We start from the raw sequence: 72,089 nt of genomic DNA, 5'->3' as shown, positions 1-72,089 counted from the left end.
ACAATGATTTTGAATATCGCCAAATTTATTCAAACATTCTTTATCAAGGCAGACAAAGATAAGAAAATATGGAAAATATCAAATATGAGGTATAAAACAAGGAATATATGTATATGACGATAATTGGAGGGGTATATCACTAGTAGCCTGCCGAGTGCCTAACAGAAATAGTAACTGAGATCGATGGATTACATTTTAAGGGTCAAAGTTATTTGCGTCTCGTCTTTTTTTCTACGTGATGACATAAAATTCACGAAAATCAGACATACATGACGATGCTTATATTGCATGATGTGAATATGTTTCAAATCACACCTTGCCGCCTTATATTTCATCCTCAGTATTGCAGGCCTCCGCCCTTTTATACAATAAGTGACAATAGATATACAGACAGATACAGTGACAGTGGGGCTTACTACTTGAAAATGGTTATATCGAATTCAGAAAATCCAGTGTAATATCAACTTGTCTGCAATAGACTATCCCGTAACTTGAAACTATGGTAAATAAACTTTGACAAGTTTATTGGAATATGGGAGTTCTGGAGTGTAATAGGCTGATATATTTAATCACTGATGGTTGTTCCTAAAAGAATGGCGAGAGGAATTTTTTCCTTAAATCGTCATACACGGAACAAATAAAAGCAGAAATGAAATTCGGTTTCAACACATTGCAAATTACATAACTAGCGTATTCTATTTTCTCTTATGCTGAGGTATAATTCCGAGAATGGGATGACAGCTCAGGATGAGAGGTAGTCATCGGAATGTATTCGTGCTTGATAGCAGAAATCGTGTCGTCGTTTTTATTTTTCTGTTTGATGATCAGCGTAATGAAATGAATATTCCACCTTATAGCACTTAAAAACTATTAGTCCAATAAATTAAACATGTTCATAGCTCAAGAAAATGACATTAATATTTCAATCTCGCAAAAGTTTCAACATTGCTGGTACTTGCAAAACTGCACACAAAACGGACAGAGGGATTGGGTTGTGTGGGCTTTAATTGGCATAGCTAGCGGGTTAGAGTTCAGTAAGTAGCAATTAGAAACCCTTGAAGAGAACTAATAGGGGCATAAAAAGTTCTCAACGGCAACTTGTGTCTGCTAAATGTACACTTTATATATAGGAGATGCCAGTTACAGGTTCTAGCGAGCAAGTTAAAGGGAGGGGTTCTGAGTACGACCATGATTTGTATTCATCTTCCATTTCCATATACGTGTCCTGTCAAATGATGCTTTCCTTTTCCTCTACACAAAAATCGCGATTGTCAGTGTTATACGGTCAACAACTACAGGGTGTTCGGATTATTGAGTGAACGCCGTCTATACTGAGCAAAGCTCTCATTGCGTGTGTACCATAAATAATTCATTTCACGGTTCATGCAAGGTCAGCGGTAATAGGACTAAACATATTACCACCTGGAGTCGGTGTATTGCATATTAGCCGTATGCACGAAACAAAACAATTTTCGAGTCTATTTGTGGACTTGCAGAGTGATGAGAAAACTCTATTTTATCATAATGGAGGCCATGACTGGCAATACTAATGAGCACTGCTATGCAAGGCAAAATGAACATTTTCTGATTATATATCTCTTCATTCAGATCTGGAAAGTACACATTGTATTACACTGCTGGACATTATTAGAATTGCAGCACTCTTCTTCAGATCTCAAAATGAATCAATCCTGGCGAAAGATCCCGTGTACAGCTTATACTACACAAATGTTTAATTTTAGAGAGGCTGTCGTTAGATTTTGATCCCACTGAACTTGGGAAAAAGACTGTACCATTACAGTGATAGGTATATTGCAAGACTGTTGGTTGCAGAACTTCAAGAAGAGGTTTTTAAATGTGAATTATTTGCATAAGTACACGACCATTTTAAAGTGCAGATTCTGTGTATGTAGCCAGACAAAATCCACTGGCTGCAAATTGTTGTTCTTGGTTTATCTGACAACGTTTTGAGAAAATCAACTTTTCTCAGCCTTTTGCAAGTCAGGAAATAGATTGAAATAACCCTCTTGTCTGGTTTAATATCTCAGTAAGTCTCTGCATGTGAAGAAAAATTGCAGTGATTTCATGGATCTACTGGAACTGTTACCCCATCAATAGTTTTGACACTGCCTATGCATTTCTGACTGTACAAAAGACACATATTCACGCAAGGAACACTTGAAAACGTCTTTATTTGGTTAGGAAAGCAGAAAAGCAACCACATTGTGCAAGCCATGACTATGCAAAAATTATTCTAACTGCACCAAAAAAAGAAATGACAATACTGTGTATTTGATATATATATAGCATACTCATTTTTCAATACTTTTCAAGATATTTTGGTTAAATAAAATTCTCAATGCATAGTTGGCTTTAGTTTCAATTACAAGTAACATCAGGTATTCCTATTTGGTGAGAATGCCAGTGGAGAAAGATGGCACAGGAAACAAGTACAATCGAAATGGAGACGTGCGCTTTGTACTGATTCTAGATACACTGCTAACAAACTATACATTGACATCAAGCTCTGCAATTACAGAAATAAACTCTGCTTCTTACTACATAGCTAAGATTAGTTGAGTCATGAAAAAGAATATTATCACTGACAGCGACTTTCACTACCATGCTTGATTCTCTTTTTTTATACACAGAAATGTCACTAATAAGTGTTTGGTTTACAGTCAACTGTACAGTGAAAGATGGAAATAAAATGCTGAGAGCCCTGTGAGTTTCTGTTCTTCAGTATTCTGTATAAGAGAAAAATGTTCCCAGTTGTTCATACAACAATACATTTGATTTGAAAGATTTCCCCCGAGGCAAGGATGACTCTAATACATCAGTGGTGCATTATATTGGTCTTGAGGGCACTACGCACAGTTACTGCTGCGGGCAATATTGGTTAGTCAGTGCTGTGATGGAAAGCAATATTGACAGCAGTTTTTACGAGGATGCCAGTATACAGTATGTTATCTGGATACTACAGCTTATTTGCAAGAGTTGCCCACTGGTGTACAAAAATCATCACACTGGTAATGGATGAAATGCTGAGTTTGAAAACTCTCTCTCTGTACATTCCCAGACCTTGGTCAAAAAAACCCACTGAAGATGGCTGTTTCATCTTTACACTGGTCAATGATGCTGATGTGTAACACATACTTTTCCAACCGAGAGCTTAAATGCTTTGTGAGGGCTTTTCAAGAGCAACTTCAGGTAAAAACTGCTGTACACAAAAGAATGGCGACTCTTCTACATCATTGTCTGTTCAGAGACGCAAAGAATGGGAGCATAGCTGCTCTCTGCTCAGAGTTCCATCTAACAAAATGTAATGTAATAATGCAAAACAGACTTTTTGCAATGCACTTGTAAATAAATCTGTTCAAGCCACTGACATAAGGACAACGTCAAATTTTCAATGTGTAATAAACTGGGGCATTCACACTTCTACATTTGTCACAGCCAACATATTTTTCTAAAGCAAGCATATTTTTGGTTTGCGTTCTCAATAATTAGAGAGATAGCTTTTCCTGCATAAAATAGGAATGACGAAAAAACTACTATTCACAGTTTGTTACCCCTACGGGTAAATTTGTAGTTTCTGTGGCCGAGTATGACACAGTCAAAACATCAATCTCATTTCTATGTACATAACACTCCCTGTAGAGTTTCTGGAACAATGGCCTCACAAATTTGCTGTATCAATCCGAGGGCACAATCTCTCAGCCGTGACAACTTCTCTGACAGCCTTTTGTTAAAGTCATAGAAACGAAACAAAGTCAGTGAAAGCAATCATATAGTTCTCTGTGACACAGCTTTAATGACTACTCTCATTGGTCTGACCACTTTGCTCTGAATGATGATTTTTGGTGTATTTGTGTGTGTTGCAATCACACTGAAGGGGTTTGCAATTAAAGGGGTCCAGTACCTGTCCACTTCTTTTGCCAGGAGGAGTACAATATTCTACAGCTCCAGCAAGACACAGATATCACTGATGGCATTTTGAGTGAAATTCTGCGCAACAGAAAATGCAAAACTGGAAAAAGAAGCAGTGCATGTGTTTCCATTGGTACTGGGTCTAAGCACTGTGTAACACTAGATTGATTAGCAAGCCCTTGCCATCATAATTTGATGCCAGGATTTCTATTGGCTACATACATGACAAATAGACGGTAATGAGGTACGTGCATAGTTCAAGGTGAGCTTGGGGGAAAGCGAGTTCACTAAAAATCTACCATCAGTGTCCCACTCTATTAATTGGTACAAGTTTACAGAAAATTGAAGGTGTCCCTTTACATGAAAAAAGACGCTGTATGGGTATAGTGTATCAATGAAGTGTTTTTCCCCTTAGTACAAATTACCTCATCAGCCACAGAGAATGTCTATGGGAGGACCACTTAAACAAAGGCGAGTGCTGGGCAACAGGATGCAAAATTGCAAAGGAAAACCTTCATTCCCAAACAATCAATTCCATAGCATATTGCATTCCCTGCATCAAGTGACCTGATCCCACAGACAAACTATGATCCCTACGATAGCACTATGGGTAAAAAGCGCCCCCAGACCCCCAAATTGATAATCAACTTCTTCAGTGTTTCAAGAAAGATTTATGTATATAATAGTGTAAAAATTTTACCAATAATCCACCAAAAGAAACCATCTTCTACTGCTTTTCGTGTATGCAAATCTTACGTAATGGGTTTTGTATCATGTCTACATGGAGTGTAGACAGTTACAATGTGAACAGAGCTTGTAAATTTTCCCAGCAGTTTTCCATACAGAATGGCTTCATCATAGACAAAGGCATGACATGGCACTCATTCTGTACCATTTCACACCCACATCTAGTCGTGAGATCAAAGCTCTTCATTCAAAAAAAAAAAGATTGGGTTGTACCAAACTTTGCTAGTGAAAAGGTAAAAATAAAGATGACACCACAAAACCTGATAGGTTGATAGATTGAAATATGGCAAGATTGACAAAAATTCCCCTTTACATCACTTCTGCAGTGTGCCCATGACACACTGCAACATAGAAAGCATTTGCCTTTGACCCCTAGATGACCTTTCACTGTGCACTTGGGAAGGAAACACAGCAGTACACTGAACCGTTTCACAAAGGTTCTTTGTTTTCTTATATCAAGTAGGCGGAATATTAAGCTCAATAATTCAAATTTATTTACTTGTTTTCTGTCAGTGGGAGAGTTGACCTCATTCTATTTTATAACTGACAAAAGTGTCAATTACTATCATATACAAGGACCTGTGTTTCTCATGTTTTTCATTCTTTCTGCAAAAATTCAGTGCAGTGATTCAGGTGGATTTCATAGGATTTTACCTTTTAGTGGTGGTTTAACATGTTTTATTTTCATCTGAAACACAGACAGCTGGGGGTTTTATTTAATGTACCATAGTGATATAGTTGTCATTTTTGCCCTAAGCTGTGTTTTCACAGCTGTGAACAGGATTAATAACATGAACGGACATGAAATTCTGAGCGCTCTTGTCAGAAAATCACACAAAAAAGAGAAATAGGAATAGTGGAGATAATTAAAATGACATTTCTGAGCTTTGTTGAGGTTAATAGCTAAATTAAGCTACATCTTAATCAAAAATGTTAAATGTCTTACTATCTTGCTTTCATTTCCTTCTTTCTGACGTAAATTAGGAGTTAACAGCAAAGTATATTCTGATTGGTTGACTTTGTTGTAATCCTGCGATAATTTAGCAAAATCCACCAATCAGTTAACAGCTTGCATGTCAGCCTTTAAGACACACACAAGACAGTAAATTTGATGTCTATGAAAAAAGTAAAATGCTTAAAGTTAAGTGTTTGATGTTGTTATTGAAAACTGTCGTCTTTGTTGTTGTTATTGTTGGTGATGATGTACCTCTTTCAAAGCATTCCAAAGCCTTTGGCATTGGAAATGGCCTTGATAAGCCGTTCCTCCAGTTTTTCCTTGCTGCTGTATTGCGGCAGCAACAGTACATTGAAGCAGGTGTGGGATGTTGGCAATCTGAAAAGTGAAACGGACACAAAACTTTGTGAGCCATTTTTAACTTGAGTTTGCCTCTAGATCACAATTGTATGCTTGAACTTGTATGAATCAAGTGTGAATGATTTGTGTAAGCTTCTCTAAACATTTACTACATGGAAAAAAGCAAGAAACTGTAGACTGTCTTTAAACTGATATTCGATCCACACTGTAACCTTAATTTACAGAACTTAAATTTGCACATCTATTATGATACACCCCTCAATAAGAACCAGATCACCGCAAAATTTTAAAGCAGTGTTGGATATTTCCCCCTTACGAGAAAAACCTGGAGCAAACACTGGGAAATGCTTCCACCATGCACTTTCAAACATTGTGACTACTCTTGAGTATCTTCTCTCTGCACCTGCAGTCTGGTGGCGGAAGGAATAGTCTATTCTGAATAATTTCTGTAGTAGAGACTGACTACATAGACATACATGTATTAAGAAAAATTGACAAAATCCCTAAGGCACAAATTAGAAATATTACAAAAGCTTGAACAGCTGATGAGAAAAAACAAACTCTCACCTATCTGAGTCAGGGCCATTTCTGGCAATGATCAGTTTCAATTTGGCCAATCCACCGATGGGTACTCGGTCACTTCCTGTGGTGAACATCAGTAACTTCTTCTTATCTTCCTCACTGAAAGCGTGCACAATTTCCCAGAATTGCCTGTATTCCAACAGAGAAAACACAATTACATAGTTAGGCCATCAGCATCATTTTTTAGTGGCACAAACATCGACGCATTTGTGTCAGCCTGAAGTGCATCAAAATCCCATCAAACATGCTGCTTGCCATCATGAAAATGTATATCAAGTTTGTATAAATTTGGTAATGTAAGCACATGGTTAGATGGGAACAATTACTATAACCACAACTGATATTTTATTTTTTAAAATAAGCAAACTTTGTTTACATACATGTACATTTTGCCATTGATGACAGTGCAAGTTGAGGCCAACAAAGATAACAGCTCTAGAATTAAAGTGTTAATATTCCTTTATATATATATTCTACCAATACTACTATACTAAATTTTGATGAATTCCATGGTGGGTTGGTTCAATTTACTAAATTAATTTCCTCTTTGACCTTCTGAAATTCTTCTTTATGGGGTCTTTTCACATGACAATATAATGGCTCAACTTGCATACACGAGGTATGTTAATATACATACAGATAAAGTTAACACAAGCATAATGCTATTAGAGTAAAATTTCCAGAACTTGATTGGTCATGTCATGAGAAATACAGAACGCAGACTGAAGATGATGTCATACTAAATGGACGCACATGAAGTCAGCATATTACACATGCGAGAGAGAAACTGTGAGGAATGTCATGGATTTCAATACCTGATGATTGGACTGTCTCTTGAGAATCCGCCATCGTATTCTGTGGCTTCTTCCAAAGCGTCGAAGTCCAAATGCTGTAATGACAACATTTACAGTCAACTCAATATTCTCAAATCAACAACTTTAGTCCAACAGAGTCCAAAGGTCAGTATTCTATATTAAAGTCATGAATACTGGATGAAAAATAAATTGTTTTCCTGAACCCATGAAGTTTGTTATCATGCTGTGAAAAACAAATTCTTATACAGGATGTATCACTATTTTAATGGAGGTACTTTTTATTTACAGTGTTTTGCTGTTGAAATAACATGGACTTCAAGTACCTAAACATAGAATGTGCCTCAGCGACAGATATTTCGGACTCTCAAAATTTTTAATTCTTTCCTGATCGACCACTTTTGGGGGCTCATTTTAAAGTTCTTGCAGTAAGAAAAACTTTGACCGTCTTAGTTTTTTTTAAATTCTGAAATTTTACTTTTTCCCATAGAGAAAATACCATGGTCACATTTGTAATGGGTTGGAATTTTTTCTCGTGTGATCACCGAGGCTGGTTTATTAGAAATGCAACTGTCACATTGGATGTAGGACTTACCTTGCTGCCACACACCAGCATTTCAACTTCTTCTGGTGTGAACCACTGCTTCAAGGGAGATTCATCAGTGACCATGAGGAACCCACGTAGGAAGGCCCTGAATTGTTTCTCAATCGATTTGTTTAATACATAGTCTGCATACAATTCAACAAACTCCTACGACAAACAATGAAAGAATGTTATCAATGGAATATTGAAACATATCAAGAATAAGAAGGCTGCTTTTGTGCTTTTTTGCCTCTTATCAAAATATTAATATGACGATATTAGCTCTTTTTAAAATTTACAATGATAATCCTGTCATATTTTAGATTTATTTGTTTCTCACGGTTATTCACTTCCTTTCTCTGTGAATCTGTAAAAACACACACCGAGTGGAAAGTTCAACTTGGCTGGCTTCATCACTCAGTAGAGCAAAAGAGAAGATGCTATGCTGACCAAATACAGAGACAGATAGACATACATGTACAGTGTAGTCACTCACACACAGTGACACACATGCAAAACATTTTACACAAGAGAACCAACATGGATTCAAAACTGTAAACAGTAAATGGGCTGTTACAGAAAGGCAGACTGGAGAACGGACAGAACACAGGTAATTATCAAATGGAGTACAGAACCTGATTGCAGTAAGATGATGAGTATTGCAGTCCGCCAATGGATCATATTTTACCCTAAACCCAGGCCCTCTTTTTCCACAGACTATGATTAAACGATGAAAAGAATTCAGAAATACACTAACCTGTCTGTTCTCATTGGTAACTGGAATAGAGTTACCATTTTCCTTGAGTTCAAAGGTTACTGGAGCACCAAACAAATCTTGTAAACTGATTTGAAATGTTTGCATAAATGTATCTTCAACACTGTCCTCATACTCTAGAAGTGACTTCAGACTGTTGTATATTACCTGAGAAATGAACATTACATGCATTTTCATTACTTACGAAAGGGATAAATATTTCACTATGAAGGCTTTGAATATGATTGCTTTTAGCCTTGATGAAAAGGCATGAAGCAAACACTGTAAATCCTGGGGTCATTAACCTGAACAAGTCTTTACAATGGTCAATATCCTGAGTTTCAATTACACAGTCACCAAGATTTAGTAAATGTCACATTACAGTGATAAAATAATGACTTCCACAGACAGAGTTTCGAATCTGTTCAGTTGTGTGGAATGTAAAACTTTCCCAGATCTCTTGTGAGCTGAATACTCTTTTGACAAACGAAAACTTTATCATATTACACATGTTCATACATGTATGATGCTGACCCCGTGGGAATAATTTTGTTGACGTATAAGGAAACAGGGTGGATAGAGTTGAAATATCTCAGTTCTGTAGACATGAATTTTTGCTGAATAATACTCCATTTCGGTCTGACAATGTGGGATTTTCTAACGATCAACAGAACCAACTGCCCATGAAGAGAAATTCACAACTCACTGGATGGGAGTCCTCCATGTCTTTGAAGTTTCCGATCTTGCCCATGAGTTTCCTATACACCACCATTGGGAAATGGACATCAAGGATAATGTTATTGTAGATGGCCAGACCCAGGACAATGCCTATCAAAGTGAACTGTCCATCACTCTCAAAGGATGTAGGGTTGAACCAGTAGCTGTTGGTGCCCTCATCAAGACGGAACATACCTGTAAATCAAGACGGAACATACCTGTAAATATTAGGATGTAACAAAGTGTTACAAAACTAAATATCGACCAAAAAATTCAAGGGCTGTATACACGAGCCAAGTATTGATGGCACTATCACAGGGGGGTAAGATTTTGCTGGTACATGTAGTACATGTATAGACCCTCTCAAAGCCTCTTGCTTGCGACACATTCTCCCAGTCTCTCTGTCAATCATTGACATTTCAGGGCAAGTCTAGCAAGGGAATGCTCAATGACCAAGTTACATCCTCTATAGTGAAACCTTGCTGGCTACTACAGGTTGCTAAAGAAGACTATGCTATGACTTATTTGTGGGCATATGTGCTGGCAATAGAAGTCAGGGGGCATGGCAAAGCCTACAAAAGTATGAAGAGCAGTTGGAATCTAGTTCTGGATGTGTTGTCTTTGTTTTAGACAAACTTATTAAATCCACAAAAAGTGTTCAGAAGATTGTTTCTTTCTCCATGACATGCATCTCCTGCTGGCAACTTAGTATATAAACATTAAAGATCATCATTATTACATGAATCATAACATACAGCCATAAAGATAGTTTTTTAACCTGTACAGTGCAAGATACAGCTACACATACTATGTATTGGAGCCACAACACAGGTGATCATTTCCCACTGCATCAGGAAAGACATCAACACGTAACTTGATACCAGGACTGTGATGATCACTGGAAATAAGGCATATTTGGATAGTTCCCAAATATACCTTATTCCAGTAATCATCACAAACTTTTGACTGGGTTTGATGAATGCTCTAAATTTGAGCGCAACTTTACAACCATTCAAATCATGAGCACACTTTGACGAAAATTATCAACACAGCCATACAAAAATATTTTACTAAGCCAGCCACATGTATGAATGTGCAACACATAAACATACTATGCAGTCATGAAACTTGTTCATGAAAACATGCCTCTGTCTGCAGTCCGGGTCAGCTCCAAAATTGGAGACGCTATACCATAATATTTTCCCCTCTCATTAGCCAATCAGCGGCCAGCGCGCCATCAGTAAAAATGTATTTCCTGGCAACCTCCACATGCGTCCTTCGTTACGTACGCCATACTGTGTCGAACTCCCGCGCCGTATTCTGTCATAATGTCGAACAGTTGTGTGGCCACTCTGTCAAACACAATTTCAAAATCGCGTACCAGTTTTATTCTGGCTAAGACAACCAAACCCCATATATCGCTGTGATTCCTAGACTCTGGCTTGAAGTCCTGCGAAATATAAATCGTGTACCTACACAGATCGTTCAGAATACCCCATTTGTATCGGAGATGGCAGCGATACAAATTCTACCGTATGGGGAACAGTTGTGTGGCCACTCTGTCAACACATTTTCAAAATCGCGTACCATTTTTAGTCTGCGTTTGACAACTACAAAACAGGTATCGTTTTAAAGCTCTGACATTGCTCTTCTTTCTTGCAAAATGTTATACGCGTACCTACACAATAACCTTTATAACAGTATTTCTAATAGAGATGACGAACATCCACAAAATGATTCTCGGTACTTGAGCGAAATCGATAAACTGGGGTAGAAATGAATCGTCAATATTTCGAATATTTGTCCACTAATCGGACTCCTTGTTGGACATGACCTTCTGCAGAACACGTGGATTATGTTGACTGTCGAAATTCGTCGAAATTCACAAGACAGGGGCTTAATAAGCGGCCCAAAACTGCCGATCACACTTGGTGGGTAATTTGTGACCCAGCGTGACCTGTACTTTATTAATGATGTAATCTGGTCGATGATTGGCTGAATGCCGGAATACATTATCATAATGAGTCTCCAATTTTGGAGCTGACCCGGACTGGTCTGTAATCAAATGGAGCAGTGTTGAAAGGAAATACAATGACTGAAATCTAATTGAAGTGATACAAAAAGTAGGCTTGCTGTAGCAAGGACCAGCACACATTCACATATATGTATATGATGGTTTACTTTCATTCCTACATGTGCTTTGTACGACAACTGGTAATGAAAATATGTATGTGATTCATTGTCATAGAAGCAGCAATACCGGTGAGAGTGAGCACCATTTCACATTCCCAATTTATCAAGAAATAACAACATCTCCACCTTACCAATGTCTGGATTGAAAATCTCCTCAACAACTAGCTGAAAGAACTCCTTGGACACACCACCTTCATCAACACCTTGCTCACCATCAAATTCAACAAACAGTTGTTTCTTCAAGTCAGCTGGGTTTTCCATAGCTACCATTTCTAACTGTAAGGTAAAACAACAAGAAAAACAAAGGAAAACAGAAAGCATAATAAATGCATTGATCACACAGCAGAAAGAAAAAGTCAATGACCTAACAGTCATCCACTTCTGATGGTCTCCACCACATAAATAATATCCCCATGCATTTGAAGATGTATTCATGTAAAGTAGAGAGATGCATTTTGTGCAGTCTGAGTACATAAACACATCACAGTGCTATTGTTAGGAGTTTTAAGCAAGTAAATGGTATCCACATTCCCCTTGATTTATCAATGTAATTAGATCCTAAAATCATTTGCCAATGTTCCCCAACCAACCTTAGCAAAAATACTGCACCATAAGTACACCACAGTGGTACTTCACATGTCGCATACAGTGCTAACTTGAGAACCTTTTTTTTGGTTTCCTGAAAATGTTTCTTTGTGTACGAGTCACTCGAACTTCTTATGCAACTCAAAAGACAAGTTCAAATGTCAAGTGTTTGAGTTGATGGACATGCAAGACATGGGTCTTTGATGTAATATTGCCATTGCAACATTTGGTGTAGACGGATCTATTACAGTGGTTTGCACTGACTCGTTGGCAAAAGACAAACTAGACATATTGTCTACATTGAGGTATTGTCAACACAGTCAGACATATAGCCCTTGCTTTCAGACTTAGTTGTTTTGACTATATCTGACCTCGTACATGTATAAGACAATATTTCAAATTTGGCAGAATTGATTTCTCTGTGATCAACTAGTGTTACTGCTTAGCTAACAATTACACCTGAGAATGTTGGCAAAACCTCAATTTAGACAATATGTCAAGTTCAAGTAATGCCAACGGGTCAAAGCAAACCACTCTAAAGCCTCCCACTGCCCCACTTTGTGAGTTATCACTTTGCTGTACATCACGATGTCGGATGACATTATTTGGAAATGGGATAAGAGGGCATCGTGATATATTTTGGCAAGTAGATTAGTACAGGTAGGAAACACACATGACAAAACATTCACATGCTTAGTTTCTTTCTGAATCTAGATTAGCATGGCAGGGAAAAGTCACAATCTATCAGCACTTGTGAATCTCAAATCTTGCTTTGACACATGCAAGAATACATGTACATTCATGCTGTCCAAAATTCTTACCCTGACAAGAGCATCATCAATGATGTGATCTCGCCTAACTTTCAGCCTAAGATATGGATTAATCTGATGACCCTGTACGAGACTGTGTAACACTGTCATTCTTCTCTCGTTATACATGCGGATACGGTTGTCATAGTAGAGACCTAAGTTCTTGGTGGCCGGTGTTAAAATGAACGGATAATTGAGGAATGAGAAACGATCGCCCATTTCACTCTTGTAGTTAGTGAAGTCCCGATCCATCTCGATGTGTTCATTGAGAGGTTCATTGTAGAAATCATCTAATGCTATTAGGGGTTTATACGAGTCAATTGCTTTGACACCCAGTTCCTTCTCAAGGTCATCTTCTTTTGGCACTTTCCTTTCCTTGACCTCGTGAGCGATGGCCCCAAAAAGGTCATTGAGATCCTCGTGCTCAATCTTGATGTTGTCGTTCTTCTCGTCGATCTCTCCGGCTAGTAAACTGGCATAGAAGATAATTTTCATGCACTTTGTTGCACTTGTGATGGAATCATCGTCGTTCACCAGGGCATTCCTCGTGCGTCCACTGTACTGACCGCTAATGACCTTAAAGGTAATGAGCTGTTGGAACATTTCAAGTTTCTTCTTGAGATTATGCTCCGGGTACTTGGACCATATTCTCACGACCTTGGCCTGAGCTGGAACAGGTAGAAGACTCATAGCTTTACAGAAACTTGGCAGAGCACTGTCCAGATATTCAGGGCTGTGGAGCATAGGATTTTCCATCAGAATCAGGAACAAATTCAGATAGCTGGGATTATTTTTCAGGGGGTGCTTGTATCGCAAGTCAATTTCCACTGTAGGTGATAAATACACTAACGCATTGAGCAGTGCATTTTCTGTTCTTTTGCCCCCTTCAGCAAATAGCGCCTGGTAGATGCGCCTAACTGCTTCGATATCTACAGTCATCAGGTCATTTATAAGTGTCACGTTCTTGTCATTATCGGCATCGTGTTCTGTGGATTCATCAATGTCTCTGTCAGCATCTATGGGCGTTTCTCTTACTTTATTTTCTTCGACACGTTGAGACTTCAAGAAACTCACGTTCAGAGTCTCTGTACAAGAGAAGACCTCTCCGATGACTCTGACAAGCGGTGAGTAATCATTGCTATCTTTACACTTCCCGAGTAACTCCAGAACATCTGCTTCTGAAAGGCCCTTTTTCTTGGGTTTCACTGTTTTTGGGGAAATAACAAGATGTCATGGAAAGAAGTGTTAGTGAAGTTGGGGAAAACTTTATCCCTCAATGACAAAAAAGAAAAGTAATCAGGTTTATAATGATAGTGATGCTTCTCAAATAAGCATTGTTCGTATGGAAAAACTCATCCAATTTTGCTATAATTGCCATTACAGTTGTCAGATATAGAGATACTGTACTCTTTCTAGTAGTCCTGCCTCATATATATATGTGTATATTGTGTGGCAGCTGATTCTTGTTACGTACTTAAGTCTGTTTGCAAACAAACAGTCTTTGAAGTTCATGAAGGGCTCACTGATACAATTTCATTGGGAAGTCCAGGAATGTAACTACAGTGCAAAGTTTGGGATGATTCCTGTTTTCCCTCAATAGTTCCACATTGATATAACAAGGGCCATGGAACAAGGTCAATCCTTAGTAACGAAAACCTTGTATGCGCTGTTTACTGTTGTTCTACATATTTAAATTTTACGATGACAATTACCGGTCCTTTTCTTCATGGCTAAGCCTTTTGTTTGCAGTATGAAACACTAAAGAGCCTTGCGGAGAATACAAACTAGTGGACCATATCATAATGTATGCAGCTTGAAAGCTTAGTCTGAGTTAGGTCTTTCTGGCATTGACTGAGCGACAAAAATGAACGACCTGACTGAATGATGGAAAAAACTGTACCTGCTAACTGGTTATTATCACAGTTGCTTGTTGATGGGCCTTCAGTACACTGTATTGGTTTGGTCAATGATGTACTTGCTGCGCTATCAGAAGAGTCTGCATTTTCAGCCTTAGGTGCCTTTTTGGCAATTTTGGTAGGACTCTCGCAGAGTTTAGCTTTCTTCTTGAATAGTTCCAGTGCCAGAACAGCAGCTTCATTGCTGTCAAGCTTCTTGCGTTTGCCACTGGATGCACAGAACTCGTTAGGACACTTCCCATCGCCACAGCCATCAATCAACTGGTAGTAGTAACGCTCAATCAATTGTTTTGCAGCCACACGCTTCCTGCAAAATTTCATAAAAATCCACAATTGCATCACTGTTACACACAATCATGTTAAGATTAAAATAATGCAGCTTTTCGTTTCTCACAGAAAAAATATGAAGCTAGTGCAGTATGAAACAGCGCTGTCAGTGCATTATTGAAGATATTCTTCAGTAGCTATATGTGAACCATAATACAGGCAGGTTTTAAAGCCAAGGAGTCCATCTGTGATAGTTGTACTTTCTAATGCCAACAAACTTCACAGAAGAATATTAGTACATGCATCCATGCCCTGAAAGGCATAAAAATCCAACTTGATTTCCTCTATATTAGATAATGTTGCACTATTGAAATGCTAGAAAAGTATGGTATTACAACTGTACTAGTATGTCAGTTGTGGAAACAAACTTTCTACAGTTTGGTATCACAATGGGTTACATAGTGTCTCTACATCTAATTTGGCATTTAGAAAGCCTTGGGCGCTACTGTATATTGAAACATGAACGATATGGCAATGTGCCAATCACGTCCGAAGTTTTTTATTTTGGCATACAATATTCTCTTACAGTAGTAGGGATTCAAACTTCCACCAACGGCACAAATAAGATTTGTACAACAATACATAAAGTAAATATGAATGATGTATGAATGAGTTGCTAAGAATTTCAAGTGTATCACCTTGATAATGAAAACCATAAATGTCGAAAATGTTGTTTGACTATGCCTTGATATCTGTCTCTACCCAACGACTTTACTACCCCTTGAGTTTAATATAAGGTTGTGACATTATTCCCTTCCTATCCTATAATCATGATGATGACATGGTAGCCAACATCAAATGTCAAAGCCCTAAAACACTGACTATTCTGTCACTAAAACTACAAAGGATTTAGTTTTTTGACGACATTTAGGCTCTGTTATCAAAAGAAGGCGTTCACTTACATGTCTTCTGCTGTTGAACCTGCTTGGGCATTCACTGGTGTGAGTTTGTTGTTGCTGTGGGATAAACAAAGAATAGTAAGACAATATTCTTCCATGTTACGTTCATGGGAGAAATACTGACTCCTTGGATTCGCACATCGCTATGTAGAATCAAAGAATCGGGGAAATGATCACCATGCAAGTACGGAAATTGGAAGGTCGGGTACGGAGGCCGGAGGCCTGGCCCCACAAATAGTCTTCGGGATTTGATCTGAAGTGTTCGCAGTTTCGACGAAGCGGACGATATTGTCATCCCAACAGCTAAAATAAGCAAACGGCACTGTAGAAAGTTTCCATAGATTGAATGGGGGACAGAAACGAACAGAACAGTGCCTCTAAAACATGATATCATCGCCAAAAATGTAAGTTGTTAACGATAACGTTTTAATACCTGTCTGCGGCACCGTTTTCTGGGGCTTGTGCTCCCGGGCTCTGAGACGATTCCTCGGACGAACTCATACGAAAATCTGCACTTCAGAAATCAAAATAAAAAATGCCACCGCTTTCAAACGGGATGGCTAACATGGAAGCGTTTGTAGGTACAAGAATAATACTAAACAAGATTCAAACACTCGTCGGGAAAAGTCGCCATTTTGGATTTCAGGCAGAATATTTTTTACCCACAGTTCCAAGTAAAAAGAACTACCTAGCTATTGATTTTGAATACGTACAGTCTAAATATATAATTTATGGAAAACTAGTACACTATTACAGGATAATAAAGTAACCGTCATAAGAAAAGTTGTAACAGAGGAACTATTTCGCATCTGATATGCGGTAAGATCGAGATGCGCCCGAATTTAGTAATTTAAGTGAAATAAAATGTAAAGAGTTAAAGGGTCCTTGAACTTCCGGTATCTTATCATCCGCAAACAAGCGAACACAATGTTTGATATTCAGGGGGTACTGTAAGTGTCACGAATCAAAAAATTCGGGGGAGGGCATTGAAGACGACCTTTAGCTGGAAAACGTAAACATTGACAAAAAATCATAATTACTTTCATTTTTGATTAGAAAGGGTTTTCATAAAATTCTATATCAGGCGTGCCAAAAAGTTTCTCAAAGGTCAAAAAGCTTTGAAGAGTGTCATTAAACTGAACCATTAATATCCTGGGGCTTGGAAGATTGGACGAGATATTCAAGATGCTTTATATACAAGCCTATAAGCAGACACACACACACATGGCTGGAAAATATGTCACGTTGACATGAAATGAAAAAATAATGCACCAACTGTTGCCTTTAGGCTATTTGTTAAAGCTTACTTTTCAACCTCACGCACCTGTGCCACTGTTTCGGAATACCGTCGGCTCAATAAGTGAGAAATATTACAACTCACATCGTTCAGGATATTCTATATGTACCCAGTTTGCTTAGTTTTTAATTTTTCTTGTCTTTCAGCGTATTGCAACCATGAATATTCGCTAGGTTTCCCCTAAAATGCGCACAGTCTTCGATCTTGGGCCTTCTGTGTTAGGCCGCGTTCAAAAAAAAATGGTGGGGGGGGGGGCTGAAGGAATTCAGGGGGGATTCGAAAATTTTTGGGGTAGTGGAGGGGGGGACTTGAAAGTTTTGCTCTGCCTATACGGGGGGGGGGACCTGAAAATATTTTGACTACCAACATTTTGATGTCGTCAAATGGTTCTAATGTTAGTAATTAAACAAAATCTAGAACCGTTGTGCCGCATTTTATGTCTTTAATCTCGAAAAAATCTAAACATGTATGAATGCCATTAAATTTTCGTAAAACAAGTTGGCCTTGTAATGGGGCAGGAGCTGCAACTGTTGATAATTTTTCAATATTTCTATGCAATGTATCAAACACAGTTTCTTAGTGTCTCTCTACAGCATGCTGAAAAACACAATATTCAGTTTGTCAACAAAGCCCATTTGTCTAAATATTGGTGATAATTGAATGATACAAATGCATGGTACATGTAGGCTGTGTTTGCAAGCTGAATACTGGACAGCTCAACATGCTGTAGGGAGTAGAACAAGAACGCAATTGTATAAACTGAACAAAAATATTGTCAAAATAATAGTTTAACTGCCCTGCTACTACATACTGGCAGTGATAGTGATACATGTAGCTCTGCCTCTGATGTAGTTTAAGAAAAGTTTCGGTCATAGGACACTCAATTGACAGTGAAACATACATCTACTTGTACACAAGATCCAGCCAGAGAGCAACACATAGAAGACTAGGGGACTAACAGTTACCATGGATTTTTGAATTCTGGCATATGAGAACAATCAAATATTAGAGAAAAAAGATGGGGTCACCATAATTGATCTTATACAAATGTACAATGAAAAGTCAGTTTCTCTGAAATCACTTAAAATCAATATATAAAACCATTCATTTCAAGTTCATGCAGTGAATGAAATTTTCACATCTCATTGTACAAAAACACAAAAGTAAAACTTTGAACAGTAAAGAAAAAAAATGTGTGACTAAATGGAACCGTTTAGGCCTATATTTTATCAAATTTACCATTATTACACCCAAAATTTCTGAGATTAAAACATTAATTTCATGGAATATTTTAACCTTCCAGTATTGTCAACTTTGTAAGACATTTATAAGTAGCATCTAAGTTGTATATATGTCTTGTCCTTTAAAAAAAAAAATTTCGGTAGGTCACTGTGCTCAGTTTTTCACAATTTGGTTAAACGTAGCCAGGAATACACAATTTTCATACTCTCTCATGATTGTCATTTTGTGTGCTTTTCAGTTGGTGACATAGAGTTGGATAAACTCAAGTCGGCTTAGACTGAGAAATCCAAAAAGTCCACTGACACATTTAAAAATGAATCAATTTAAGAACTTGCCCCAGGTATATGGCTCTACAACCTGCTGATAAGAGGTAGTGTTGAACATCTGCATGCAGAACGACACATTACATGTTTATTTTTACTCTGCGTGCATTCCCTATAAATATGCGGCTATATGGTAATTTGGGGGGACTTGAAAATTTTTGAGGGTATTGAGGGGGGACCTGAAAATTTTCGAGGGTATTGAGGGGGGGGGGATCTGAAAAAAAAAAGATTTCAATCGCGATTCCTCCATCCCCCCCCTCCCAACCATTTTTTGAACGCGGCCTTAGGCCTAATAATGCAACTTTTGCAGATTGCTTGTGTTATTTCTTGTTATTAGGCCTACAGCTCGTCATTCACCTTGTTCAAATATCTATGCACTTTGCTGTGCCGTGTTGTTCTTCAATGACAGGTAAATTGACCAACAAATGATTAACCCTTGAGCGCCAAAGTCAATTTTTGTCACCTGCACAAAATATACCCCGGTCAATTTTTTTCAGATTTTTGCCACAATTTTGGTAAAACATTGTTGCCAATGAAATATGGAGTCCATTTGGTCCAAATTTACCAAATAAATTACAGAAACATTTATAAAAATTTGAATAATGTTGCACTATTATTTTGGTGGGAAAAAAACAGCACTCAAAGGGTTAAGTAATACTGAAGGGGTGCTGGAAAACTAATCAAGATAAAGGTATTAAAAAGTAAAGCTAAAGCAACTTTTTTAAAATCTGTATCTTAAAATATCTTAAAAGACAGTCAGCTAGCTTCAGTATGAAATAGCAATGAACGAAAGTGAGAGACAGTAAGGTTACTCTGATCTTAGGAGAAACCACAGGGTATCGCGAGCAATATTCGTCTGGAAGTTATGAATATGATCAATAAATGTCATGTATTAAACTTTTTTATCATACAAGCCTTACCCGTGTCTAGTGTATGCCTATTACTTTACCTTAGCTATCACTGTATAGTATTTCAAAGAAAACAGTCCGCATCTGTTAATTGCCCTCCCTAATCCCCTTCATTAATTTGTTCTGCCGATCACCAACGCGGGGGCTTATCCCCCTGACCAAATAGCTCGTTAACAGCTCATAAGATAGTAGAGGGAACAGATATTGACTGTTTTCTTTGAAACACTATACACAGATAGTAAAGGTAAAGCAATAGGCACACACTATAGACACAGGTAAGGCTTGTATAATCAACTGTGGGTAAAAAAATATTCTGCCTGAAATCCAAAATGGCGACTTTTTCCGACGAGTGTTTGGATCTTGTTTAGTATTATTCTTGTACAGACAAACGCTTCCATGTTAGCCATCCCATTTGAAAGCGGTGGGATTTCTGAATTGCAACTACCATCATAAATTAAAATCTACATCTGATTTTAATCAGATTGCATAAATATCATAAAAACTTTAAAATTTTTAATTTACTGAATTATCACACAATAACGATTATTTATTTATAAATGTCTGATTTGAAATAGCAAAAAGCGATCTGTAAACCTATTCGTAATTTCATGGCAAGCCTAAAAGAATTTCCAATGATCCCTGCTTACCAGTGCCTTTGAATTCAAAACCAGAGAACCAAAATCGCAGGACTTTACTGACGTTTGAGATTCTGTATTTAAATATTACCGGGACCAAAAAATGCGAAGCTAAATGCTTTCTGAACAGTGGAATAGTTGCTAAGTGCGCTGCGCTGCGGGAGGCGCGTCCGCGCCACTCCGCACGTCACGAGCGTACGGCGCTTTTTTTCATCCGCGCGCACATCGGAACTTTCGGTTCGCATCCGGGGATCGGTTGTCACAGAAGTACAACTTCGCTCGCCAAGGGTGTCTAATCGAGCAGGGATCCTCGCTAAAAAAAACCTACCCTGACCTAACCAAGCCGTGCGGACCGGACGATGCAGATGTTCGAAAAGCGAAATTTGTTCGTTTAGTTTGGCAGGTGGGGGTGGGGGTGAGCGGCCAGGTCAAGCTCAATTGCAGTAAATAACTGAAATAACGCGCATAAGCCGAACAGAGAACAAGCCCAGAGACAAATTTACTCTGTACCGATGGTGTTGTTTTGAGTCACCCTTACCTACGTACTTATAGGTTAACGTCATGTACAAGTTTCGCAACCTCGATTGCATACCAAATGATGAAGTGAAATATAGAAAAGTTATGATTTCCTTTTGCCAGCTCGCTTTCTACCTTAGCAATGGCATTTAGGCCTAGTTACATGTCAAGGATGGGGGTTGGACAGAGGTCTAGTACAGGTGTAGCCTTGACAGTTCCAACCACAATACGCAAACTATCCAGACAATCTAAATACTGGGGAGGTCGGTCAAAAAGTATTAATTTTTGGCAAAATACTTACGTCGAAACATTTCCTAGAAAACTAGGTCAACAGAGCTTATTGGGGTCAATAATGTTGTGCGGGAATCAAAAATGTTTCGAAACTAAACATTTTATCAACATTTCTCATTGCTCAAAAGTCTACGCGAGGCTAAAAAGGGTCCAAAAGCGTGGCACGTACCTGTCCTACGACAGCAGATGTAGTCGAAAAGGACATTACGGAGATTCAAACCTACAAAACGTATGCCTGTAGCAGCAATTAAGCTCATAGACGGTGGGGAAAAATTACGTAGCTATAACGAAAAAATCAAAAAACAAACAAAAAAGTATTACAACAAGTACAGCAGAAAGAGAAAGCTATGGTTTCTAACTTTTCTTGTCATTTACTTTACGACAATTATATTGTTTCCGTTCAATTCCATTCATATAGTCATTAACTTGACGACGACATCGCCTGGGCATAGTCAAATACGTGTAATACTACTGCTCAAGAACTGTATTCAAACTGATTGTACAAAATATCTGACATCAAAGTAAACACTGCGCACTTTTGAATATTCGTTCAGAGGAAGGGTACTAACGAGCAACTTTAATTTTCTGGGCTTATTTGAGATAGACCTTTTATTTCATGTATTTGCCTTGGGTCATATAAGTCGAGTTTTGGCCATGGTTCGGGTCTGCAGTGTCAAAACATCCGTTTAGAAGGGAGTTAGCTTCCGGTATTAGATTTGCTCGATCGGCCCTTTTAAATTTACCATAGCAAACTTTCCATGCAGAGTTTACATGAAAATTTTTCACTTTGATGTTTCATCATTGAAAAATATTTCTTGATAATTTTCCAAGAACGATCAGAATGTAATTTTAAGCTATTCAAAAATGTGTTGCACTGTGCACATTACCGGTAAATATGATAATGATGGGCGATTACCACGTATTGCGTTTGATGGGTCTCGGCATGAAAGGCATGTACAATGATTCAAAGGTTCAATGATTTTACAGAACGTTATATTACTGATCATAATTTTTGTGCGGCATACCTCTTATCTTTAAGGACGTTTTACTATTAAATTTACAAAGTTTTATCTCAACAATTCATAAAAGTAGCCGATGAAAGCCGATGATGACACAGCTATGTGTTACTAATTGGAAAGCCAAATTGAATCTGTCAGTTGGGCGCTTTCCAGATTTTCGGGGATAGCCAAGCAGCCAATATCGAGAAATTGTACATCGTCCCTGGCGGGTACTTTTACATGCAAATACCAGCATGTCCTAATCATAGGTATTTCGATATTTTGAACAAAATTAATATTTGTTTGGGAAAATAAGAGCAGTTTCATAACCTTGCCCCACCCCCTGCGATTTGAACATTCCCCCTTTCATATCATTCACTTCTTTTCCCCTATTCCCAGTTGGAAGTCTCCCTGCTTCCCCTCTGAGGCTCTCACAAGTAAGACAACCACTCATAAAAGTCCCCACTGCCAAGTCTTTGCTATTGCAGCTTACCCTCTTCTCATGGGCAAACTCTTGAAAGTATCTGGATCATTAAACTCCCTTTCAAACATCTGGCCATATGACCTTTTTCTCGAATGATGAGTGACAGCATACCAAATTTTGACTCACAAAAGTAATTTGGTGAATTCACCAAAAAACAATGGATTTGTCGCTTTAGGTCAATCTTGACGGGTGCAGCTAGCTGGCAGGGTACGCTTACCCATTCCGGACACCTGGCACCACCACTATTTCGTGGTTCAAGATGACCCCATTGCCTTTATCATTTTCGATATATTCCTTGGACCTGGTAAATTTCATAGTTACCTTGAATGATGATTATTGGACCTGATTTGAGGTCAATTGCCTGCCGACTCAACGATTTGATACGGAAAACATACCAAGTGGCCTGTACCGACCCACTGAGGCTGAAAAAACTGCCCAACTACCTGCAATTATGGGGTGAGAACACCGCCAAAATTATCTTGAAAACTTTATTTAAACTTATCTCATTATTATTATTCCATTGTTTGGTGATTTAATGATAATTATATCAGTATTTGGCCATTATTTTGCAATTATTTGATCATTATATGGATGTTATTTTGACATGATTATGAACTTATTGGTAATTCGGTTGTTTTGACATTATTCAGCATTGATGTCTTGGTTTGGAACTTATTTCATCATTATTATGCCATTATTTGGTGATTTGGTCATTTTTATGTCATTATTTGGTCTTTATTATGCGATTATTTGGTCATGATTACGACATTGTCTTGATATTATCTTGATATTGTCTTGACATTATTATGTTAATTCGGTTCTTTTGCCATTATTCGGCATTGATGTCTTGATTTAGAACTTATCTTATCATTATTATTCCATTATTTGGTGATTTGGTCATTTTTATGTCATTATTTGGTCTTTCTTATGCGATTATTTGGTCATGATTACGACATTGTCTTGACATTCTCTTGATATTGTCTTGGACATTATTATGTTAATTCGGTTCTTTTGCCATTATTCGGCATTGATGTCTTGATTTAGAACTTATCTTATCATTATTATTCCATTATTTGGTGATTTGGTCATTTTTATGTCATTATTTGGTCTTTCTTATGCGATTATTTGGTCATGATTACGACATTGTCTTGACATTCTCTTGATATTGTCTTGACATTATTATGTTAATTCAGTTCTTTTGCCATTATTTGGGATTGATGTCTTGGTTTAGAACTTATCTTATCATTATTATTCCATTATTTGGTGATTTGGTCATTTTTATGTCATTATTTGGTCTTTCTTATGCGATTATTTGGTCATGATTACGACATTGTCTTGACATTCTCTTGATATTGTCTTGACATTATTATGTTAATTCGGTTCTTTTGCCATTATTCGGCATTGATGTCTTGATTTAGAACTTATCTTATCATTATTATTCCATTATTTGGTGATTTGGTCATTTTTATGTCATTATTTGTCTTTCTTATGCGATTATTGGTCATGATTACGACATTGTCTTGACATTCTCTTGATATTGTCTTGACATTATTATGTTAATTCAGTTCTTTTGCCATTATTCGGCATTGATGTCTTGATTTAGAACTTATCTTATCATTATTATTCCATTATTTGTGATTTGGTCATTTTTATGTCATTATTTGGTCTTTCTTATGCGATTTTTTGGTCATGATTACGACATTGCTTGACATTCTCTTGATATTGTCTTGACATTATTATGTTAATTCGGTTCTTTTGCCATTATTCGGCATTGATGTCTTGATTTAGAACTTATCTTATCATTATTATTCCATTATTTGGTGATTTGGTCATTTTTATGTCATTATTTGGTCTTTCTTATGCGATTATTTGGTCATGATTACGACATTGTCTTGACATTCTCTTGGCTTTCAATTATCTGACCTCCTTTATTATCTGAACTCATTATTTGACCTGCATTTGAACCCTACCCAGAAATCATTGCACATTCACAATGGCGCAGTTGATACGGTCTGTTCCCTCGCATAGGGATAGAAAATCGGGCTTTGCGTAAGTTTTAAAGCGCAGCTCAGCACATCGCGTATCTAGAATAGTTGGGCGTGCTCGAAAACTGAGATCGACCACAATTTTGGATAAAAAATCGATTATTTTCGGCGGCGGAACTTGGCTGTGTTGGGTAGCCGACGGTGGCCTGTAGTATTAGCTATTGCACCTAGCCTAGCCCTGCGTACGATGCTGTGTCCTCTCTGTGTGTTCCGCTACAGCTTATCGCCCCACTCACCACGTTATGACTTTTCTGCCTTAAAGAAGTATTTTGATTCATTGCGGTTTCATACCAACAAAGCAATAAAAAGTCGTTAGGTTAGCGACCGTGCCCCTATGAGTTTACTATAAAAAAAAACCATGCTCGAGAATAGTTCCCGACCAACCAAAAATATTATGTGGCATACCAACGATAAAACATCTTCGTTGAACGAATATTTCCTTGATACTTATTAGTACCGGCTTTTCAGTCTGTAGCTTACAGGTGCAACTCTAACTGGCCGTAAAATAAGATAAAAGATAAAAGTATTGCTTTCTCATTTTTTAATAATTCCCATCTGGACTCATCTGGATAAGAAAGCTTCAATAATGGCACGAGTATGTTGAGATGATTTTGATTCTAATAATACAATCAAATGCAGTGTGGTCTATATTTGGCAAAAAAGGTCAAACATATTTAGGCCGCGTTCAAAAAAAATGGTGAGGGGGGGGGGCTGGAGGAATCGCAATTGAAATCTTATTTTTTTTCAGATCACCCCCCTCAATACCCTCAAAAATTTTCAAGTCCCCCCTCAATACCCTCAAAAATTTTCAAGTCCCCCCCCAAAAAATTACCATATAGCCGCATATTTATTAGGAATGCACACAGAGTAAAAAAAAACATGTAATGTGTCGTTCTGCACGCAATTTAACACTACCTCTTATCAGCAGGTTGTGGAGCCATATACCTAGGGCAAGTTCTAAAATTGATTCATTTTTAAATGCATCAGTGAACTTTTTTGATTTCTCAGTCTAAGCCGACTTGAGTTTATCCAACTCTGGCCAGTTCAATGGCACCAGCTGAAAAGCACACAAAATGACAATCATGAGAGAGTATGAAAATTGTGTATTCCTAGCTACGTTTAACCAAATTGTGAAAAAATGAGCACAGTGACCTACCGAAATTTTTTTTTTCAAAAGTACAAGACATGTACAACTTAGATGCCACTTATAAAATGTTTTACAAAATTGACAATACTGGAAGGTTAAAATATTCCATGAAATTAATGTTTTAATCTCAGAAATTTTGGGTCTAATAATGGCAAATTTAATAACAAATAAAAGTTTCCATTTAGTCACACATTTTTCCATTTAAATTAGAGTCTTTACTGTTCAGAGTTTAACTTTGTGTTATTGGTACAATGAGATGTGAAAATTTAATTTACTGCATGAACTTGAAATGAATGGTTTTATATATTGATTTTAAGTGATTTTAGAAAAACTGACTTTTCATCGTACACTTGCATAAGATCAAGTATGGTGACCCGAGTCTTTTTTCTCTAATATTTGATTGTTCTCATATGCCAGAATTCAAAAATCCATGGTAACTGTTAGTCCCCTAGTCTTCTATGTGTTGCGATTTTTTTAAGACAGCGCGGCGATTGTCGTTTTCGTCCACGGTATCGATACCTTTACTGATCTCTGTGTGGCAGGCTGGGTGTAACCTAGCCGTGCGTACGTACAGGTCTTGTGTGTTTCCGGTGTTATATGGCCTCCACCATATAACATAGCAGGCCCACGGAACGTTTCGTAGATCGTCGTCGGATGGGAAGTGACTGACACTGTGAGGCCGAAGACCGAACCTCGGTCTTAGTCACTTCCCATCCGACGACGATCTACGAAACGAGCCGTGGGCCTGTACCATATAACGCCGAGAACACACGGTACACGGACCTGTACGCTCGGCTAGGTGCAATAGCTAAATACTACAGGCCACCGTCGGCTACCCAACACAGCCAAGTTCCGCCGCCGAAAATAATCGATTTTTTATCCAAAATTGTGGTCGATCTCAGTTTTCGAGCACGCCCAACTATTCTAGATACGCGATGTGCTGAGCTGCGCTTTAAAACTTACGCAAAGCCCGATTTTCTATCCCTATGCGAGGGAACAGACCGTATCAACTGCGCCATTGTGAATGTGCAATGATTTCTGGGTAGGGTTCAAATGCAGGTCAAATAATGAGTTCAGATAATAAAGGAGGTCAGATAATTGAAAGCCAAGAGAATGTCAAGACAATGTCGTAATCATGACCAAATAATCGCATAAGAAAGACCAAATAATGACATAAAAATGACCAAATCACCAAATAATGGAATAATAATGATAAGATAAGTTCTAAATCAAGACATCAATGCCGAATAATGGCAAAAGAACCGAATTAACATAATAATGTCAAGACAATATCAAGAGAATGTCAAGACAATGTCGTAATCATGACCAAATAATCGCATAAGAAAGACCAAATAATGACATAAAAATGACCAAATCACCAAATAATGGAATAATAATGATAAGATAAGTTCTAAACCAAGACATCAATCCCAAATAATGGCAAAAGAACTGAATTAACATAATAATGTCAAGACAATATCAAGATAATATCAAGACAATGTCGTAATCATGACCAAATAATCGCATAAGAAAGACCAAATAATGACATAAAAATGACCAAATCACCAAATAATGGAATAATAATGATAAGATAAGTTCTAAATCAAGACATCAATGCCGAATAATGGCAAAAGAACCGAATTAACATAATAATGTCAAGACAATATCAAGATAATATCAAGACAATGTCGTAATCATGACCAAATAATCGCATAATAAAGACCAAATAATGACATAAAAATGACCAAATCACCAAATAATGGCATAATAATGATGAAATAAGTTCCAAACCAAGACATCAATGCTGAATAATGTCAAAACAACCGAATTACCAAATAAGTTCATAATCATGTCAAAATAATATCCATATAATGATCAAATAATTGCAAAATAATGGCCAAATACTGATATAATTATCATTAAATCACCAAACAATGGAATAATAATAATGAGATAAGTTTAAATAAAGTTTTCAAGATAATTTTGGCGTATTCTCACCCCATATGCAATAGAGATCTCGCAGAGTGGTTTTGATGCAGATTTCTTTGCTGTATGAGTTGGTACGGCAGGTTGGAAACTAGACCTTGACCAAAAATTATTTACACTACTTTTTGCATGTACTGCTTTGTTGGCCGCCCCTGATATGTCTTCATCAGGACACCGTCAGTGACACAATCATTTAAGGAGTCGGTCACACTTTATCAGTCAGTACCAGTTTTCATGAGAATGAACAAAGCATTTGTGCTTGTAGTAGAGCGGATAAGTGAGAAAATATTTCAAATTGTGATACAAGCATGAAAATTCAAAGGACTGACTCTAGCTTCGATACTAGATTTTCTTACATCGCGGGTAATTGTCCGATATAAATCCATTGCGCCAGGGGGCCGGACTTTAGTGTACATTCTGCACTTCCCTACCACCCACACAATAGTGTATGCTCAAAAGTTGATACAAACATTTCATTGACAACATAGGTCCATGTACACAACTCCTGATCTTGACAAGAATATGATATAAGGGGAGACACAATTAGAAAAATACTGGACTTTTATTTACGTTCTGTAAGGTAAATACTGATAAACAGAATGAAGAAACACATCATAGATAAAGAAATTCACCATGATAACATGTATTAAACTGAAGAACCAAATTTGTTACTTACAATAACTAACAAAAAGCAGTTTAGTTTTGAAGAGCAAGTTTATTACCGGATCTATGTGTATATTCTTAGCCTTTTATGGGAAATTATTTTTTAATGTTATCGACAAGTATTGTCCCTGAATTTTGCAGAGTTTCAAAGTTTACACAGGTTGACAGCAATGTATTTAAGTTTTGAAATGCATGAAGACATCTACTGAGTCTTATGGACATGTTTTCCTCATGAAGACACTTTGACATGCAGCCACTGGCTCAAGTGAAATCACAGATCAAGACTGATTGTTCAACACATGTACGGCGATGAACCAAATATGGTATCAAACTCAGATAAGTCTTCTTATGTATAAAACTAGCGCACTAAGAATAGGCGTAGATACAAGTTTTATTAACACTCAAATAGAACACACAAATATAAAGAACATGTGATAATGAAACTGGTCAACAAGCATAAAGCTGGAAGAACATATTTTGAATATAATGGACTGAAAGCTGAACACAGGAAAATCACAAATTTACTGTATCCAGTAAGATGGAGAGCACCAACTATAAATCAGCATTTCAGACTCATTTGTACTGACAGCCATTACAGGTCCCTCGCCATCATCATCTATATCCACTGACGTTACATAATCAGCCCTGGTGTTCAATATGTGAAGTGGTTTGAACAGCTCTGGGAAACTGCAGTTGAGATCTTGGTCAAGGCAGCAGATGTTGTCTTTGTCGCCCTCCTCTTTCTCAATGCTGAGGTTCTCTTCAACCCCATTGTCATGGCAACTTGCACTAGGATCAAGATAGTCATCCTGATGATGAAGATTAGGTAGTGATTGGTTGGATGTTGAAGAGCAATAGGAAGACCAATCACATATATATTCCTCAGATTCATCCTGGACATCATCAGCATCTTCAAGCACAGGTTCTCTGCTACTTCTCGCCCTCTGCTTCATTCTGACCAGCTGCCTCATCTTTTGGAAGTCCACCTTGAGGAGCTGCACCTGACCAGCGTTGTTACCGATTGCCAAGATGTCACCATGCATGGAGAGGTGACTGTTACATGACATCAGCTGCCGTATGACCCCTATCCTTTGATAGACACCATTTTCAGGTTCAATTACAACTATATTGCAGCTAAGCCCACCTGGAAGAGATACAATATTGTTAGGGAATACATAATATCACCCTTCTGATTTCAGTGTGTATGCAGAGCCCTGGTTGGAACATGTCCAAATTATCCCACAATATCACTCTACTACACACAGCCTGAAAAACATATCTATAATTTCTATAATTATTGACAGCATGATTCTCTGAGATACAGTTGACTTTTTTCTGCCTCCTAAAATGTTCATGATGATATTTCTCTTTTTTGGCCCACATCCTCTTTCCTTACCTACAGAACAGATGCCAATGTTGCCTCTAAGTATGACATTGCTCAGCCAGGTACCGAAATGGAAGACGAACAGACATGCTGCGGTGGCAGCATTCCAGATTCTCACTGAGCCGTCATCACTGCCTGACATGACCTAATGTCAAAGAATAAGATGAATTGCAAGCTGTCAATTTCAAACTCAACAAAGTTAGGTTCAAAGAAATTGAACTTCTCTCAGTAATTCCCCTTGCTGTAATCATAATCCAATATTGATAACTTCAAACCACATTGCCTAATACACAATCCATCCTCTACGACTTTAGCAACAATTATCCGTAACTTTGACATTTTCACTGTTTTTGTTCCTCAAAATGAGAACATCGTCTTCTCCTCCGGAGGTATGTTGAAATACACTGTATCAGTGTGGCAAGCATGATGCATTTGGTAGATGTACAAACTGCGACGTCATAATTGACAAAATTGTTGGCCACAAAATTTGACATTGCATGCTTTGATGAGGTAAACACATGGTAAGTCAACATGATTTTTTGAGTAAAACTAACTTTATTTCATCATAGACAGTAAAAGTATGATTTAATGAATCGAAAATTAAATCAGTGGAAGATATTTATCAAAAGTTACAATCAGTGGGGCTTTAAAGATAGTAGAATTGTACCAAAGTCTGATGCTATGGGTAAAATTATCAATAAAAGTTTCTAAACACTTACTGTATTCTTCCAAATAGATACAGTCTTCACACTTGCCTCATGACCTCGTAACAAGCACTGTTGAGCCACCTCAACTCTGTTATCTACTGGAGGAAAGATTTTCCATACAGACAATTGTTTGTCATCTGAGGCTATAACAAAGATGTGTTCCCATGTGCTGCCAATAGATCAAAAACATTTTATTTTAATGACCTGATAGAATGTCTGTTGCCTGTCCAATGTGCCATTTTATAATTACACAGAAAAACTTTAAGTTTGTTGTGAGCTGTTTTACGCCAAGTTAAGGTAAAAACTATCAAAGCTCATCTTTGCTGAAGAGTTAACATCTTGTTTACATAATTTAGATACAGACAATGATTAGGTTTGAGAGAATTGCTGCAAACGCTACAAGAATATAAGGACAGTGCAGGTTGTCATTTCATGAAAGTACATTTGGGGATCTGCCATGTCCTGTACATCTTCCCTTTGCCCCAAGTTTGCAAATATAGAGGACAATCCTACAAGACAAGATCATCTTTTTCAAACTCTGGGGGTGAATTCACCTCGAAAAATGTTGTTCAATTTAATACCAAAATGCCAACATTGCCAAAAAAAGGAAAACCATGTACCTCTGATTAACTTTACGACTCCAGATTTTGCAGACAAAACAGGATGACTACTGAACATTGTAGTCATGATCAGAACAAAGACGTGAGTACATTAAAGCAAAGATCAATACAATTCTCACGTTTCATGACTGCATGGAGTTCTGCCCTATTTTTCTGTTTACCTGATTGCATTGAGGGCGCTACTATGCCAAGTAGTGATTGTTGATCCCATACAAGTATCCAACTGACTCAGAGGATGGGCAACATGGAGAGTACGGTCCTTTGACACTGAGATCAAAGTGTCATGACTGTATGTAGGGTCCTCAGAACGTCTTCGGTAGTAGTCAACTTCAAAAAAAAAACAAAAACATCAGTACATGCTTGAAACATTGTATTTCAATGATAAATGAAATTGTACTTGTTGTTTCGATTAAGATTTCCTTTTATAATAATTTGTAAAGTCCTGACAAGTTCATGAACAACTCACACAAAAATGCATTGATTGATAGGAGAGGCGACTCCAACATGAATATGAGTCTTCTCTGATAACATACCATGTACCTGATTTGCTGAGAGTCATATCGGTTACTGGCCTTAGGTGATGACAAACTACTCTCACAAAGGTTCCTGACAGACACCACTGAACAACTTGGCCATAGTTATTCCCAGTGAAAATAAACAGCCCTGAAAAGACACAACAGAAATTGGTCAGTGTTTTTGTTTAGGCAGTTAGAAGGAACAGGCCTTCCCCGAAGTACATCAAGTGATAATCAATGGGGACAGTAAAAATCTTCGTAAACCACATATCAGTATTACTAAAGCAGTTTTCAACATCAGGAAATTTGTTAGGAAGATATAATGATACTGTAAATACTTAGAAGAAAAGGCAGCCCTTCAGTTCAAGGAATGGAGGAAAAGAAACATTCATCTATCCCATCAAACACAACTGGGGAGTGAAATGTAAACATTTACAAAGACGCTAGTATTAAAACAGTGCTTTACTTAGAAGACAAAGCAGCCCCTTTAATATTAATACATGTAATGGGGAAAAGAGGACCATTTATCTAACCCATCAAACACAACTGGGCAGTGATATGCTGATCCACGGTCCCTCTATCATAGACGGACCGTGGCTGACCAGATTGTTGGTGAAACTGTCTGATTTGCATTCTTTTTACGGAAACTTCTCACTTCTCTCCATTCAATCTTACTTTGATGTTATGAGCCATCTGATAGTCATTGCCATAAATGAATTCAACCTAAACATTTGCCTTTTTTTCTCTCATAGCCCTCACTGCTCATGGATATTCTGATAAAATTTAAAAACTTCATTTATCTTTGCATGATGTACCTGTGATTTTGACACAGGTAATTGTGACACTTCTGCATGTAGTTCTTGGCATCATCTCCTGTTGTGTTTCCAGCTGAAGTTGCGGCCACTTTCCAACGAACCTGGTGCGATACCATTTTTCATATAATGACTTCCAGAAAGCCGCATCAACAGGCACAATACGAGTGTGCCCTATGAAGAGTTCAGGCCTTGTACTTTTGAAGGATTCACTTCCATCAGATATTCGTGTCTTGACCGACTTTCTGGTACAGAACTTTTGGTATTCCTGCACCCCGGTCATTTCCATCAATATCTCCGGAGGGATTTCTTCAAGACATCTTCTCTTCCAGATGTCTCTGCTTCTGTTGACGTTGCAGATGACTCTGTACCAGTGCTTGCACACTCTCTGGGCTTGGACCAGTGCATCTCCAGGTAGAAACTGGAAGATTTCTTCAAGAAGTTCACTTGGCAGAAGCAGAAGGGCCATCTTTGAAATCAAAGTCTGGTGATGGTACTGTAATTTTACTACCTGAAGTGGTACACAGTGAGATGACACTTCTTCATGAGCATGAATATTCTCATTTTACATCAAAATTCTTTTTCCTGTGATGACACACATTTTACAATATATAAACAGGACGATTACATCACTGCAATATCATCACATGATCACACATGCAAGTACTGAGGTACTAGATCAGCTCAAAATCAAGAACAGCATTATCAGTACCTGACAAAGGGTCAAGGTAACTATAAATTATTGAGTTTATTTTGATCTGCATAGAAGGAAAAAGAAGAAACCCTACGAAACTGGTATAATTGTAAAACTCCTGCTTTGAGAAGTGTCATATTAAACTTCAATGACAATGTACTGCTTGTTACTTATTTTATATCCTGACACTGATGCTGTAATTTCTATCTACACAAATCCAGAATGGAGATACTACATTCACAAATGTCACACCAAAGAATGTTCCTAATTCTGCAAATGCACATCTGTGACTCAACTTTGCAAATGAAATCAACAAAAAAGTTAGTTCATATCATTGTGAAAAAGGAAGCTTTTACTGTTATTTTATTTGTTTGTTATTTTTACTTTTAGAAGATAAATCTATAATGCCATCCTGAAACCTGCTTTTCAAATCTCTCAAGCCCATATCTTACAGTGAAGGAAGTAATTTATATTCAAGTCACTGGGACAGGTTGCATCTGTGGTAAATATTGATTTGTTTACAACTTTACAAATCAGATCACACTTATAATCGATTTACAGGTATAAAATATACAGGATGACAATGATCAGTTTAGTGTCCAGACATTGGTGTGGCTGCAAGATTTTGTCAGTCCCGATTTAAACAAATTTGTAGAGCAAGGATATTAACATGCCACCATGCAAATTTCAGATCTACTGACATCTTGTTTTTGGTGTTCTTCAGGCAGCTGTCTTGCCCTTGATAGACATCTTGATGTTAATTATTTTTTGTCTCTAAAGCATAGACCAGACAAAGTCTACCAGCAGTGTTCATGCGTCTCATGTTTACACTCAATGTGTCAAATAGTATAGATGGATAATATAAATATTCACTGATGATCAATAACTTTTGATTTTGACACGACTTTTGGAAGCACATCTAACTCATGCATGTACAGTGTTATTGTAAGGAGGGATAATGTATTTCACCATGAAATCAGAATAATTTAGCAAATTTAAATCGGCTGTCAGAAAAGTCGATTTTCTACAATTTTGAAGAAAACAAACCAAACGTGAAACCGAGCAATGAATGTTATTTTTGTCACTGCAATACCCGACACATTATTTCAAGGTGAACCAGCTGGGAGATTCTGGTAAAAATCTGTAGTGGCTTGGTTCCATTGAGACAACACCTTTAGTTGGAACAGAAAGAAAACAGGTAACAATGAGGCCACCCTCCACCCCCCCCCCCTCCACCAAAAGTAAAAGTGAAGTATGGAAATCCATTCTATCGACTTTTTGATGTAATATGTCTGGCACAAGTTGGTTCTGATCCAGTACAAGATACGAACCAAGAAGTTTTGATCTTTGATCTACTGGGGAGAAACTGGCTGACTGAACATGAGAATAGAATCAAATGTTCATTCTTCCCACAGTCGTTTGGTGGGCTATTCAGCTCTGGGAGTATTCGCCCCATAGACGAGGTTTCTCGCTTCTGTACACTCGTCTATGGGACGAATATAGTCCCAGAGCTGAATAGCCCACCAAACGACTGTTCTTCCCCTCCCAATGGCATGCAAACCCTAGATGCCCCCCCCCCCCCAATTAGCTGCAATAAGTGTAGCCTTGGTTGGTCTTGGGGTAGGGCTTCTGTCGTGCGGCTCGCGCCTTGCCCCAACCAAGGCGTGAGCCGCACGACAGAAGCCCTACCCCACGGCCAGCTACCCCCAATATATAGTAATATACTATTACAGGCTCAAACTCCAGCTCGTTCGTGCATGACGTAAAAACGAGTACAACTACTGAGTTTAAGGTGCACTAAATTATTGTTATTGATGCAGTTTTTATGCCACACAAGAAGGCTTCTTGAAGCCAAAAAGCAGCACACGCCACACTGTCACACACTAATGCAGTCGTCGAGGCCGAGCGAGGGGTCGCGACGTGCAACGAAATGTAGGGACATGTCTGTGAGTTTCTGCTCGAAGAAAAGAACAAACGGAACTTTATAACTTGTTAATTGAGAAAGGGTACCATGCAAAACTGAACAACTAGAGTTCAAAACAGATTTGATAGCTACCAAGTCGTATCCTATGACCATCACAACAGGCTACAACAAGATGAATGTGAAGAGCAAACCGTATGTGGGCGTGAGCTGGCTAGCGAGCGCGCACTTCACCCGGAAGTTGAATACTGCCACTTACGGTATAAAGCCGCATTTCCTGCCAGCATGTCCGAAGAAACGTAAACGAAGCTAAACTGACTGGCACCGGAGTGATGAATGAATATTAATTTATTTTCTAAATAGTCATACATGCTAAGTACTGCGGAAAGTGATTGAAACGTTATTGGTAGGTCTGTAGACTTTCGGTTACATATCCTTTTAAACGGTTTGTCCCTTGCAATGGGAAAAGTACAGTTGAGGTTTGGTCTTCGACTGTTTTTCATTTTCCTGAGTGCATCTGTCCTTGTCCTCGATGTTGCCCGATGCCAGGACGGGTTGGAAAACCAGCAGGCGGTACCGCAAGACGGGGAAACTCACATAAAACAAGGTGACACCAAAATACAGGATGATGCGGTGAGTAGTTTTATCGGTCTAGCTTTTGACACTGCATGTACAGGCAACGCTTGGGGTCATGCATGCGGATTGTGTATATTGTACACCATTGCATTGACACTACTGAGTTCTGAATACGCGGCCGTGGCAGTAAGGTATTTGACAGTGTTTGTTCTAATTGTAAATGGTGCATTGTTCTTATCATGGAGGTAGTAACAACCGTGGATGTACAACATCCATAGGTCAAATATGTGCCAGATACGTGTAATCATGGATGTACAAAATTTTTGTACATCCATGGTGTAATAAAATGCACATAGCCATTTGTCAGGAAAAACAGGTTTGTATTAGTTGTGCGCCCAGTCTTTGTCATTGGTCTATACACCACAAATGTACTGTCAGCAAATACATGCATATCTGATGTGTGGTTTCACTATTTATCAATGCATGTACATGTACGTTAATTTTTCTTTGAGACCTAAAAAGCGACTGTGGTATCATAAGTGTTGACAGCCACAGAAGGGGAATCTCTTGTTAGTTTTATAATCAGTAAAGGATTATGTGTCTTTACTGTTTCCAAAAAGCCTTATCAGTTAATGGGCAATCCACCAAGTCTCTGTTCTTTAGACATTCTTTGAAACTGAAGTTCAGGACAACCCAAGTATTAAACATTGACAATTTTACTTTAGCATTTCTCTCAACTATCCTCGATTATATAGCAAATCACCATTTATTCTCAATCACATGTTTTTTGAGACTCCCAACGCTGACTGTTGGCACTTGGTTTGGTATAAATTGTTTTGTCCTGTTTTAAATTAAGCCATTTTAAGTTCAATCATTGTGCCAAAAGAGTTGAGGATCATTAATTGTATTTCCTTGTATACACCACCTTTCCTAATTATACATGTACTGAGGTAGAGCTGCTTTTAGAATTTTCCATGTTACATTTTTTTTTGTTTCAACCAGATTGTAGTCTTGTTTACCCAGACTGCTGGAAATTCCATTAAAAAAATCTCCGAGCAAGGTGGCACAATACAGACAAGAGTGATGCATACTGGGACAAAGTTGCAGAAAATATAGCTTCATCTTGTTAAGGTTACTTATATTGAAGTGGCTTTTGAAGTCTCACCTTTGTAATAAGTGTGAATTATATTTGGGATCAGTTGTATCGTACTTTTCAGAAAATGATCCGTGACAAAAAGTCATAGTTCACAGTCATTACTAAGGAAAGACTTTGAAAGCCACTTCTACATATACCTGGAAGATTCATTTTCCATAACTTTACATCATGGATCAGTTGCTCTCAGGATGCATCACTCTTGTATGTATTGCGTCATACTAGGAGATTTTGAATGGGATTTCCCCTACTGTGTAGGGGTGGCTGGATTAGAGCCAGCAGTCTTGGTACCCAGACTAACCAAATTCATATAATTTTTTCACATAAACTGATGACCTCGGACTGATTGTATAACGTATAACCTCAGCCCCCAATGAGATGGTGAACATGTACTATTAGTATTATGATTTTGAGAGCAACTACTGTCAGTTCTACCACTTACTGTACACAGTGTACAATTTATACTCAGAAATGTTGTAGCTACCATGTTGTCCACTGCATAGCACATCATGTATGAATTTCATTATGTATATATTCAGTCAAATGACAGTGCCACTGTCATTATCATGGCTCGCAGACAATCATGTATCAGGCTTGAGACTAGAGATAACCAAATGTTGTCCAGATTTTCTATTGCCAGATACAGTACAATGTATGGTCACTGCTTGGACACTTGGAAAACTTATACTAGTGGAGGAAAATTTGTAGCTGATATTTTGCTGCAGTTAGAAAACCTGGCCTTTGGGATGCTTTTCCTATTAAAATGTCTTACATGTAACTGATCAACAGTGTAACCAGGCATTGACCCAATTCTGGAGATTGCTTGCATCATGAGTGGTTTGGTTGGGTTATTTGGTTATCATAAGGTTTCCAAGGGTCAAAGGGCAAAAGATAAATGCAGTGATATCTGGAAGGAACAAACACTAAATCCGCAAGTCCATGGTGTGCATGGCATGGCATTGTGCGCATGTAGGTAATTGTTCTAAATGAACATTCACAAGAAGATTTGGTGGAGGGACCGATGTGATTCAGCCAATACCAGAGAGTACATGTATAGCACAGCCGAAATGTATGTCAAAGCATGGGTCCCAGAAGTTACTTTGATGTCCATGGTATTTTATCGTAAAATCACTGCTAGACTTCAAAGTTCAGGACAGTATTCTTATCATGCACAATAATGTGAATCTTCAAAATATCATGTACAGTAGAGAAGTCTTTGTCACCTACTATACTGTGTGGTTAGTTAGAATAGATGGAATTAATTATTTCAAAATTTGTAATATAATGTTAATGTCATGTCTAAAACCATACTATAAGATAGAATGTCGACTGTTCACTAAAAAGGTTTATACTATAATAAAGTCAGCCAAAATATATTCAGACTTTTCAATATAAAAATTAGCAGGGCAACGTTATGTTTAAGCTCACACCATTACATGTTCAGTATACATTTAAATGGGCATTGTATTCTTCTACATGTACATGTACATGTATTACAGTGTAGAGCAATGTAGTTATCTCTACGGAACAATAATCCTATATTCTGATGACTTGGCACAATATACAAATGTACAGACTTGTTCATCCATAGATAGTAGCTGCACTTGTACAATTACTGGTATGTAACGGGAGTTGACTTGAATTGCAAAAAAACCTACAATAAGTACTAAAACAGATGGGGATACCTGTACACATGGCCTGTATACACACACGCTTATCATTGTATCAACCATAGGCAGTAGAGAAAAGTTTCTCTACTATGTATCAACTCAAGATCATGGATGTTGTTAGACTCGCCCCAGGCACTTGGCTTTCCTCAGTACAAACTCCTTAAATACTGGCTATGGTATGAAGCAACAAACCTGTGCATGTAGCTGGCTTTCTTTTGTGTGTTCTCAAGATTCACAATGGCTGTTTAACACTTATGCTAACTGTATATGTACTTCATACACAATTGTAGCAACTGCGTTAGTCCCAAGCGTATATGCATCTCACAATTGCATGCTCTCAATCTTTATGCATACTGCTTGCTTTCTGAGTATATTATCTTCTTATAGCAACTTCCCCAATATCTGAAAATTTCTTTAAAAGCTGCACTATAGCTCTCACCGCAAATGTACTGTACCTTTTTCTTTAAAGAGACCTCCCTTTAAAAAGGGAAAAATACCAGAAATAACACAATGTTACAGTTATGCTTGACATCAATATTTTGCATATAAGCATGACTTACCGTGTATGCACGCTAGCCTGCTACTTTTCATGCAACTGAGCAAAAGCCTGGCTAACATAACTAACAATGGCACACTTTCTCTCCAAACCTCCTCCCGCACAATACAATCAATCCACCCCCAGATCACCACAATAACCTCCCACAGTGAAGCAGACCCTGAATCAGTCACTTCCCCAGATGACTGTACCTCTTTTCCCACCGAGACCCCCACGGTCATTGGTCAACCTGGTGACAGCATCCCTCCGACCACTTCCCAAACAAGCAACCTTTCAGGGAATTCTGAAGAAAACCCCAGAGACTGGACGGATGCCACTCACCATAGCCCCAGCAAAAGGCATCTCTCCTCCAGGGTAATCAAGTTCACCAAACGCCATCTGGTATGTTTGACCATGATATCATCACTTCACGCCTCTCTACGATCTCTAAACTTGAAAATTTGATTTCTTGGGCAAACTTATGAGAGCCTGAGTTAAAATAAAAAAAATTAGAACCTGTTGCTATTTACGCCAAAATATTTGCAAGGAAGTTACAACATCATTTACAGCTGATAAAGTATGATGGAAATTAGTGTGAAGTTTCTGCATTTGATTTTTAGGGTTCTTGGATAGTTATTCCATGATTTGACACTAAATTACCATAAACCCTATCCCGAAACATGACCCCCCCTTCTATAGTGAGTTGAAAATATCTTTTTAACTGTCCTGGTACAATGTAGAGTCAGCCATTCAAATCTAGCATTTGGTAATATGTACATGTATGATGACGCAAAAACTGTTGTCACCCACATCAAGTACAGTACATGTAGTTTCTGCATTGGTACAAAGATACATGTAGGTACATTTGCTTTATCGATTGATCTCTATATGGACTGAATACATGTACCAGTAATACAACATGTAGGAAAGAGGTAGTTGTCTATGTCAGTAGGGGATCAGAATCTCTGTTAATGGCAGGTTACATACATGTACATGCTACTCATACATTGTATATGCACATTATAATCTGTACATGTGCACGCAATTGTTTTCATTGGCTGTTGAGTTTTTTGACATCAATAAAGTCACCCATAGTGAAGGGTTAATTGTCCAGATATGCAGCAATTTGCAATTGTCAGATTGACAGGCTTTCAACCGTTATCTTTAAAATCATGACGGATTCTTGATAGCATATTGATACATGTATGTGTGTGTGATATTTGTGCAAATATGTTTCTACCGAAAGGTAAAAATCTGTCATCTAACTACATGTATGAGCCATATACCAGTATGTACAAAGTGCAAGGGGTAAATGAGGGGGAACGGCGTTTAATAATACAGAAAAATTCATATATGGAGCTTGTTAACATTTTATTGCATAAATATGATGGTACTTGATCAATGATTGGCATATTTTAGATAATTATGTTGGTCGAAGTGCGTAACCTTTTATATTTTATGACTCAAGGTCCCAGCAAATAGTAAATGGAGCCCATTCTCACCAAAATGCCGTTTTGAAGTACCACCAGTAACTGCAAGATCGCTAGTAGCTCTAACTAGATTAATCAAGCTTAATGATATCAACTGAAACTACACACATTTTAATGTGGTTATTATGAGCTGTGTGGAGGCATCATGGGCCAGTGGCTAGAGCAGTGGACTCACGATCAAAGGATGGCGAGTTCGAGCCCCGGCATGGCTGTGGTGTTGTGTCCTTGAGCAAGGCACTTTATTCCTCATTGTTTCTCCCAACCCAGGAGTGATGGGTACCTGGTAGGACAGTGGTTGTTATGTGTGCGTTTAGGGGAGAACCATTTGATTTTTGGGGGGGTATGGAGGAAATGGGTATGGGAGCAAATTTTTTTTTCCTGTCACAGTGACAGCAATTTTTTTTTTCTACTGTCAGAGCTGCATCAATTTTTTTTTTCAAATGGTGTAGCAATGCAAATTTTTTTTTCTTTGTCATCAAGTTTGTGATGCGTTGTATATAAGGAGCCGTAATTATTTACGGCCTGAAACTCAGAAATTTCAAGTGACAACCCCCCACCACCCCCCACACCCCCCCCCCCCCCCCGTCAACCATGATGAATTTGAGTAACTCCCCTCTCTAACTCTGAAATTTTGACTGATCCCCCCACTTAGAAAAGTTAAATACAAATACATGTATTTGTAAAATTTACAAAATACAGCAATTTAACAGTAAAGACCTTTGAAATCCTGATGTACTCTGCTAGACTATCATCAGTTATCTCATGATGGTTCAAAAAGGTGAACCCATCAAAATGAAATTGCAAGTCACAATAAAATAAAGATATAAAAGCTCACGCAGTATCTAACCATATAGTATATTGTTTAATTTGGATGGGTATTATGACAAGGTTTTCACTAGGATATCTGACCGGCAGAATTTTAAAGTACAGGGGGAGAACACGCGAGAGGCTTGGGGGGAAAGTGTCACAGGGGCTTTCCCGTATCTTGCATGGAAAGTTTAAGATATTGATGTGTGCAATGGTGCAGTCTGGTGCTATCTGAGAGGTGTTTTTTAATTTTTTTTTTTACTAAGTGAAACTGTTAGAACACCTCAAGGGGGAGAGCACGAGAGGGGGTTTCCCCCTCTCGTATTGGAAATTTTGGGAAATTGATGTGTTTAATGGTGCAATCTGAGAGGAGTTTCAGGTTATTTTGCATTTGGTAAAACTGTTTGAAAATGACATTGAACACTGCAATATTTTTACATTTTATGCATGATCAGTGTTTGTGTCACAATATTCAACAACCAAACGATGACAATACAATTTGTGAAAAACAGTTCTGTTTGCCAGAGACTGAAGATAAATAAATATACAGGAACGGAAAATTTGTGACCTTCTTGTGTCATTTCTCCAGCTGCCAGCTTCTAATGAAAAGCTTGAATATGGTATGTTTAACTGTCAAAATGGTCATTGAAGTGAGGTAAATGGAAACATGTCTCTGTGATAATAAGGATGAATTCACAACAGTTCAGTTTTGTCCTAGATCCTGGGAAAATTTTGAGAAATTGATGTGCGCCACGGTGCAGTTTAGTGCAATCCGATAGGTATTTTAATTTGTCTTTTACCAGTAACACTGTTAGAAGAGCCAAGGGGGGGGGGGGAGAGCACGAGAGGGGGTGCCCCCCTCTCGCATTGAAAATTTTAGAAATGGATGTGTGCAATGGTGCAATCTGAGATGTGTTTCAATTTATTTCGCCAAAATAAATTGAGTAACCCGTCCCCCTTCTTCCTCTCCACATTTTGAGTAAGCCCCCTGAAGTTTTCAATTTTTTTAGTGACCCTCTCCCTTGTATTTCATTACATTTGTTGTTCCTCAATTTTTCATTGTCAACTTGTACATCTTCCTAATATATTTATATTGAGAGAATACTATATTGATTTTAACACTAGTTTATTGACTCCTGTCTTGTGTTTTAAAATTTTCACAATTTACAGAAGTCAAAAAGTCCCCTTTAGATAGTGCCTATGCCATTGAGATATTGCAACAGAAATCCTGAAATATGATTTCTTGGGTCAGGAAAGGGAAGGAAAACATTGAGTGCACTGAGGTGTAAGTAGACCTATGTAGTGTATGCTTATATCATAAGTGCTGGGAAAAAAACATAAGAATTGCTTGTGGTAAAAACATTTGCGCCGCCTATGGCGGCGCGCCGGCAAAGAATACATGAGAATAGGGTTTCCAAATTTTGCTAATTTCTGGTGCATTGTGACAATTTTTTTTTCACTTCTGTCTGTTATGACAATTTTTTTTTTCTCAGGCCATGGCAGGATCAATTTTTTTTTCTTTCTATCTCACCTGGCAATAAATTTTTTATTCTCAAAATCCTCCATACCCCCCCCCAGAAATCAAATGGTTCTCCCCTTAGCTCTGCTGCGCTTATTGGCTGCACATGTGAGCTGTTGTTTGCTCCCCAGGGAGTTGAGTGGTATTACATAAGGTCCAGTGACCAGGGGGTAATAATAATGTAAGGGGAGAACCATTTGATTTCAGGGGGGGTATGGAGGAAGAGGGTATGGGAGCAAATTTTTTTTTTTCCTGTCAGAGTGACAGCAATTTTTTTTTTCTACTGTCAGACCTGCATCAATTTTTTTTTCCAAATGGAGTAGCAGTGCAAATTTTTTTTTTATTGGTCATCAAGTTTGTAATGCGTTGTATATAAGGGAGCCGTCATTATTGACGGCCTGAAACTCCGAAATTTCGAGTGACCCTCCCCCCCTTCACCAACCATGATGAATTTGAGTAACCTTCCTCTCTAACTCTGAAATTTTGACCATTCCCCACTTAGAAAAGTTAAATACCAATACATGTAATTGTAAAATTTACAAAATACAGCAACAGTAAAGACTCTTCAAATCCTGATGTACCCTGCTAGACTATCATCAGCTATCTCATGATGGTTCAAAAAAGGTGAACACATCAAAATGAAATTCAAAGTCACAATAAAATAAAGATATAAAAGATCACGCAGTATCTAATCATATAGTATATTGTTTAATTTGGATGGATATTATGACAGGGTTTTCACTAGGATATCTGACCGGGCAGAATTTGAAAGTACAGGGGGAGAACATGAGAGAGGCTTAGGGGAAAGTGTCACAGGGGCTTTCCCCCATCTTGCATGGAAATTTTTAAGATATTGATGTGTGCAATGGTGCAGTCTGGTGCAATCTGAGAGGTTTTTAATTTGTTTACTAAGTGAAACTGTTAGAATACCCATAGGGGGAGAGCACGAGAGGGGGTTCCCCCTCTCGTATTGGAAATTTTGAGAAATTGAGTGTTTAATGGTGCAATCTGAGAGGAGTTTCAGTTTATTTTGCACTTGGTAAAACTGTTTGAAAATGACATTGAACACTGATATTTTTTACATTTTTTGCATGATCAGTTTTGTGTCACAATATTCAACAACCAAACAATGACAATACAATTGTGAAAAACAGTTCTGTTTGCCAGAGACTGAAGACAAATGAATATACACGAACGGAAAATCTGTGACCTTCTTGTGTCATTTCTACAGCTGCCAGCTTCTAATGAAAAGCCTGAATATGGTATGTTTGCGATCCGGTGTTTGTGGTCAGAAAAACAAGGCTCACACATTGTATTTCATTATATTTTGTTTTTCCTCAATTTTTCTTTGTCAAGGTACATCTTTCTAACAAATTTATATTGAGAAAATAATATATTGGCTTTAACACTAGTTGATTGACTCCTGTCTTGTGTTTTAAATTTTCACAATTTACAGAAGTCAAATAGTCCCCTTTAGATAGTGCCTATGCCATTGAGATATTGCAACAGAAATCGTGAAAATGATTTCTTGGGTCAGAAAATGGAAGAAAAACATTGAGTGTACTGAGGTGTAAAGTAGACCTATGTAGTGCATGCTTATATCATAAGTGCTGGGAAAAGAAACATAAGAATGCTTGTGGTAAAACAGACGGCCATTTTTTGCTCACGTGTTCACACACGTGAGCATATGGTTTAGCCATGTCTGTGTGTGTGTGTGTGTGTCCGTGTGTCTGTATCCCCATTATCTCAAAAACGGTTGAACGTATTTCAGTCAAATTTGGTAGACATCTTCAGAATTCAAATGGCTAGAACTGAAAAGGTTTTGGTGGGCGTGGCTTGCATATTAATGAAGTTATCACAGTTTTAATTTTTGTGATACATGGTAGTCTATGGGAAGCATGATGACCATGGTTTCTGGACATCTCGACCCCTAACCAACTCGACCCCAGTCAACTCGACCCGCTACCAACCTAACCCTGGTTAGACCTTATAGCCTTGCTCCTTCATGCCAAATATCAAAATCACAGGTCTTGCCTATTTTGAGAAGAAGATTTTTAAAGTATTATTTTTCTGATTTTTCTATGACCTTTGACCTCCCCTATACCTATGCAGCTAAGCTATGGCAATGGCTTATTCTGGCGTATGTTAAAGTCCAAGACAGCCAGCGTCTATTGGACAATGGCCAGTAGGGGACCAAATTGCTCTCCACAATTTTGGGGATTCCACTTGACCTTTGACCTTGGCATCTTCCTGCAACTCATTTATTATGTTGCATTTCTAATTCTGAGCTAGCCAATAGAGCTAGAGGTCTGATTTTTGGTATATAGGGATAACTTAGCAATACAAATTTTTTGACAAAATTTCATGAGATCTCGATGACCTTTGACCTTAAATATGAGTATATGTCCATAACTCAGTAACCACAAGTGCTACACCTTCATATTTGGTATGATGGGAGACCTTATGACATCACATCCTGTACCTCATTAATTATGCGCATATCTAATTCTGAGTCAGCCAATAGAGCTAGAGGTCTGATTTTTGGTATATAGGTATAACTTAGCAATACAATTTTTTTGACAAAATGTCATGTGACCTTGATGACTTTTGACCTCAAATATACAAATATGGCCATAACTAAGTAACCGCAAGTGCTACACCCTTCATATTTGGTATGATGGGAGACCTTATGACATCACATCCTGTACCTCATTTATATGCACATATCTAATTCTGAGCCAGCCAATAGAGCTAGAGGTCTGATTTTTGGTATATAGGGATAATTAGAGGTTATTACCCAATATCGCCTGTTCCTGTGTCGTATCAGCATGAGTGTCATTTGTGCTGCGTCAGACAAGAGACGAAGTCGAGTGTCTGACGCAGCACAAATGACACGAATGCTGATACGACACAAGGAACAGGCGATATTGGGTAATAACCGATTTATCATATACCCATGCCCATAATTTTAGGGAATTTTTACTAATCGAACGAAAAACCTTAAATTTTGAGGCTTTACTTTATTACGCCTTGCGCATAAATATCAGAATGTTTATGTGAACAGGCTTCATTCATAAAGTATACGACGAAGATGTCAACATCACGCGCGACATCGCTGCAAGTTGTCCATATCTCAATGAAACCCAAGAAGAAAGACACCGGGATACAAAAATCGTCATACAGAAGGAACATTTTAAGGTGCAATATGCTATTACAACTGTAACCGATCAAAAACTGCTCAGCTTTAAATCTCTCCTGATTTCGATCGTCGTACGGCACGGAGCTCGCGCGGAGAGGGGACGCCATTTTGTTAGTTTACCTTTAGAGTTGCCATGTCAACAGTCGTTGTGCGCGCGACATCGCTGTCACGCCACGCGCTCACTACCTGTTCAGTGGAGACCGTGCACAGTGCCGGCGCCGTGCGAACGGCAGAATGTTTGCTAGAACTTGACCAAAAAAATACCCTAGGAAAACATTTCAAGACTCAACGTGATATTTTCGTATTTTGCAACCAGAAATACCCGTGTTCTCGAAGCCCTTCAAGTTTTTACGTTGGCGACATCGCTTCGCAGGCGAGGAGCGGCAGCCATTTTGTTGTTTACGTTGTTTACCAACAAACTGCTAATGTAGTCCGGGAAAACTCTAAAACTGATGACGTTCATCGTGCATATCTCGACGTTTACCGTAAAATATCACGGCTGATATTTTACGTTGAACGTCACTAGGATGTAGCAATATGGGCATGGTATATGATAACTTAGCAATACAATGTTTTGACAAAATGTCATGTGACCCCGATGACTTTTGACCTCAAATATACATATATGGCCATAACTAAGTAACCCCAAGTGCTACACCCTTCATATTTGGTATGATGGGAGACCTTATGACATCACATCCTGTACCTAATTAATTATATGCATATCTAATTCTGAGCCAGCCAATAGAGCTAGAGGTCTAATTTTTGGTATATAGGGAATAACTTAGCAACACAATTTAACTTGATTTTAGTCATTGAAACTAGCTATGTACATTAAAGATACTATGAAAGAACATTATTGAAAGTCATTAAGCATTTGAACTTCAGCCAATTCCTTATTTGCATATTTAACCCTTTGCAGTCCAGAGCGCCCTCAAACGCCCTATGGGGGTGCGGCCAAAGCGCCCGAAAGCGCCCGAACATTCCAGACTTCCGGGTCGATTTGAAAATGCGGGAAACGTAACGGTTTTCCGTGATGAACGTATCATCATTTTCTGATGACGTACTAAGCAAATGTTAGGCTACATTTTCCCGCTCATAAATATACAGGTTGCCATTAAAAGTTTTTGCACAAAATCGATTGATGTTTTCTCGGACGCGTCGCTAAGTTTGAATTTTAAATTTTTGTTTACGTCCTGCCGTAGCGTTAACCCTCACTGAAAAATCGCGGATGTCGGTCGCTCGAATACCTAAATCATGAGAATTTTCCTTGACAATGACGAAAAGGAGGAATTGAAGGCTTTTCAGACGTAGACACAGTGAGTGACATAGACGTTGGCGAGATTGATGCAGCGCTACGGCAAATACTCCAGTTTTAGGACTTCAAACTGTAACCGGAAGCGCCCGATATCTTGCGTGAGATCCATCGTCGTCCCATGGTATAAAATTTCGATCTTCCGAATTTTCTGGTCGCTGAATCTGGCCCTTATCATCGTTTAGGCGTCAGAGCTCATCCAGTAGATTATTTTTTCTGTTGATTCCGTTTTCAAAACGTAGAAACAGTGAGTGACATTGACGTAGGTGAGATCGATGCAGCGCTATGGCAAGTACATGCTGCAAACTATAACCGGAAGCGCCCGATAAATAGTGTGAGATCTCATAGGGTCGCCTCATGGTAGGAAATTTCGATCTTCTGAATTTTCTGGTCGCTGAATCTGGTTCTTATCATAGTTTAGGCATCGGAGCTCAGCCAATAGATTATTTTTTCCGTTAATTCCGCCGCCTTTCCGTCAACAAGTTGTCGACGAAATCACCCCTACGCGACTCAGTGTGGATGGTCCGGCGCCGACGTAAACCAGTACTGGTATGAGACGAAGGTTGATGAAATGCGAGCGTTCATAGCAAAATATTTTGATCGAAATTCACACCACACCAGATGTAAACGACTACTGGTCAACAGACGACAGATTACAAGTACCGGGGATCGCAAAAGTAATGCCAAAGAACCGATATCAGAAGTATTTTCATGTCAATGATAATGAACTCGATGTGCCCGCCGGAGACCTCAACCGTACATGATCGTACGTTCAAAGTTTGACCTCAGGCGTTCAGTTTTCTTTTCCCGCAAATTACGGTCATTTCGCCAGCTGTCGATTGATTAGGCTATGATAAAATTCAAAGGCCATATGATCCAGTACATGCAAGCCAAGCCAGTCAAGTAGTATTTCAAAGTTTAGATGCTTACTTGACCCCTTAGCAGATACTGTCTGAGCTTCGATCCCCAGAATTTATTGGAAAGAAAGGCGGACGTACACGGTACAGGTGCCAAAAAGAGAACTATCGTACCCTCTCAGACAGATTTTTTGGACACCGTGGTGCGAAGCACCAAAGGTGTCCTATGTCGCCACAATGTCTGTGTGTGTGTCCGTCTGTCCGTCCGTCCGTCCGTCCGTCCGTCCGTCTGTCCGTCCGTCTGTCCGTCCGTCCGTAGACAGATTTTGTTCCACTCATAACTTAAGAACCCTTAGGTCCAATGTCATGCAATTTGGTATTTGGTATTATCATGATGAAACTTAGATCTGATTAGATTTTGGTGGGTGTGGCTTATTAATTAATTGCTCATTTGCATATTTTATGACTTTTTTCGTTCACGCAGATATCTCAGAGACGCCTGGAGCGATTTCGTTCAAACTTGGTAAAAGGATAGTACTCTACCTCATACAGATGCACGTTGATTTGTTTCACAATGCGATCAAATTTGGCCGTGTTAGAGGACTTTTTAGTTTTCGCCTCCATAGACTCCCCTGTATAAGGCAATCCATAGACTTCCATGTATAAGGCAATCCATAGACTCCCATGTTTAAGGCAGTCCATAGACTCCCATGTATAAGGCAGTCCATAGACTCCCGTGTACAAGGAAGTCCATAGACTCCCATGTATAAGGCAATCCATAGACTCCCATGTATAAGGCAATGTTTAAGGCAGTCCATAGACTCCCATGTTTAAGGCAGTCCATAGACTCCCATGTATAAGGAAGTCCATAGACTCCCATGTATAAGGCAATCCATAGACTCCCATGTATAAGGCAGTCCATAGACTCCCATGTATAAGGCAGTCCATAGACTCCCATGTATAAGGCAGTCCATAGACTCCCATGTATAAGGCAGTCCATAGACTCCCATGTATAAGGCAATCCATAGACTCCCATGTTTAAGGCAGTCCATAGACTCCCATGTGTAAGGAAGTCCATAGACTCCCATGTATAAGGCAGTCCATAGACTCCCATGTATAAGGCAGTCCATAGACTCCCATGTAAGGCAGTCCATAGACTCCCATGTATAAGGAAGTCCATAGACTCCCATGTATAAGGCAGTCCATAGACTCCCATGTGTAAGGCAGTCCATAGACTCCCATGTATAAGACAGTCCATAGACTCCCATGTATAAGGCAGTCCATAGACTCCCATGTATAAGGCCAAGAAAAATAAAAATTTAGTTTCTCATCATATTCATATTGCAAAAAGGATGCAGTGACACAGTTTTTAGTCCCCACAGATAAAGTCCAGGGGGCTCATAGATTGGGTCATGTCAGTCCGTCAGTCCATCCATGTGAGTCCATCCGTTCACGCAGATATCTCAGACGCTTTCACAAAATGTCACGTGACCTTTGACCTCAAATATACATATTTGTCCATAACTCGGTAACCACAAGTGCTAAACCTTTCATATATGGTATGATGGGACACCCTATGATGCCACATATTGTACCTCATTAATTATGTGCATATCTAATTTTGAGCAAGCCAATAGAGCTAGAGGTCTGATTTTTGGTATATATGGATAACTTAGCAATACAATTTTTTTGACAAAATGTCATGTGACCTCGGTGACCTTTGACCTCAAATATACATATTTGTCCAAAACTCAGTAACCACAAGTGCTACACCCTTCATATTTGGTATGATGGGACACCTTATGACGCCACATATTGTACCTCATTAATTATGCACATATCTAATTTTGAGCGAGCCAATAGAGCTAGAGGTCTGATTTTTGGTATATAGGGATAACTTAGCAATACAATTATTTTGACAAAATGTCACGTGACCTCGGTGACCTTTGACCTCAAATATACATATTTGTCCATAACTCAGTAACCACAAGTGCAACACCCTTCATATTTGGTATGATCGGACACCTTATGACGCCACATATTGTACCTCATCAATATGCACATATCTAATTTTGAGCGAGCCAATAGAGCTAGAGGTCTGATTTTTGGTATATAGGGATAACTTAGCAATACAATTATTTTGACAAAATGTCACGTGACCTCGGTGACCTTTGACCTCAAATATACATATTTGTCCAAAACTCAGTAACCACAAGTGCTACACCCTTCATATTTGGTATGATGGGACACCTTATGACGCCACATATTGTTCCTCATTAATTATGCACATATCTAATTTTGAGCGAGCTAATAGAGCAAGAGGTCTGATTTTTGGTATGTAGGGATAACTTAGCAATACAATTTTTTTGAAAAAATGTCACGTGACCTCAATGACCTTTGACCTCAAATATACATATTTGTCCATAACTCAGGAACCACAAGTGCTACACCCTTCATATTTGGTATGATGGGACACCTTATGACGCCACATATTGTACCTCATTAATTATGTGCATATCTAATTTTGAGCAAGCCAATAGAGGTAAATGTATGATTTTTAGTATATAGGGACAGACTATAGGATAGAAATTTTTTGACAAAATGTCATGTGACCTCGATAACCTTTTCCATAAAATACACGATTATGTCAATAAATAAGTAACCACAAGTGCTATGTCCTTTATATTTAGTAGGATGGGAGACCTTATGACAACACATGCTTTACCTCGTTAATTATGCCCATATATAATTGTGGGCAAGCCAATAGAGCTAGAGGTCTGAATTTTGGCATATATGGATTAATTAGCAATACAATGGTTTTTTTTTTCAAAATGTCACGTGACCTTGATGACCTTTGACCTTGAATATGCATATATATGCATAACTTCATAGATCTAAACATATACACTCCAGTGATACTTCTTAATGACCTCATTTCCCTGCCCCATCAAGACTAATACTCCTATTACAAGTGGGGACTATGTCAATGTCAATGACTTGTTACTTCTATACAGAATATTATCTCACATAGTGAGTGTCTGAATATTATTCTGAATTGTATTCCAAAGCACATTCTGAAAGGACTCTTCTGGAATATACAGAATATTATCTCACATAGTGAGTGTCTGAATGTTATTCTGAATTGTATTCCTAAGCACATTCTGAAAGTAACTCTTCTGAAAATTTCACATTCTTTGCCACTGCACCATCTCCCTAATACATACTGGTGACCCACGGTGTCCACTCAAGTCTCACTTTGATTTGAAAAAAGACACTTTATAAATAAATACTTTTATTTTGTTGTAAATTTGATAATTTTGTGTTCAATATTACTTTTACTTTATAATACGTTTAAAAATGATGCAAACATTTCCTCAATGTGCCATGAAATTTTGCACAAGTTGGTTGATGATATATAATAATATGTACGGCAAATTCTCGGCTCTATGATGCTACAACAATTGCAAAATTAGAAAAACATTGATATTCAAAATAACATCATGTAAAAAAGAAGAAACACTCAAATTATGTGTTTTGTTTATTTTTATTTCATCTGGGACTTCTCACCTGAAAAGGAAAGTGTAAAACTGCGCAATAAATCAGCTGCCAGCTTCATTTGATGAGGAAAAGTGTCGAGGAAATTTCTTGAATTCCCCATAAGCAATATATCATTGGAAAGGAAATTTTATAAGCTTTAAAATAATTTCAGGTTGCTGTAGTCAGTTTTGAGCCACTTTTTTACAAATTTGGAATAAACAATACACTGTTAATGATTACAGAATATTTTAATTTTTGAGTGGGGAGTTCTGGTCTCCACTGTACATTGTTATGCAAATGGCTGGGCTGCAAAGGGTTAAATGAATTTTCATACTTAGGGATATTCATCTGAATTGACTTGATCAAAATTGATGTAACTTGCTATGTACATTTCAGAAACTGTAATACAATATTATTGAAAGTCATTAAGCATTTTCTCTTCAGCCAATTCCTAATTTGCATGTTTAATGAACTTTCCTAATTAGATATATATATCTGAATTGACTTGACCAAAGTTGACACAACTTGCTACATATATTGCAGATACCATGATACAACATTATTGACAATGATTAAGCATTTTTACTTAAGTCAATTCCTAATTTACATATTTTATGAACTTTGCTTATTAGGGATATATACTGGGATTTACTTGATCAAAGTTGGCAAAACATGACAACATTGATGATTATACCTGGTTAAAACAATATCGAAAGTCATTTCACATTTTCATGTCAGCTAATTTATCATATCTAATGAGCTTTCACAGCTCGGCATATATGGCTTGAAGGACTTGGCAAACGGTAATTACACTTGCTATATAAAATGGTGATACAATGACAGCAGTCAAAGAACTTTAATATTTTTATTTCAGCTAATTACATATTTGTATACTTCATGACCTTTGAGAATTAATCGGCGGTGATTATTGTTCATTATGTTGATCATAACACTTTCAATGAAGTTGCAAACATGTGGCAAAGGTTCAAATTTACACATAACTGTATGAAACACGTGAGCATTTTCAGTTCATATCTGGTATTACAATTTTTTCATGTATAGAGCCATACTCAGACATGTTTCAACCGATTTTATTCAAAGTTGGTACAAGGACATTGACTAATGTCATAGATATGCACGTCAACTTGTTTTGTGATACAATCCAATATGGCCGCCAGGCGGCCATTTTATTACGATTTTTCATGTACAGAGCCATAACTCAGACATGTTTCAACCGATTTTATTCAAAGTTGGTACAAGGACATTGACTAATGTCATAGATATGCACGTCAATTTGTTTTGTGATACAATCCAATATGGCCGCCAGGCGGCCATTTTATTACGATTTTTTCATGTATAGAGCCATAACTCAGACATGTTTCAACCGATTTTATTCAAAGTTGGTACAAGGACATTGACTAATGTCATAGATATGCACGTCAACTTGTTTTGTGATACGATCCAATATGGCCGCCAGGCGGCCATTTTATTACAATTTTTTCATGTATAGAGCCATATCTCAGACATGTTTCAACCGATTTTATTCAAAGTTGGTACAAGGACATTGACTAATGTCATAGATATGCACGTCAACTTGTTTTGTGATACGATCCAATATGGCCGCCAGGCAGCCATTTTATTACGATTTTTTCATGTACAGAGCCATAACTCAGACATGTTTCAACCGATTTTATTCAAAGTTGGTACAAGGACATTGACCAATGTCATAGATATGCACGTCAATTTGTTTTGTGATACGATCCAATATGGCCGCCAGGCGGCCATTTTATTACGATTTTTTCATGTATAGAGCCATAACTCAGACATGTTTCAACCAATTTTATTCAAAGTTGGTACAAGGAGATTGACTATGTCATACATATGCATGTCAATTTGTTTGTGATACGATCCAATATGGCTGCCTTGTGGCCATTTTGTTACGACTTTTTCATGTACAGAGCCATAATACTCTCAGGCATATCTCAAACGATTTTATTCAAAGTTGGTACAAGGACATTACCCTATGTCATACATATGTATGTCAATTTGTTTCATGATATGATCCAATATGGCTGCATGGCAGCCATTTTGTTACAATTTTTTCGTGTCCTTAGCCAAAACTTGGGCATGTCTCAACTTATTTTATTCACCAATTTTAATCATTGTACAAGGACAGTGACCTATGTCATACATATGCACATTGATTTGTTTTGTGGCCATTTTTTTCCGATTTTTTTCATGTCTGGAACCATAACTCAGACATGTATCAAGCGAATTTATTCAAAGTTGTACAAGGACATTGACTTATTTATGTATGTCGATTGGTTTCACGAGATGGTCCAATATGGCCACATGGTAGCAATTTTGTTATGGTTGTTTCATGTCGAGAGCCATAACTCTGGCAAGTCTCAACTGATCTTATTCAAAGTTGGTACATGTACATTGACTTACGTCATACATATACGTGTTGAGTTTTGAAACAGTAAGATCAAATATTGCTGCATGGCGGTGATTTTGTTACAATTTTCAAATGTACAGAGCCATAATCAGACATATTTCCACCAGTATCATTCAAAGTTGGTACAAGGACATTGACCTACCAGTATTTCATACATATGCTCGTCAATTTGTTTCACGTCATGTAGCAGTAACATGTCAATTATTGAAGTTTTGTAAGTAGGCTGATATGTCAAGAAATATGTACTGCATCAATTCATGAAACTTTATACAGATGATAACTGATGTTAAGCTCACATTGCTTTAACATTGAAAAAGACATTTATCAGTGTCATTTTAATTAATTTGTAATTGCATAAGTAATGAACTTTCCTAATTAGGGTGATATAGCCATAAATTAATACAACGTCAAATGTGATGAAACTTGATACAGATGTTGATCTCATAGTGTTGTAAATACTGCATCAAACTTTATGAAATATGGTACCAGTGATAATCTGTCAAGTGTTAGAATTGTGTGCACAAATGTTTTGCACATCCTGTTGATTAATTCCTAGTTAACTCATTTTCTGAACTTTAGGATGGTGGCCTACATTGGTTTTATGTTTTCATCACCATGGAACTCATTCTTGGCTATTGAGCGTCATCTGTATCAAAGTATTTTTATCACAGACCTAATTAATGAAGAGGACTCTATCCTCTCTGAGGACATGTAATCAAAGTACCCATTAATTAACAAGTGGGGACTGTGTCATCAACGTGACTTGTTTTCTCAAAATCCTCCATACCCCCCAGAAATCAAATGGTTCTCCCCTAAAGCGCCTTGATCACATGTAGTTGTGGATATGTGCGCTATATAAGAACCAAATATTATTATTATTATTATTATTTATTTCATGGAAAGGGGTTTAATAGGTTATTTCCTGTTTTTAATGTGATCCATAAAATGACCTCTGCTTTCAATATGCCTCTACACTGTCACCATGAAAGAAGTTCCCAGTTTGATATGATTCTAGACACTTTCACCATTCTATCATGACAGAAATGCTTTATGTTCATGCAACGACTGAAAAGGTTCATATTTGTCAGCCAGAGAGCTTTCAGTCTTTTGTGTACTAGTGCTTGTGATGCAAGCCCACAGAAAACATTCAAACCTTTTTTTAAACAGTTATGACAACAGCAGTAAGAACTTCTGAAAAAGCAAAACTAAGTTCACATTGTACGTATTAGCAAAATGGATGCTAAAATGCAGGTCCTGCATTGTACAGGGAACTTACATGTATGATGCAAAAATTGAAAGTAAAACCAAAATATATTTTCTCATACAAAAGCGCATCATGGTTAGTAATATGAGAGCAAAGATAATGTTACTTTTACAATGAAAGCAGAAAGAGATTTTGACCACAGAATAATAACGGTATGCCAATAATAGAAACACAGTACATGTATGTCGGTACTTGAAACAGTTTCATCTGATACGAGCTCACTAAGAGTACAAGTCAGAAACCACATTTTTTAAGACATAATTACCATAAATAGCCCATTTGATAAGACAGTTTTACATGTACAAATAGTTCTGCTTGTTTTCCTCATGTTTTCTTCTGTATAATTTCCATGGAATTTTTTTCCTGTGAAGGTCTAGTCATTATAGATGTACATGTTCTGTGGGCATGTTTAATACAGGTGTATGCTGTTTTTTCTTTTATTATTGCCCAGTGTGACCCAATTTAATGCTTTGAGATACAGTCAAGCTTGGCAACCGGATTGTTATTCTGTCTACAAAGTAATTCTAGCCAGGTGTATACAATCTGTTTACTTTGTCAAAAAGACTTGCCTCCACTCATAGACCCTAAGGGTCTATGCTCCACTATGGCCATGTAAAGAAAGTACAAAATATATGGTACAAAAAGTGATAGAAATCCACATAGACTTGGCTACATGTACAGGTGACGATATGAATGTGTGATATTTCATCTATTGCCGTGATGCTTTCAGAAAGAAACGTTCAGCCATACTACGCACACAGTCACACAGGCATACATACTACACAATGTACAATGTAAGACCTTGGCTTTAAAGTGGAATCCATCGGATCCTATGGGTACGTGCATGTGTGTACATGTGCATGATGATGTGTAAATGTTGGTGCCGTGCCATCGACAGTTCTGTTCACAATGCACACGTGCTATGTATTGGCCATCCATGATCCAGCTTCATACTGTCATAGTGCACTTCAGTAAATCTATGCCGTTTGTACTATGAATGATTTGATCCCCATCAACATTTACAATTTTTCATTGCCACTTGGTACATCCTATTATTGTCATTGGTTGTAAGTAGGGTGGAAACCATGACAATGGATAACAATTGTAACATTTTATAGGCAAACCTTTGCAATATCTTGTGCCAAAATGGTAAACTTTGAAAACCAGCTTTTCGCTCATCATTCAGAGGTGCTGGAAATTCTCGAATTCAATACAATCATGCCAGGGGATAGAAGAAATGTTACAATGGTTCTGGAATGATTGCATAGTATGTCCTTAATATCAGTGAAAAAAAACTGGTTTAATAGTAATCACAAATTTTTCCTGCCCATTGTAAGTCTAGGAAAATTCATTGACAACATTATTAATTTAAACACGGTCCCTCCACAAAAACACGCAATTTGACCACTCCCAATTGTGAAAAGTACAATGTGTTGTCTGTTGAAAAGTACAGTGTGTTGTCTGTGAAAAAGGCCAGTTCTATTTCTGGTGGTGATAGAGCAGCACAAACATGTCAGTGATCAGGTTTAGGGCAAGTGATGTCATTTTCCGTGGTATGACGACAGACTACACGCACATTGATCAGAGATAATGATCCACTGATGCAGGGCTTTCAGCCAATTTGAATGATTTATAAACACTGATAATCTGCATTAGATTTGTTATGGAAACACTTTGCCATGTCTGTACCAGTACATGTAAAGGTATTGGTGTGATGGTCTAAATGTGGGTATTGTACCAGTATATTTGACATCTCTATTTGAATAGTCAGGATAAGCATGGAGGTACCTCCATGGGATAAGGAACTGACAAAGCATAAATTGGCTGCATGTAATTACACCAGCAAGAGTATTGTCACTCTAATGACATTATTTACTCCTGTGATAATTACATATTCATTTGTGAGATTGTTCAAGGATATAATTGAATTTATTCTGATCAGTCTGCGTATATATTGTAAGGACAGACAGAAAAAACATCTCTTTGTGGCATTTTATCATCCTACATGTATAGCAAAAAACAAAATATGCAAATTACTAAGTTATGCTAATTAGCTGCCCAAAGCAGTGGAACACCCAAGGTAGATTTGTTGTACCTTTTCCAAATTATCTAGACCATGTTTCTTTCAATTTAATTAATTCAGTTTTTACCAGTGGCTGGGAATAGAGACGCTTGAGCTGTCAAAACCTTTGCACGGACCAATACGCAGACATTGTTTCCCAAAAATGTGTTTGTCACATATGCTTACAAAACAATAAACATTGCCATACTTGAACATTTATGAATGACAGAAAACGCTTTAGTTCCAAAATAAAGGGAAACAACAGTTCGACACTTGCAATACCATACCCTCATTGAACAGACATGCAATCTGAAAATTTTCTATCTGCGTTCATGAAATTTAAAACTGCTTCTCAAGGGTGTTTTTGTCTCTGAGTACATGGACAAAATTAAGTTATGATCTCCTTGAAAATCAAAATTTTGAGAATATTTTATTTTAATGAAGCAAAGAATGAAAATACTTGGAGGGAGTCCAGTTTTTGCAAAGGCAATTACACCTGACAGGATTCATAACCATTATTGCTGGCAAACACTACCATATTGATCAAATAAACCTTCAATAGAACTGTAATCAGATACCAAATGATAGATGGCTAGATTTGATGTGCTTTGACAAGTGTGCAAAGATTGAAAGCGCAAGTGTACAGTGGTTGCCACTTTTGCCAGTAGACATGTACAATTAACATCTGTACCTGTTCCCACATCCATTTTATATATATATATATATATATATATATATATATATATATATATATATATATATATATATATATATATATATATATATATATATATATATATACACACACACACACACACACAACACACAAATTACATGTATATCTGTGTAAAAAATATAATTACTTTGTACTTGAAGTAATTTGTATTAATATTTATAATGATCTGCTCTAACCATCAAGCATTGTTTTATATAATATATATATATATATTATATATATATATATATATATATATATATATATATATATATATATATATATATATATATATATGTGTTTGATTTTTTAATTCAAATAATAAGGACATGTACTGTATGCATTGATAACTACATTCTCATTGTCATTTATAGCTACAATGCCATGGAATGGCAAGAGAGGGGCATTTTACAGAAGGGCATTTGTCAAAGCCATATTGTTCTCTGAGTCAACCATGTTTCAGTCATAACATGGGCCTACTCACACCATACGTCCATGGTTTGCGCAGGGAAATATATTAAGGGTACACATACGCAGTGTACTTTGGAATTTCAATGAGAATAAGTCACATTATTGTACAGAAGGTAATCAAAAAATCAAGGAATGAAATGTATGAAACTTGTTCATGCATGATTCACTTATTCAAATATGTTTGTATTTCTGATTACTGATTACAAAGTCAAATGTAGTAATTTGAAATGAGATTGTGAATATTCCTCATGACCTTTGAACTGTAGACATCAGCATTTTACATGTATATTGTATTTGTCCAAGGTCAGTGTTGTAGAAAATTACCTATAAAAGCATATCTTTTTTAATCAAACAACAAGATCAGTATGTAACTATATATTTATGGTATATACCTACTATTAATTAGGGGCACCGTCAAATTTATGTTTTTTCGCATACTAACCACTTTCAGTTAATTTGCATGTTAATGCAACAACAAAAATGGCATCCCACTGACTGATTCCGCCACAAACATTTTATTTGCGACTGAGTATTGCCTTATCGAAATACTCATCTAGTAATTTAACTGTCACTGAAGCCAGATTTCTGTAAGTCTTGTGCACAGAAAGTTAAATGCAAACTCCAGAGTGATAGGATCAGATTGTGTGGAATAATACATGTAAGCAATATGGTTTTCAAAACCACAATAGAAGAGTTAATGTACATCAAATTCTGTAAGGTTTTACAAATTTGATGTGAAGTTGTTGGAAAACACGATTTCCAATACACAATGTACAATCATATATTGCACATATATGATACAAGTAGCTTTTCTGTAATGGTACAAAAATGTACATCATGTACATGTACATACTGTACATGTAGAGCTCATCTACACAATAAATCTTCCCATTGGTATGTAGGTATATGTACATATATGAGGCTGTTTGACTTAAAATTAAATGCTTACAAAAAGAGTTTTCACTTAAAATGTCCTTTATTCTGATATTATTGTAGAATTAATGAAACCTGAAGTCATTTCAACATTGCCAACCATTGGTAAAGCTTGTTCAGATATTTATAATGCATCATTTTATTTATTTGTTTATTTATTTATTAATTAATTAATTTATTTATTTATTTATCATGTACTTAATTTCATTTGTTCTTACTGCAGGCAAGTGAGAGTAAGGATGGATGGTACATGGGAAGTGTTGGATTTGCCCACGCATTTGCGGCATCGCTCTCCGTAATCATTGTCAGTGAACTTGGCGACAAAACATTTTTTATAGCAGCCATCATGGCCATGAGACATTCACGATTGACAGTCTTCAGTGGTGCAATGCTAGCCCTTGGAGTAATGACAGCTCTATCAGGTTAGTCTCTTTGAACCACTGTCATTTATTTACAATGTATGCTTTCCTGGTGTGCATAGAACCACATTATTGCAAAAGGGGTCACTGTGCAAAATTTGGCTCTGAGGAAACAAATTACCCCATATTTGCCAATGCTTGAAATTCAAAATGGTTGCCAATCCTGTGTCAACTGTGTGAAGAAAAAAAAAAACAATTTTCGATTTTCACCAAAAATAAATAAGCTAATGGAAGTTTATTCACTCACTCCAATAGCTTCAAAATGAGCCCCCACAAGTGGTAGACCAAAGAGTATTGTGAAAGTCTTACAGTCCAAATACCTATACCTGTCCTCAAGGCACATTGCTAATTAATGAGGATATGTGGTGTGTACTTCATATGCTATTTTGTACGTGCATGTAAGTACCCTGGCTACAAGCTGTTTCTAAAGACTTGGATGTACATACAGTATCTTACATCTTCTTTTTCATCTTGCAGCATTTCTCGGGTGGGCAACCACCATCATACCCAGGAAATTTACATATTACGCCTCAACTGCTCTCTTTGCAATATTTGGTCTGAAGATGCTGAAAGAAGGATGGTACATGTCGCCCGATGAAAGTCAAGAAGAGTTTGAAGAAGTGCAAGCAGAATTGAAGAAAAAAGATGAAGAGGTGAGAAAGACCATTTACAATAACACATAAAAGTAATGATCACTATTTCTGGTTTATCCTTCACAATCATTTTCATTATACTTATCTTAAGCCAGGCACATTGGCTATTTTTCTGTCAATTTGCATGTATGGATTGGAATACACCTGGTGTGAATTTGATCCCATGCATGGCAGCTTATCAATGACTGTGCAACGTATTTCAATAAACTTTGAATACCCGGTATTTCTCTTCAGTAATTCAGACTGCATTATCATCTGATAATGTAAGGATTCATTTGAAAGCCCCTCCCCATGGATTAGGCTGTGATAGAATACGCACTGCACTGCATCTCAATACTAAGAAATCACAAAGGAGACACATAATTAAGTGGTTCCATACATGTACGTAAAACTTAGCCTGATGACAGAAGATGTAAGGACAGTTGTTTTAATACTGGAATTATCATAAAAGAATTTTGTTGTACATTTTTAATGTCTACACACACTGGTATGGACAATTTTCTGAATTGTAAATGGACCCTGATGAGCTACGGATGATACATTTCCAAGTGAGGATGCCAACATACATGTAGACAGTAGAGGGGTCTCTCCTCTACTGTATATGATGCAAATCAGGCTTGTTCTGAGTTCCTTGTCACAAGCCCCGCACTAAAGCCTAGCTTTGGAGGATAAGGACAGGCCTCTCATTTCACATGCACAGAATAAAGGTGTTGCATGCTATTAAAACTATGTCCAAACATAAACTGTAAAATTTTAATGAAAAAAAATTGATAGAAATTCCTTTACCTGTAGAAATCATGAACTTGTACTATACCAAAATTTAGTTTGGCTGTATACAGACAAAAGGGATAAACAAGTGAAAACAAAAAAAGGAAAATATTGTAGAAACTTTATTGGATCAGATGGAGATAATGTAGTCAAAGATTGTATAGTAGATCTTTTGAGGACCTGTACACCATATCATCAAGGTCTGCATACCTATATCCAGTCAGCAAAGGTTTTACATAAATCATATGCAAATTTTAACATATTATCCTATCATATAGTTTGTGCATTCGCAGTGAAAATATTTTTTGGTCAATGATTCCATTACAGCCAAGGTGAATTTTTGTTTGTTTCTATTTTCTTATTAGAGGGAAAGAGAAAAACATTCCACAATTACACAGGACCCAGAGTCTGGAGTGATCCGAGGAGGTCATACGAGGAGAAAATGCTTTGGTTTACTATCACCCATATTCCTTGAAGCGTTCGTCTTAACTTTCCTGGCAGAGTGGGGGGATAGATCACAAATTACTACAATAATATTAGCAGCCAGAGAGGTGAGTGGGTGTTTATTTTGGTTCAGTATTCATGTGTATACCACCCTCAGTGGTGACTGGTAAGTGAATGGACTATCCGGTATCCCTGCCAGAATCTTTTCCTTCCATCATGAGGCTATGCCATCGAGCATTCTATTGTTGCGTTCTTGAGACTTTGTAGTCTCCCCTATTGTCAAGCAAAGGAAATTGTAACACACCTCATCCAACAAGTCTCTGTCATGATTCGTCAGTCGATGGTTACATTGTACACGCATGTGTCATTTAGGCTCTGACGTACATGTATGCAAAAAAAGCCGGTTACTGCTTTAACAGTATTTGAACTGTTGACAGACCTTTGGACAGCTCTTACCCAAATAACTTTGATAATGATATCCATGCATCTGCACATACATGTACTAGAAAACATAAAGATGGCAGTGTTGACTGCAATGGAAGCAAGTGATAACGCAAAGATAGTTTTCAATTTTTTGTTAGAAAACTGAATGAAGTACATGTACATTAATGTTACATGTAATGTGTAACATTAATGTTACACATATTGACCGACCTTGTATGGGTAATAGCAAACATTTGTTTCCCAAAGAACCTTTGATTTGCCAAATACAAGATTCTCTTTCCTTTGCCTATAGAATGAGGGAAACAGACTTTTGAAGATGCTTCACAGACCTAGGAAAACACGTATACTGGCACCCATATGGCCAGTCAATACATACACGTATATTGTCACTCGCTTCCCCTCCCGGCTTGCTGTAATCTTTCAAAGAATGTGTGATCTGATATGAAGCATGATCAACTTAGTGGAGGGTTGAGCACAGCTTTATGTAGTTGAAGCAAAATGGTTTTTCCACTGTATGCAAACCAATCAAACTTGTTGAATAGAGTGGTTGCAGTCTGTAATTGATTTCTACCAACATTAAAAAAAAAACATGATTGGCGAGTTAAAAAAGATTGTGACGCTGTACCAAACATTTGGTCAGGTTAGCTTTTGAATAGACAGGAGAGAATTCTAGACTGGGTCATTTCTATGGAGGTTTATGAGCTGGTATAATAGTGTAGTATTACATGGCTTTTCAACTGTCCCCCTTCTTAGGAGTAGCTAGGGAATTGACGTCATTGTCACTGAGCATATTACTACCAATCTAAAAAGCATAGTACAATCAGCATTGAATGACTTTGTTGGAAGTTGCAGTGGAAGATTCAGTAGCTTCATGTACATGCCTGTAAATGTTTATTTCTGTCAACTTCAGCAAGAATTGATATTTCATCACCGTCATGAATGTGACACATCGTCACTCAAAGTACCAGAGTTGAGTTTCATCATGTTACTCAATAAATTATGATCATTACAAGTAACATCCTTTTATTTCATTCTGATAATTTTAAAATGTGTGAGGACAAAAATTAAAAAAACTGACCTCACACCTACACAGTCAGGCATGACATGGTGAGATTCTGTTTGCATGTAAGAATCATTCCACCGAATTACATGCACTGATCAAAGAGAGATATTCACTCATTTATTAAGAAAAAAAATTATTGTCCGGAGTAGCCCTCATTGAGGCAGAGACTTATAAATGGGTTCGCTATTGATTTTAATGGCCTGATTTATAAGGACCTACATGTACATGCCGTTTTGTAGACTTTTGTTTGGCTATCTGCCAAGAATAGCATCATTGCTATATATATAGACATGTGGGACAGGTACACCACAATGCCCTGACTCTCAGAAGCTGCTTTGTGAATTATTAAAGCCTATAACAGTGATAGGCATGATCTTATAGCAACAAACATCCAAACAAGAAACTCTACACATACGTGTATCAGTACCTGCAGCCCAGTATTGTCAAATGTGAATTGGGAAATATGCTCCCGTATTGAAGCTTCAAAATATCTGTACTCTGAAATTGACATGAGATAGAGATAGTCACAAATATGGTTCTGTCATTTTGGTCAAATTCATGTTCACATGTACAGAGTGTCACCATTGATATTGTTCTGTCTACTCTTGTTGTGGTTTCAAATATTTGCAGCTTGAAATGGATTTGAAATAAATTCTCTCATTATCAGAGATTGTTAGAAATTAAACGCTCATTTCTCTCTCTTTCATGTTCATACACTGTAGGTCCACAATATTGCATGACCAGTGAATATATAACCCTTTTCCTGCCAGACAGTAATAACTGTATCACTTCCCATCAGCCAAGTCAGTAAAAAGCGTATTGAGCCAAAACATGACGTATTTTCACCCACTTGGCTTGGTATGTTATAGCATCTTTTGTCCAAAAAGATCAACTTTACAGTATTATGCTTTCAACAGCCTTCAAATGTACAGTATTATGTTAATATACATCATATGGAATATGTTGTGTTTCATTAATTTTAACCATCTTGACCTGATGGTGAATATGGACTTGGCAGGAAAAGGGTTTTCACTGCTTGTACAATTTTGCTCAGGAAGTTTTCAAGTGGGTAAATGTTCAATTTTCAGAGGCCTATGATATTTCTTGAATGATTTTGAGGTTGAACAGCTAAACTTTCCCTCTCATACTGTATTCTCATCAAAATATTCATTTCTTTACCCTTTAAGGATGTATTTGGTGTCACGATAGGTGGATGTTTAGGTCACGCCCTCTGTACATCATTAGCAGTTATTGGAGGCAGATTTATAGCTCAAAAAATATCAGTCAGAAGTGGTAAGTACAATTTTATGGGTGTCATTGCCATCTTTTGATTCAGTCGCAAATTATGTTCATATCAATATAATGTTCATATCAACATACGTGTGGCCATATTGGAATGAGGACTATGTACAGTAAAGAATGGATGCGTAACACGCATAGGATACATGTAGCTCCTCATTGCTATCGAGTAGGATATCATATCAGTCAATCATTTTCAACTCAAATTTATTGACTTGATAAGAATTTTTGGAAGGAAACAAAGAAAATGTAAGTTGAACAATCAGTGTCAACAAGAACTAATGAGAATCATAGGAATTGAAGTCTGTGTTTTTGACTTGAACACAAAGCTTACACGTACATCCACAAATGACTGTATTTTACGTAAAACCCTATCATTACACATGTAAACCATCCATCATTTTATGTTAACCTATCCCATCTCAGGGAATTTCAGGACGTTTCTGAAATTTCTGAACTCGGTGAACACATACATGCAATACAACTATTAAAAGCTGCTACAAAATAATTTTTGTATCGTAAGAAATAAAAAATTCATGTACACAATGCTTGTCGAGATGTATCAGAAACAGATGCCATGATGATAGGTACAGGATGCATGATGCAAAATTCAGAAAGTTATGAGATTAAATAATGCAAGTGGTTATTTATCATAAAAGTTATGGAATAATGAAAGTTGTTTGTTTTCAGAATATTCTTCTCCAACCACTAAGATCTATAGATAGCACACAGACAACTCAATGACATAAAGAGATGAAACACTTGCCAGAGAAATTACATCATACATATTATGATACTTCATGGGTCATATAACCGAGAGAGGAGACTAAGCTTTTAACGTGATGATATAAATAACATTTGCAACAAAACCAAAACAACTAATAATTACCAGTAAAATAAAATGAAGCAATGACTAGAGGCCTGTTTTCATACACAAATAATGAATTGGAGAATTTTATGGTACTGCTTTCACATTTCATGTTGTAATATCCAAGGCAATGTGAAAGCTTTTCTTGCCTAAGCTAGCAGAGAATTCTTATGCCACCAGGGCATTGCTTCAAAGCCAAACTATTGAACTAAGGCTACGTAAAAGGCCAGCACCCAAAGAGCAAAACGCCCTCCAGTGTTATAATGCAAAATATCTCATGCAAAGGCCGACATATCGTATGATTAATTTCTTCCTCTGTCTCGTCTTTCCACAGTTACTTTACTCGGCGGCGTTGTTTTCCTCATATTTGCATTCTCGGCATTCTTTCTGAACGACTCGTCATCAGAGTTGCCCACGGCATGAGCACCAGTCAAGAGCAACAGAGATTCTGTAAATAAACTACAAGAAGATACTTTTGTCGCAGTTTTTTGATTTTAAACGTCACAAGTGTCAAACAGAGAACTTAACAAGGTAGCCCTTCTCGATTAGAAAAAACTTCTAAGGGTACAACGGTAATATTTAGTACTGGATAAGGAACTAAAATGCATGAAATTTCGTGTATGCATTTTATTTGCTTATCGATCACTCAACCTTTCCCCACACCCTTGTACTTTTACCAGTATTTCAAATTACGGTAATTAATTAAATTAATGTGTAAGGAAAGCATATCATTTCTGACGTGCTTCACTGCCCGCTAATTGGCTCCAGATTGAGCATTTTATCCAATCAGAAGCCAGCTTCTGATGAGATGAAATGCTTCTGTTCGGTTTTGAGGCTCTCATGTACTGCGAGGGAGCCTCATACTGTCAGACTGATCACTCGCATTATGTTCAAAGTTGTAACAAAAGTCTACACGCACAATGACGTATTCTCACCCATGTCAAGTTTAACCCTCCCACCACCGATGGTATGGTCCAGTTCCATTGTGAGGCAGGACCTGTATACAGGGAAACAGGGGTAGAAAGTGTAAAGAGAAACCTGCACTCAGTGGCAGGGCAAGCTGGGACAAGGGACAGTAGCATGACCATGACGCAACATAGATGAAAAGCTACTTTATAGGATACTCCATGAGGACTTTAGAGTGTATGGTATGGATATCAATTTCTCAGAATAATTGTATGTGGACTGAATCATGATGAAAACAAAGTTTTGAATGAACTGACAAACTAAGGGACAAATGTCAGTTACCTTCAAAGTCATGCAAGTCACAGATTGGCACGTGGGTGGAGGGTCTGTGACTCAATGCACATCACAGACTATTCACTCACAATCATTAGTTTCAACTCCCAGCAGCATCGATATTTGGCACAAGCTTCATTAAATGCCCATTGAAGATGTTTCTTTTATTTGCAAAGAGCCAGTCACCGAGAGATCATGACACACTACATTGATAATGACTGGAATATCTGGACTACCATTTCACCAGTTGCCCCCACATGATATTGAAGTTTACACATAATGTGCAGGGTAAAACAGAGACTGAAAAATCCATCATTTGAGGGTGCTCTACGCTTCCTGGAGGGGAGTATAGAGAGCGCCCTCAAGCAACAGATCTTTCAGTCTACGTAAAATATTAATCCAATATTTAAAGAGCTGGAGAAAATATAAAGTATTGTTGACAATGTATCTGTGAAAGATATCTTATATTCCGTAGATCATGTATGTATGAATTGTGTCACAGCTTAGTATATTCAAATTTCGACATCTTCCAAAGAAAATTATGGTGTTAAAGCCCATTAGCTGTATCTTTTTTGAATTCTTTTTTTGAATTTTGAAGGTGGTTTGATTTGATTTGATTTGATTGCAAGTTCACCAAATATGGAGAATGATGTAACTAAATTCAGTCAGGTAAACATGCACTGTTCAACTGCAAGAAAAAGGATTAATTCACCAGTACCATATTAATGTTCCATGACAATTTTCGATATACTGCGTCAAAACTAGGTGGACATAAACTAAAGTCACATATTTTTGTCACCATGACAGTTTTATATCTGTGTTTATGTTGTTTTTTATCACAAAATTGATAGCATTGTCCAGAAACAAATACTGCATCAGAAAATGTTTCGGTAAACAGTGTTTGATTTTTGTTAGGTTTAAATATATCTTCCTTAAAACATTGTAAGTTATTCCAAAGTTTCATAAGATTTGATACAAGACAATGTGGTTTCACTCTGTCGATATGCGGGAATAAATCCTGACACCACTTTGAATTGTGTGTCAGACATGAAGTGCTTACTTTCAGACCAGTTCGCAAATTAAACTCCCCTTCACAGCAATTTTTATTACCCTAGTACACCTCTCATCCCTGGTGAATTGATCTGTTCAATGTTTGTTACCCAGGGTCATTTTCAGTATCGTGTTGCACATATTGTACAATATCTGAGTGAGCAGTGAAGCTGATGAAGAAAGTCAACTCTCGAAAGGGGACACAAAATGAATTTTCACTGATACTCTGATAATCCAGTGCAAGGTCAACACTTCGCGATTTTTCAGTGTTTCAGTTCAGTGTATCTACTTCCTGCAGCATGATAAAATACCTAGTGTTTGGCTTGTTACGATAGATTGGATATGTGTGCCATATTACATTGTCATTGTCAATGAGTGAATTTGAGTTCAGACCCGACTTCAATTTTGAACAATAAGGACACATGTCTCAGGCTCACCAGCTTCATTTACAATTGAAATACTGGGTATTTCAACAAAACAGACTTTTGAACATATATACCAAGAGTTGGTTTGTGCTGCAGGTAGTAGGCAAATCCAAGAGAGCAAGGACTTTTACTTCTCTTTGCTTCAAACCAGTGAACTTTGGACACCACAACCACAGGTCTGACACAGCAGCACACATCAATGAAATTATTCACCAAAGAATGCATCAAGCTAGCATGCTGGACCATTTCATTACCACTGGGTACTGGTCCTTAGATAAACAAACATGAAATGAATTTAGCCAACCTCTATACAGGAATCAAACCACTCATTTTACATTTTAATGTTAACACACACACTGCTATATGATTTTAATAACAAGACCAATAAGGAATCAGAATTGATAGGAGCCATATGTTACTTATCACATTTTAATCAGCGCGTTCTTAGAAACTTTCCAAATTTGACAATGCCACATTTGAATGTTTTCCCAGCAGTCTCACATTCTTCAGTTGGTAGTTCATATATGACAGAATGTCCTACATATACATGCCAGAACTCACATACAGATAAATCCACGCACAAGGGTAAATTTGTTTTAATGTTCAAACATAGAGTGCAGTGGTTGCCAGATTTTTTTAGGTCAAGCAATGCATGGCTTTAGTAGAAATGAACAAGATACTTTTCAGAGATGTTGTACCGTCAATCTTGCAGGGTTTTTAATATCATGTCACTTTCACCATAAAAGTTAATATATGTAGCTGTAGTCCAATATAATTATTATATATACATCATATGTAAGCATGTTCTACCTTAGATTTTTGTCATAAAAATTGAGGTGCTGGATGATTCTATTTCTCCTCCCAGGGTTGTATAAACAAAAATTTAATATTCGATGGCCTGTGCACACAGTGAGTAATGCCTTCAATAGTAAATTCAACTTGTGTGGCAGTTGAAAATATTTCACAGTTTGTAGAGGGTTTCTCATTAAGAAAATCATATGCATGTTTTAATGCATTCTCACTGTACCAAATTAAGTCTGTAGAATACATGTGTAGTGCTTACAGGGTTTGTGTGCACATTGTGTTGACTATAGATGTTACATGTAAGCTTGACCAATTACGTCATACGTATGGTTGAAATCTTGTATTTTGTCAGATTATGCTGATCATAATTGGTCTATTTTTGGATAACTTTTACGGGGTGAAAAGTGAAATTTTAAGTTACTGTGGACATTTAATTGACTTTTTTGTGCAATTGTAAATGATTGTATTTATGTGAAAATATAATCAAGGAAAAAGTAAGCGCACACATTTTTACCTTTCATCCCAATAAAATTATCCCCAAATAGTTCCAATCATGTCGTCCTCTTCTAGTTTTTTCATCAGTATGTATATCCATAGCTTTATTTTGTCATTTGTTGCAATTGTTAAAATTCTGACAGTGATGTTTGTACAGCTCAGTCTGCCGTTGTAGACAATTTTCTTTTAAGTGTGGCATTCATGATTTTGTAAGACCCCCTCCCCAAAAGCTTGTAAATGCAGTTGAAGTTATGACTACCATAGCTATCTTACCCAATCACAAATAACTATATAAAGTGGTTTGATACAAAACCTGTGTGCTACTCAGGTGTAGATTAATTATTTGCGCTGAGCACTTCAGTGTTCCATTCATCGGTACAATTGACGAAAGAGTCGTTGTAAACCCAACACATCTCTGTATATCAAATACTTTTGTTTTTATCTTTCACCATACATTTTTCAGTGTTCATAATCAGTTTCTCAGACTGTTGAGCTAGTGAGCCCAAAATCCAGGGTGGTTGTGTAAAGGCATTTCAATAATCTGTATGCTTAATGCAAGTGAGAGTTTTCACAAAGAGCCCCACCTAAGTTTATGCAAAGGTTGGCAGGATTAATTCAGGACAGTAAAGTGTGGTGCCTCACTATCTGGAGCTTGTCAGTTTTGAAGTTCTCCATGTTTGTGCCTTTTTAATCCACCAGTCTATGGCAAATGGAGGTCTCTGTTTGCTGTAGCGATTCCACATGAATTCAAAAATTAGACAACATTTTTGTCGAATCTCAAAAACTTAGCAGAAGATGTTATCATGAAAAATTCTTTACTGTTCTGAATACCACCCTAGGATGATTCAGTACAGTGGAAATTTTTCACATTAAAGCTGCAAAGTCTTTTGTATAAAAGAAATTGTATCAACTAAACCCTTTGAAATGTACTTTTGTCTTTCTTCACACCATCATCATCGTTTATTTTCAATATGAATTTAGCAGTGATAGCTTTAAGACCATGTCAAAGTTCTTTGTGACCAGAGTTTTATCTTTATTGACTGTCTTTGTACATGTTGATGTAATATATGAATGCTACTCACAATTATGTTCAACCAAGTAAATATCTTTTAAATTTTGTGGTGTAATCTGTCGAGTATGTGATTTTAATTTTTGCCTTGTTATTCTGATTTTGTGATTTAACCTGTTATGCACCTGATTATGGTAGTACATCCCTGTTTTCGGTTTGTTGGGTGGACCGATACACTGGGGGTGAAAAGGTGAAATGGCTGGGGTTGTTGGCTTGATCATGGAGAAAATAGTTCGTACCTAAGAGGTCAAGCCATATTTGTTACTGTATCAAATATGAACAGCGTACAACATTCAGAGGTAACCAGCTCCATATGACCTGTCTATTGGCCAAAGCTCATTCCTATAAATACAGTGTCCTTAAAATAATAAAGGACTTCCTTCATAGACACATTTTGGTACCAATTCACTGATTTCAAGGGACAATAGCTGTAACTTTTGACGAAGGTGATTATTTTTTGTTCTAGTAAGCAAGTACTATGTTCATTTCTGCTGCCTACAGGATGTTGAACTACAGAGCTTTAGCCTAGCCAACACAGTTTGGTTCATACAATGTTGACAAAAGTATTCAGCTCAGACATTACACATCTGCGGAACTGGAAAATTGCACATTTCAATATGATTTTAGGAGTGGTACAAGAAACTAATTTACAAACGGAAACGAAAATTATGCGAAAATACATCAAAAACCGCTGACAATTTAGCTATAAACTCCTATAGACTGATGTCTTGGACCTGTGTACTTCAGAATGGGTTGGTAGAACGTACCATGGACATTTTTTGAGCAAGTGAGTGAACAGGGGACAGCCCCAGCCAGTCAACATGGCAGACACTTCTGTGGCCTGTATGCAGTGACAGTGTTGTATACTCAGGGTTAATGGAAGAATTATTTCATATTTTTAGCTAATAAAGATAACTGTGATGTCAGTACCAGGGTGTTGTCTTTTCTTGACTCACAAAGTTTTGCAAAATTTAGTGTCTTTGTAACGCATCATGAAAGACATCTCCCTCATTCCTGAGATATCTTTCCTTCCCAGTGAACTTTAATGCAGAGATGATGTAGGCCCGGTCCGTGTTAGTCTAGTCCCTGCTCAAATACTTTTGCCTTCGGAGATTTTTGGCCTTCGGCCAT

At 37.5% G+C, this 72,089-nt stretch overlaps 3 protein-coding genes across 4 annotated transcripts; 1 reads left to right on the top strand and 2 right to left on the bottom strand.

The window, feature by feature from the left end:
* Positions 1 to 2,175: 2,175 nt before the first annotated feature.
* LOC139131058 (ubiquitin-protein ligase E3A-like) lies at positions 2,176 to 16,825 on the bottom strand. The gene is made up of 11 exons (XM_070696994.1): positions 16,603 to 16,825; positions 16,173 to 16,226; positions 14,928 to 15,250; positions 13,040 to 14,232; positions 11,765 to 11,909; positions 9,430 to 9,635; positions 8,727 to 8,891; positions 7,982 to 8,137; positions 7,390 to 7,463; positions 6,560 to 6,703; positions 2,176 to 6,010 (listed from the first exon to the last, which is right to left on the bottom strand). The coding sequence occupies exons 1-11, from the start codon at positions 16,668 to 16,670 to the stop codon at positions 5,890 to 5,892; spliced, it is 2,649 nt and encodes an 882-aa protein (XP_070553095.1). The 5' UTR covers positions 16,671 to 16,825; the 3' UTR covers positions 2,176 to 5,889.
* Positions 16,826 to 28,586: 11,761 nt separating this feature from the next.
* On the bottom strand, positions 28,587 to 35,605 carry LOC139131055 (F-box/WD repeat-containing protein 7-like). Its single transcript, XM_070696991.1, has 7 exons — positions 35,493 to 35,605; positions 32,746 to 33,253; positions 31,956 to 32,078; positions 31,577 to 31,742; positions 30,808 to 30,964; positions 30,101 to 30,233; positions 28,587 to 29,848 (listed from the first exon to the last, which is right to left on the bottom strand). Exons 1-7 carry the CDS (start codon positions 35,511 to 35,513, stop codon positions 29,226 to 29,228), a joined length of 1,731 nt encoding a protein of 576 aa, XP_070553092.1. The 5' UTR covers positions 35,514 to 35,605; the 3' UTR covers positions 28,587 to 29,225.
* A 24-nt stretch (positions 35,606 to 35,629) lies between these two features.
* Positions 35,630 to 71,884, top strand: LOC139131056 (putative divalent cation/proton antiporter TMEM165). Of its 2 annotated transcripts, XM_070696992.1 has the most exons (7): positions 35,662 to 35,990; positions 39,439 to 39,693; positions 60,142 to 60,340; positions 60,815 to 60,990; positions 62,124 to 62,309; positions 64,897 to 65,002; positions 66,211 to 71,884. In XM_070696992.1, exons 1-7 carry the CDS (start codon positions 35,817 to 35,819, stop codon positions 66,297 to 66,299), a joined length of 1,185 nt encoding a protein of 394 aa, XP_070553093.1. In that variant the 5' UTR covers positions 35,662 to 35,816; the 3' UTR covers positions 66,300 to 71,884. The 2 variants fall into 2 exon arrangements, with proteins under 2 accessions (XP_070553094.1, XP_070553093.1); XM_070696993.1 differs by lacking the exon at positions 39,439 to 39,693 and having other exon boundaries at positions 35,630 to 35,990.
* Positions 71,885 to 72,089: the final 205 nt, after the last annotated feature.

Source organism: Ptychodera flava, chromosome 4 (genome assembly GCF_041260155.1).
Source record: "Ptychodera flava strain L36383 chromosome 4, AS_Pfla_20210202, whole genome shotgun sequence".
Classification (NCBI taxonomy): Eukaryota; Metazoa; Hemichordata; class Enteropneusta; family Ptychoderidae; genus Ptychodera; species Ptychodera flava.
This window is presented reverse-complemented; position numbering and strand designations above follow the sequence as displayed.

What these genes read in the sequence shown, in the direction of transcription:
- LOC139131058 (XM_070696994.1), bottom strand. Translation starts at nt 16,670, where the DNA reads ATGAGTTCGTCCGAGGAATCGTCTCAGAGCCCGGGAGCACAAGCCCCA. An exon ending in GGTTCAACAGCAGAAGACAT is followed by an intron (nt 15,251 to 16,172) that starts GTAAGTGAACGC and finishes GAAATTTTGCAG; the next exon opens with GAAGCGTGTGGCTGCAAAAC. An exon ending in TTACCAATGAGAACAGACAG is followed by an intron (nt 8,138 to 8,726) that starts GTTAGTGTATTT and finishes TGTTTGTCGTAG; the next exon opens with GAGTTTGTTGAATTGTATGC.
- LOC139131055 (XM_070696991.1), bottom strand. Translation starts at nt 35,513, where the DNA reads ATGGTCATAGGATACGACTTG. An exon ending in TGGTCATAGGATACGACTTG is followed by an intron (nt 33,254 to 35,492) that starts GTAGCTATCAAA and finishes GTACCACTTCAG; the next exon opens with GTAGTAAAATTACAGTACCA. An exon ending in TATCTATTTGGAAGAATACA is followed by an intron (nt 30,234 to 30,807) that starts GTAAGTGTTTAG and finishes CTTTGACATTAG; the next exon opens with GTCATGTCAGGCAGTGATGA.
- LOC139131056 (XM_070696992.1), top strand. Translation starts at nt 35,817, where the DNA reads ATGGGAAAAGTACAGTTGAGGTTTGGTCTTCGACTGTTTTTCATTTTC. An exon ending in TGAAGAAAAAAGATGAAGAG is followed by an intron (nt 60,991 to 62,123) that starts GTGAGAAAGACC and finishes TTTTCTTATTAG; the next exon opens with AGGGAAAGAGAAAAACATTC. An exon ending in TAATATTAGCAGCCAGAGAG is followed by an intron (nt 62,310 to 64,896) that starts GTGAGTGGGTGT and finishes TTACCCTTTAAG; the next exon opens with GATGTATTTGGTGTCACGAT.